The 72089-nt window shown below is 37.7% G+C and overlaps 2 protein-coding genes across 6 annotated transcripts in view; both read left to right on the forward strand.

Moving 5' to 3' along the window:
• Positions 1 to 14848: 14848 nt before the first annotated feature.
• On the forward strand, positions 14849 to 43155 carry LOC144633885 (atrial natriuretic peptide receptor 1-like). The gene is made up of 23 exons (XM_078492806.1): positions 14849 to 15905; positions 19604 to 19922; positions 20783 to 20963; positions 22181 to 22367; positions 22929 to 23079; positions 23654 to 23737; positions 24995 to 25192; positions 25318 to 25396; positions 26648 to 26753; positions 27635 to 27715; positions 29866 to 29943; positions 30861 to 30962; positions 32075 to 32146; positions 32882 to 33044; positions 33604 to 33753; positions 34409 to 34592; positions 36049 to 36189; positions 37460 to 37583; positions 38199 to 38267; positions 38683 to 38860; positions 39752 to 39850; positions 40672 to 40763; positions 41834 to 43155. Exons 1-23 carry the CDS (start codon positions 15507 to 15509, stop codon positions 42101 to 42103), a joined length of 3507 nt encoding a protein of 1168 aa, XP_078348932.1. The 5' UTR covers positions 14849 to 15506; the 3' UTR covers positions 42104 to 43155.
• A 10873-nt stretch (positions 43156 to 54028) lies between these two features.
• LOC144633884 (atrial natriuretic peptide receptor 1-like) overlaps positions 54029 to 72089 on the forward strand; it is a 53972-nt gene continuing 35911 nt past the window's right edge. The window contains exons 1-3 of one of the 5 annotated variants that reach the window (XM_078492797.1): positions 54029 to 54064; positions 55104 to 55154; positions 60748 to 60823. The gene's annotated coding sequence lies outside the window, so the exon portion shown is untranslated. Of the gene's footprint in view, positions 54065 to 55103; positions 55155 to 57730; positions 57783 to 59492; positions 59508 to 60747; positions 60824 to 62783; positions 62864 to 70797; positions 70839 to 72089 lie in introns of those variants that run through there. The other 4 variants (XM_078492798.1, XM_078492799.1, XM_078492802.1 and 1 more) reach the window with 4 other exon arrangements.

Here is a 72089-nt window from a genome sequence, read left to right on the forward strand (position 1 = left end):
TTCCGTCTGGTGAGTGAGTTCAAACATCTTCGAAACTTCCTTGGAAGTCTTCGGGAAACTTCGTTTATCTTCAGAAAGGTTCGAAAAATGACCGGAAACATCCGCATGGCCTACGAAACAATCGAAGAATTTTCGCTAATCTTCGGTCTAGAAACTGCTCAGGAGACAAAAAGTTGCTAGCAGGGAAAAAAGTTGCTCCATCTATGAAAACCTGCCGAGAATTTTTAGAACAGTCCTTAGCTCCCCCACGTTCCAAAACGCTCCGCCGCCTCTTTCGGAAAATAAAAAACGTAATCGCGCGAGAAACTTTCCTTTTCCACAAAAAATAAATGACTATCAATCCACGAGTTTTCGAAGCTTGTCTAGTCTGTCCAGAGTTGTCGTCCCAGTATATGCGGCTTTCATTCATCTCTCATAGCTAAACTTGATGTGGTCAGTTGCCAGTTTGGAATTTTAATTAAAATTGTTAATTAAAATGGCGGCGGATGCAGATTAATCTTGAATACAAAGAATCAAGAAAATATTATTATAAACAGGCTGATAAAAAAATGCGAACTAATTCTGTAGATATTTGCGCTCTAATCAAGTTAAGTATGAAATTTCTACGTTGCTTACAAAATATAAACATGGTTATTGAAAAAGCTGTTCATTTCTTGGAAATTATCTTTCAATGAATTTTTGACCCCTTCAGGAGAAGGCTAATTTTTAATTAGAAGTTTTTTCTTTCTAGAAAAATTGGAAACCTTTTTGTTTTGTGTGTACGTGTGCTAAAGATAACCAAAGAAGATAAAAATAGTTTTTCAGAGGTAATATACATTTCAAATTAAAATGAAACCCAATACATGTTTTATTCGTTTAGAAATGTATTTGAGTTTTCCGAGATAGCACGCACATTTGGTCGATTAGCTTGTCATTGGATTACACATGCAATCATTCTGGCAAAAACTAAATTATCTTTGTCACAAGCTTGCAAGATTCCACATTGGTGTCGATTTGTTCTAGACGGTGTCAGTAGATGTAATATTTAGCTCTTTCATTCCTCCCGGTATAAACGCAAGTAAGTGAAGGAGATTGAATTTAAAATTTCATTTATTGAAATTTGATATTCTATCTCAGACAAACTTGAATTTTAATTCAGATTCAGGAACTTGGTACCATGATAATTTTATAGGAAGAATTTTATGTTTGATTAAGTATAGAAATTTTGCACGCAATGTAAATTGGTGTATCATTTCGTCTGTAGGCGCACTCCCGTCAGTCTCAAAACAGGTTGATTTTTTAGTTTTATTTGAAATTTTCGAAGTATATCGTTTTCTTGGTCGAAAAAAGAAAACGAAGTGAAAAATAGTCCGTGCTTTCAGTCGATTGATATCTTGTGCGCAATATACTAATGAATATATCAAGTCATTTTGAAAATAATTAAGGTGAGTTACACGCACATGTAATAAAGAAATACGGATACTAGTTCAGGCTTGAAGAAGGCGTGGTTTGCATATTTCGCAGGTTCGTTTCACTGGCATGTCGCATGCCATTTCTCTACATAGGCCTGTAAAATGGATTTCATTCTCTTTCGTTTAAACTTAAAATAAACACATAAGCTGTTAGCATGCATTAAGCTGCATGTAAACGACTAATTAATGGTTGAAGTAGCTGACATTGCGCATGCGTGTTCGCCATTCGCCATCGCCAGTGTTAAACTCGATCCCAGACCACTTGGAGCCCAATTAAGCAGCTGGACTCTCGCTTGCTTCCTCATTGAAAGGAACTTAAAACATCAGCACTTTGTTGAAAGAGGAAGACTTGTTTTTTAACAGTTTTACCACTTTTCATTGCCAAGCACTTATTCTTTTCCAATAACAGGTAAGAGTTCCATTTAAAGACAAGAAGCCAATTCATCGTCTCCAGGGTTAGTGCTTTCACTTTAGCACGAAAAAAAAAAAAACCCCAGTGAACTGCTGACAAATATCGTGTTACGCTTGCTTTCTATTCGAAACAACGTCTGTTTCAGCAGTATATGTCAGACTCAGGTGACTCAGGATTTTCGGTTTCTATTTTTTGTTCGGCGAAGAAACGTTATATTTCGACTCAGGTGACTCAAGAAGAGAACAACAACATTGCGCGTGTGTTGTAATGAAATCAACAAATTCCGCGTTTTGTGAAGAACTCTAATTAAGGGGTAAAGTTCCGTGTTTCGATTTGGGATTAAACGCCGTCTGTTATTGAAAAACCAGTTGAATAATCTTGCTGTTAGTTGAGGAAAAAAAGCAATGGGTTTGCGCCGTTCTTCGCGCTTCTCCCAACTAACCGAACGCCTGAAAAAGACGTCGCGTCGTACAAGATGCCTTTGTCCTCTAAGTCACCGTCTTTGTAGAATTCATATCGGTTTAAAAGTTGACTTCCGCTACTGACTGTCTTCCGCTAGAGCGAGATTTGTAGATTCCCGCCGCTTAATTACCATTGTATATTTTATCATGCGTAAATAAACTAGAGAAATTTTACTGACTAACATGCGTAAAATAAGTAGAGATAATGCATAGACGGCTTGCAGAGGGCTTGTAAGCAATAAGCTGTCTATAGAGTCAAAAAATGATGAAAAATGTCAGGGTTCTTTATAACACTGACATGTGCGTTGACAAGCACATGATGAAAAACTGTTTATTACTGAATAATTCGAGAATAATTCAAAGATGCAATTGCGGATGAGACGTACACCGATTACAAGTTTAATGTTGAGCTGTTACGCGCAAACATGATTTAGGTGGTTTGAGAAAGAATGATATAGCACTGACATAGATTCCTTCCAACTCTGTTTGTATGAAGCCGGATTTTTGTCTCAACCAGTTGTTGTTGTTTTTGTTGTTGCTTAAAGGTCTGTTATAGGTAGAGGAACTCAAAGTACGGAGGCGGTTGTTTTGTTGGTGGGGGAACTCTGTGGCAGAGACAACTGATACCGTGCCGGTTTCGCTTAACAATCGAACTGGAAAAAAGAGGGACTGTTTATAAGAAAGTGACAAATTTATTTTCATTAGCAGGTGCCGGCCGTTGTCGCAAAATAATAAAATTACGGAAAATTTAGGTGGACGTTGTCTAAGTGCTCCTAAACGGTCTTAAAAACAATTGTAAAGGAAGCCAGAAAAAACGGTCAAATTTTAAGGACGTAAAAAATTATAGCACGACACTCTATGAACAGAGCCATGTATGGCTTGAAGCCGCCATCATGGCCGCTGGTCAAGGAGAACGAAGACTCTTGTATGAGATAAATTTACATATTGGGTTGTGAAGCGGTGGAGGAAAGCAAAGAAAAGTTTTACAACTCGTTTTAAAATCCGAAATACTTTTTTTGCAGTCTGCCTTTATATGGACCGCTTTATTATCCAACCACTGTCTTGTCACGTGATCTCTCACTTACCCGACAGGTTCACAGGTAGTTGGTAAACCTTGAGGATTAAGTAAGGATTTATTTCACTTTAATTTGTCCATTATGGTTTGCATGGGACTGCATGTTTACTCTAGGTTTAATGCATTTTTTCAAACGTATTAACATATAAGTGTTGATATCAGTATGCAAGACTTTGTTGGGTAATTTATTTCATCGGATTTGGACGAAAGTGTGATTTCTCGGTGATTAAGGTAAATCTTTTCTAGTTTTCAGTGTTTTTCAAAGTTTAAACATTAGTTTAAACAGCCGTGAACTGATTTTATCACGACGTAGAGACAAGTAATTCAGGACAATTTTATAATTTAGTTTGGCACTCGGAGCGCTTTAGTTTGATGTTTTACTTTGATCCTAAAGTGATTCGAATCCCCACAGAAGCAGTTTAAACAGCGCAACCTCGGACTAAGCCCAATTCCCAATGAAAATGTCATCGTTCATCTCGGAATTGGCATCTATAAACGCAACTTCGCAGCGTTAATCAACGGCAGAGCTGAGATATTTATATTTGAGATATATTTTACCTGGACGGTACAGCTAATCGTAACAACTTATATTGTGTAACTGGTGTCTTTGAAACCCGTTTTTTAAAGCCTGGTTTTCACTAGCGACGCAAGCACAAGCGCAAGCAAAAACGCAAGAACGCGGACAGGAAAAATATGACCCTTGTGCTTGTGCTTGACACAAGTTCAAATCATAAGCATCAAAATTTAATGTGTTCGTGCTTTTGCTTGCATCGAAGCCGTATTTGAAATAAAAGCTGATGCTTGCGCTTGTGCTTGCGTCGCTAACTTGAATGAAAACCAGGCTTAAAGATCCGACAAATTTGTCTTAGTTAGATCTCAGAAGTAAGAAGTGCATGAGCTAAACTTCAATGCCCGTTGCATTCCGGTGAATTTACAATATTTTTCATAATCAGTTGTTCCTTTGTGTAGCGGAACTTCTTTTAATCGCGGCTCGTTTATAAAAAACATTGACTACTTTTTAGAAATATCGACGGTTCTATAAGGCTTGCTCGTTTTTTACTATTTTTGCCACGAAGTCATTTATATATATAGCGCTACCACTGTTTAAAGAACCCTTTAAAGGCTGTTTAATTCGAAACTTTGATGCAAAACTGGAACTTTAACGGACAATTAAAAATGTTTTCAAGCCCAATTTGTTACTCGGTCGCGTCAAAAATTAACCCTTCATCCAATTTCTCCAAAAAAACCCTCACAAGATGGAAGTAATTTTCGACAAGAGCTGGTTCTTAACATGTGGTGATGTCAAAACCTTCGCATATTTATAATCGTAGAGTCATGACTAATTTTCAGTCTCGGATTTTTTAAATTACATATATAATGTGTTATTAACTCAGTTTTTCACCGCCCGTTTTTCTCTGTGAGGTTATGACTGAAATTGGGTTCGGGCTTCCGAGTTTAATTTGTTTTATAACACGCGAAATTTCACTAATAATAAATTAAATAGATGAAACCGCACGCGATGGAAAACATGACAGACCAGCGTAATGGGTAAACGCGAATAGACCGAAATCAAATCACTTATGATTGAATTTTCTCTTGCTGAAGACACGTTTTGACTGATTTTCAATTCATTTTTCATTCATTCATTCATCTCAAGATTCCTCTTTGTCTAGACAGCAAAACTAAACATTTTTTAGAAACTGCGGCTTGCACGAAATATATTAATCCCAAAACTACTCTCTGTTAGGCTAAAGAAGGCTATTTTTAGCCGGCCCCCTAGATCATTTATGAAGTCGAGAATTGGTAAGAATTATATATTTCAAACTTGTCAACCAATTTTACAAAAATCAGTTTGCGTGTCCACTTCATAAACACGGTTTCGATTAATTTCAGCAGATGTTGTAAAGTATCAATTAAATTCGCATCTAGTTCTTTGCCGACACTTTTATTATACAAACAAATTGGACCTGACATGTTTATTGAATTAACAGGGCATGCGCACAAGAGAGGATGAGGGGCATCATTTCAAAAGCAGTCTCGTTCCCAGAGCCGCGCCGGCGCGCTTTTGGTCAATTTAGCGATTTTTTTCAGAGCTAGAATAAGCGACTACTTAATTATGTTTATTAAAAGAACAATTTCACTTGAAATTGAACGGACATTTGCATTGCCAGAAAGAAAAAAGTTATTGGCATCTATATTTAAAAGAATTTTTCAAGTCGACTATGCTTATTTTGTTTCCCTTTGGGGTGGGAGGGGAGGTACTAAAATTTAACGGGTATTAAGTTTGACCGAGACAAATTTTAGCGAGCACAAAATTTAGCGATTTTTGCCCAACTCGCTAAAATCACTAAAATTAGTAGCCGCTAACAATAGTAACCTTAAGGTATAAAAGAAAAAAACTCAAGGAACATAACACAGCAAATACAAAAGAAGGTATGGATGGACGAAAATTGTAGGAGATTGACGGTTATGCTGAACAATTTCCTTTTCAAAGTTAATCAAGTTTGTTTGTATCTTTTAATTATAACGAAGGGGAGACACATTTGTCTACAATGAAGCTATGGTTTGGCATTATACCTCTAAAAAGTAATTTCTTTGCTAACATTAATGTTCATAGCGAGAATTTGGCAAAACGTAATTAAATAGACAAAACTCAGCCGTGGCACAGCCCCTTTAAAGGCTTTTGCATATGAAGAAGGGGATTGATGCGGAAACTATATTTTAGCGGACATGCAAATTTTGTTTCCAAGAAGTATTTTTTCCTGCATATTTTTACTGAAGCCTTTGGCTTCCGGAGAAAACATTTCTCCCTTTTGATCAACATCGTGCTTTAATATTATGATGCTAATACTTGTGTTTGCGTCACACAGTGTAAACCAACCTTGAAGATAACTCTTCGCGCTCCTTTATTCAACCTCTTTGTGTCTTTTTAAGCCGGTTTACCTGTACGAGTACAAGCATAAGAATAGGCACTTTATCAAAATTGAGTGATACTGCACTCGCTTGCGTATGTCGCCTTTATGCTTATCACACGTGTGAAAGCTCCGTTTTGATTTGTTAGGGAGAATATAGATCGTGATAGCAGTTGGGACAGAGTGAATTGCTCACAGAGGCAACTGCCTTGATTTGCCTTATATATAGGGTAGAAATGAACTTAATTCATTATCAAAGAAAATTTCTTTTTCCAACTTGTTTTCCTTTCAGATCTTGTAACCTATGTCCAAATTTTGAAGAGTGAAATAAGTTTAATTACTATGGTAACTTGGCCGGAGTACGGCCCCTTTAAAAATTTGATGTCGCATTTTCTTCAAAATACTGAGGAGATTTGCAAACGTGACGAAAACACAATTATGCAGCTGCGACTTTGTTGTTGTTCGAGCTTAATTATCAATAGATCAAGAGAGTCATTACCCGTTATGACGCGTGTTTGTCGTAAGCAGTCTTTGTATTGCATCGATTTGCACGACATCCGGCGTAAAGATGCATAAATTAGAATAATTAGTATCCTGTAGATGTGTCATAAATTAAAAGTGATTTTCATCAAGGATAGTTTTCAACTGTTTTCAACTATAATGGACTTGGTGTGATTGCTAAAAAGGAAGTTGAGCACAGGTTTTAGTTACAAAAAAATGCAAACAAAGAATTGGAAGGAAGCACTGTTGTTTTTATATTTTTTCTTTAATTTGTATTTCTGTAACACCCACTCACATCCAATTTTTTTATGTAGACTTGGAATGCATGGGGTGCTGAAAAGAAAACAGTTCGTAGAAAAAAACAATGTTATTCAAAATTTCTGCACATCAGGTCGGTATTGTTTAGAAAATGTTTCAATTTGTCCGGGCACAACCCAGTGGAAAATTGTTTTTTAGGCATTCAAATTATCCCGAAGTAGTTTTATGCCAAAATTGCGACGTTTTCGGACGCCAAAACGAGCCGTTTTTTAGGCGTTCGGGTTTGAGGACAATTCAAGCATTTAAATTAGCACATTAAAACCGAAGTCGGTCGCCCCGGGAGAATCCGGACACTAATATATTGGAAATCATTCCTGCATTGTTTCATTAATTCAATATATAACACGACAAGACGGAGATTAGGCGCCTCTTTAATTTATAAATAAATAGACAGAACTGAGAATCAGCGATGTATAGAAATAAGGTAATTTCTATATAGCCGTGATCACGAAAACTACAAAAAACGAAACTACAAAGCGAGCGGTGAGTCCACATTTTCTCTTTCTCTCTATAGATACTTATGTATTACTGGTTGCATTGCCTGTACATTTGCCCAGAAAACTCCGTCTTAACTTGCAACGCAATTAAAAACGTTGAAGGCAATTTGTATTGGCATACGCCGTTTCATGTTGTTATAAGAACTGCAGTGCTATAGCGCTTGAAAACTGAACTTTGAAAAGGCACGTCGGTTGCATGAAAAATTGAATTTCCAATCAGTGTTCAAATTCTAAAGAAGAAGTGATAGGCCTTTAGCTGTTATTTAGAGATTGAGGTTATTGTGGGGCCGTAATATTGTTATGCCACAAAACGGCGGTGAAAATGTGGCTATTTATGGACTCTTGATCCGGACACACTGAGCGAATTTCATTCTATTCATTTCTTGTTTTCACTACAGTTCTGATATTTATTTTTATGCTTCTATGTTTTTCATAGGTTCATTTCGTAAAAATTGTATTTATTGTTCACTTTATGGGTACTTTCCTTGAGATAAATTTGGTGGGGGGGGGGGGGGGGGGGGGGGTCTTCAAGTTCAGTTGTTCATGTAATTTAGACTTTTCAGCATTCATATTAGTATATTCTTAATTTAAAAAATATAAAATAATTTCATGACTCAGAGCGAAATTAAAAGTTTAAAAGTGGAACATTCCATTTTTAAGCTTTTTTATTGCGCTCTAAGTACAGAAGATTAAAACATGAGCAGGGAACAAAGCTTGCTGTCATATTTAAAAACAAAAATCAAATCTCATCTGGTAATCACGACAAACAAATGTAACCTGTGCCAAGCGCGGGAAAACGGGCTTACGCCAGATCGCGATTGGTTTGGGGTTTATTCCTGATTGGTTTTAGAGCTGTTTTCACTTGAGTAAAGTAATTCGCATTTGCTTTGGTTTTGCATTACTGCGCTTATAGTGATTGGTTATTAAAAAACTTGGGCTACTTTTTCAACCAATCAGATGTAAAACCAAAATCAATCGTGACTCGCTCACGCACGTTTTCCCGCGCTTCGTGCCTGCTACGTGTTTTTGCTTGGAGTTTTGGTAAGTTCGGATTGTCAGTATCTTTTTTGATTGACCAGAGTGACTTCTTTAGTTTTCATTTTACGGCACTCAATTGAAAACCACTCCAAAAGAAAACCTTATACTAAATATTTATGTCCTGATTGGTTGCTAAGAATGTTGAACGCGTTTTCTGACAACTACAGAACTCGTTGAACGGAACGCCGCGCCAAAGTATGCGACAGTCGTAAAATAGTTAGAGCAATAGAGCACGAAATCTTGTGACTGAAACAACAGACTTGAAGTTTCCCAGATCATTTTTAGTCTCGACAAGCTCTATAAATTAATTTGCTTTTCTCTTTACACAATCAAAGTTAGGGTTGTTCCGAGCTACGCGTACGTTTCTACACTCGTCCCAGGTCATAGCGTTCTTGTGAAGAGAGAGAGAACTGGGTACTGGATTTGGCATGTTCGAGTTCGAAATCATTCTCGTCCCCATAGCCCTTTCGTTTCTCTTAGCCGGCTTGGCACGAGAAAACTTGTTCTGTCGCTAAGGCTCAGCCGGCTAAGAGAAACGAAAGGGTAGGGGGTCGAAATGGCAAGAAACAAATCTAATCCATTGCAGCTTGACTCACTATAAAATTGCGGAGAAATCCCGGCTTGAATCAATTCATTTCAAAAATTTATATGTACTTTTTCCCTGACCAAGTTTATTTCATACTTTCTCTCGGCTAAGAACCTTTTTTCTATGTACGGGTACGAATATGAAGCCCATTTCACGGAAAAAGTTCTTACGAAATTCATCATTGGTCATCCACCAAAATAACAAAATTACACTCTTTTACAGAGCATAAGAGAAGAAAAAAAAAAAAAACGGAAAAAAAATGCAGTGTGTGAATTCGCGTCCAGTCCAGTGAGTTATAAATGCGTGCTCGCCGGAACGAATTTTTTCGACCGCGTTTTGATGTTGATATGTTATAACAGATTTTCGCAAATTGTTGTAAACGATCAATTATTAATATTAAACGCGAGCGAAGACCTGTGTTTCGTCGGAAGCTGAGAATGGCGAGAATTCTTAGTTATCGCTTTACTTATAAGCCAACTGTGAATATACGTGTATTTATATTAGTCTGCAGTGGCAGACATCTGTTTTCAATGTTTAACATTCTGAAGTCTTTTCTAAGCAAGAGCAAACATTACAAAATCACCATTGTCTCTCATTGTCCTGTCTTTGCGGCTCATTCTCAGCTGTAAAATAACCGGCTGTACGGCTGCACAAGTTAATATTACCGGTGTTAAAAAGCTTCTATTTTACGCTCAGCAGGAATCATATTAAATACTTTAAAACGAACTTATGTTAGAAGACATATATCAACAACCTCGGGTTTTTTCGCTTAGGACAAAACGCAATGAACAACTCCATGTCAAGAAATGACACTGCGTTTAAAAAAATTCGGAGGAAACTGTTTGCGCAAGGGTCCGGGTAGCCGTTGTACTACTTTAGACTTATTTGACTATTTTTTTTTGCCGACAAAAGAGCTTGTTAATGAACCCGGTGACTGTTGCTATCTAAACTCACAGTTGTTAAAAAAGTGTAACCCAAATCAACGAATCAATGGAGACCTTGTTAATTTATTTGTTGATTGTTGTTGTACATTACCCCACGGTGAAATTCATTGCCTTCAATTAAGTTCTTAAATAGCCACGAGCGAAAGTGCATTGTATGGGACAATAGTGCAGCTGCGAGAAATTTCACCCCTGCAAAAACGCAACTTTTACGTCTTGCACAAAACAGCGATGGACAGTTCTTCGAGCAACCCATGTTGGGATCGATAATTGACAGTTGCCAATCAATACAGCACGAATCGCTCTTTAATTAGCCCTAATCGTTAAATCGGATTACGCCAGTCAACCAGAGCGAAAGTCGCACGCGCGGTTTAAATGAAAATTTGACTGACGTGCAAAAGCAGTGCCGATCGATCCAAGCTGTAGGCAGATGTTCCAGACACCGGGTAATTATATATTGATCTCACTCGAGCCGACCTTCGGGTACTAGGAGACACGGCGGGATTATACAAGAACGCGGCATAATCGAACACTATTCCGTATAATCCGCTCGGCTTTTGGACTGAATTTCAGTCTCAGCAAGGAAATCGCACCAGGTGAGGTTTCAGCTTAAGTTACATTTTCGGTTTCGCTGTCTTTGAAAAGTAACACTTTCAATTACAGCAAGGAGTGCGCACAGTTTAAATCTTGTCTCTCACAATTGCTGTCGAAACGAAATTGACAGCGGCCCAGTTTAGAATTTTTAATGGAGAAGAGTGTAGTTTTCAAGGCCAACGCCGGATAGATCGCCTTTTAGTAATGATGTTTTAATGCCCGAGAATCGATCTCCGATTTTGCTAAACTTTCGAAAATGGCTATATCGCTGACGTACATCTGTCGAGTGCGTCTTGTCAGATGTTACGTAAAAAGTAACAAAATATGACAATGCAGATTTTCCTTCGACGCGATTGCACTTCGTCTTGTCTAAAATCCTACAGAAGCGATCCGATCGAGTCATGAGGTGCTGTGATAAAAACGAGGAGATTTTGATGTGGTTTTCGAAGTACTCTAAGATAATGCTGTATGGAACAACTGATCGTTACTTGTTTATTGCATTAAGTATATTCCTATCAACTTTCAACGCGCCGTCTTTACTTTTGAGTTTTGGGGATATTTTCATTAATTTTTCCTCGTTTAAACGCTAAACTCGTTGTGTTTTCAGCGACGTGCACTTTCCCTTGACCGTCGGTATAATAAGATCGAGAAGCCGCTCTCTTTTGGATGTCAAAAAGTACTTCAAAATGTTGATTCTTTTGTGACATGTGAAAAACCAAAATGCAAATTATGCCTCAGGCTGTTGCATTAAATTAAGATCGTATTTTATCACTGAAATGTTTATCACATCCAAATTCAAGGGTTGAATTACAGGCCGCTATGATTTATTATCGCTTCGAAATATTGCAAAAACTTAATGAAAAAGCGCCTCGGTTAGAGTTTTTTATTCAGATCAATGTTCTCGTTAATAAATTTCGCTTTTGTAAGAACCGACGTTTTCGTTTTGTATCCAATTGACATCAAATATACTTCTTTTTGTGGCATCATGGCGTATATAGGAAATAATTTTTAAATAGTAATTTTTTTGCTTTGTGCCGAACTCTTGGGGTGGTCTTTGACTAACGATTCAAACAGTGTAAAAACAACGCATATAATCAGATACAATGCGGTAGATGTTGTCAGCGAAGTTGTTTACGAAATGTTCGCGCGAACGGAGTTCTCGAATGTTTGGTAAATGTGATTTTGTTGTTAAATGTTTCCATGTATTCGTGCCTTTTTTCTTTATATTGCTGATAAATTATTTCTCTCCTCGCTAATGCCAAAATTACACGAAACCACAGTTTGAACTTGGATTTTGTCAGCAAGAGCAGGTCACCTGAAATGCGGTTAAGGGTCGGCTTAGATTCAGTTTAAAAATCAAATTCCCACAGAGTAATGAAACGTAATTCAGTCGAATTTAGTCGACTTGTCCATCGACTCTAAGTAAAGATACTCGATTCAAGCTGTGAAGGGCAACGAACTCCCTTCTTTCCGTAAAATCTGAAAATGTAACTTCGTAAACATTCTCCTTCTCTAATTACAATTTCTAGCCTGATTAATGAGCTTTCAGTGTGCAAATTTGGCCGAATCTTACGCAAAGAAACCGGATTCTGAGAGAAAATACCACTCATCACCTTCTATTTAGAAGTTTACCAGCCGGAAAAAAGCGTTTAAAGTACATCATGCAGTGTATTTAACGTCACTTTTATCCCGGGCCATTACGCCTAAATCTGGCGCGGCTCAAAGCTGATTGCAAGCTTGAACCGAATTTTATTCAGCGCTGTAGTTTCTTAGCTCAGTGGAGTTCGGCTTTCCGGTCAGTAAGCTAAGCGTTTACACCGAAATGAGTGAAACCAAGGAAGCGTTTTCAATAGGCTTTGTTTGTCAATCACCTTTACTAAAGAACCAAACATCACTGGCTATATAAACAGGGTTACACATTTAACAATGGGAGAACAAGCAACATACTAGAAACAATCTCGTGAGTTCCTCGGTGAAATACATACTAGTTATGCAACGCTTTCGAGTGGTATATTATGTAATATCCCCCTATTCTTTTTTTTTTTCTCCTTATACACACCCCCTTTTGGGGGGGGGTAAAAAAAAAAAAAAAAAAAAAAGAGATGGGTTATATTATATATTACAAAAGAAGATTTTTTTTTTTTTTTTTTTTTTCCCTTCCAATTAAATTTTTTTTATTTTTTTTCGTCAAAAATACCACCCCCCCCCCGGAAGGGGGGGTTGGGTTCCATCCATTAAAATCTTTCTTTTTTTTTTTTTTTTTTTTTTTTTTTTTTTGAAAAAAACATGTAACAAAACATTTAACTTGTGTTCGGCTGCACCGCCAGACCTGAGTGAGTTTTTCTGCCGACACACGCAAAAAGGACGCTTGTTTACAAACTTATCTCAACTGCTCGGTCACCAAGAAACGCTTTAAACTTTCACCGGCCTAAACAAGCTGTAAATTGATTGTCTGCGAATTATGAAATCAGTTCATGTGAGCAGATTTTCAATGACCGAAGCGCAGAGAAGGAGTTGATGAAAAACTGATTCGACGCCGTGACAAGCTTCCCGTCAAATCTGCATTTTATTATCTCGAACTGGAAAAAAAGGAAGTTCAACTCGCCGAAGTCTTATTAAGAAACAATGTGCAATGCTAACATATTCTATTCACCTTAATAACTCTAAATCATTACTCTGTACCTATGTTTTTAACATTTTAAGCACCTTTAAGGAACAACGGAAATTGCTATGACGTCCTCGTGAAAAATGAGACAAATGCAAACTGGCTTTTGGGATTTCTTCTTTATTGATCGATAGAACTTTCAACGAACAACGACAGCTCGTAAAGTTCAGTTAAATTTAGAATTTTTATGAGTATTCAATACATGATAATAGCATACTGAATTACAGGAAATCATATTAATTTAAAACCAGGAAATCTTTGTGTACTGCTTCCCGCTGGGGAAAACATTTTGGCGGTGATGAAAAACACCGACTCGTCACCGCACAAACATGATTTTGAGAGTTCGTGTAATTTAGAAAAAATTTTCTTAATGTATTATTAATCCTTCGCACTTTCCGCCATTTCATATTTCGCTTGGTTAATTTAATCTGAGGAAAATGCGTCTTTATTTCTTATTTTTAGTTTTTGATAATTCGATTAATTCTTGATCATTTTATCGTGTGCCTTCTCTGTTTTTCTGTTTTCTATTTTTAGATTTTCTATATTTCTGAAGATCGTTTTCTTCAACCCAATTCATTTTGAAATGGCGCCAAAATTCGTATTGCCCACGAATCACATATTTGAATGAATTAACGGTAGAACTAATCGAACTATCGGAAACGGAAAATATAAAATAAAGCGATATTTTACGGACCAAACGAAAAAAAGAAATGGCCATTTGAGCCACCGATTAATTATTTAGGTCCTTTTTCTGTTTTTCTTTCTTTCCTTCGCTCAAAAAAACAAAAACAATAGCTAACAACGAATGCCATGTTCCCTTTTTAAAAAGCGCCTTAATGGTAGAAAATTAGTTTTCTGTTTTTTATTTTGTTTTGTTTTCTTGCGTGAAAAGTCGCGATAAGAAAAACATTTCTGTTGGCGGGGAAAAAAAACTAGAATCGGCGCATTTTTCGGTCTTTTCGCTGTCCCATAGACCACGACGAAAAAGGATTAAAAGAAAAGAAAAACACACACATCTTAAACGAAAGAGACTTTTTCCTTGCGAATCAAAGAAGTAAGAAAATATTTTTCTTCTAAATATAGCTCTCATGTTTATTAGTTTTAGAAATGAATTGAATATTCTACACATGGTTCGAACATGGTTTATAAATTGTGCTGTCGAGGTCCCGATCAGATTTACATTGTGTAATTGAACCAGTGAATTCTTTATAAAGGCAAATGTATATTTTTTAAGAAAAACAAAGTGTTAGTTTTGCCGCGTTCTGGCCGGATTTTGACGCGGCATTTCGCTCACAATTTTCAAAGACCAATATAATCTCGATTTCTTTGTTTCGTTGGTGTTTACGTAACGAAGTGTCCATGTATTGAGCTCCCAAGGGATTCGGGTATTGACAGATTTTAACTCATCTCGTATGCTCATCGCTTTGTCCGCTTGTTTTACGCCGTCTTTTCTTTCCCTTCCGCAGGTAAAAGGACTTTGCTTTGTTAAGATCCCGTTGGTGTTCTGCAGCTGTGTGGCTGGACCATATTCGAATCACAGCTAGTCTAGTTGCTAGCGAAGCCAAGTTTGTATTATTCATGAGTTCTTTAGCCTGGATGCCTTTCAAATGAGGCCGACCGGCTGGCACAGTGAACCGTAACTCTCTGAGAACTCAATCAGTTTCGTTGAAGGCCGCCTTTTGAATCACAGCACCACACTGAAATATGGAAAAACGCAAGCCCGGACAAGTCATTTGCCACACTTCAACCGAGACCACACCGCTTGGCCTGCAAGTCCGTGTTGTTGTTGTGTCTTAAACTTGTGGTAAACATCGCATTTACAAAAGAATCCGATCTTGGAACTTGACTAAAACCCGACCTTGGGATAGCAGTCGATCATTCTGAAGAATAGAATAGCGCCACGGGTTATTGAGCGTTTTATCGACTGGTTAAAAACATTTGATTTTACGCGAAGTTTAATGTATCATCGTCCTGCAGCGATGGGTCCATGGCCTTCGACTGCTCGTGTTTAGCCGGTCGCTGTCGCCTCCAAACTCGTCCAATACTAGTCAGTTTATGATTTTGTTGACAAGAGTTATGGCGTCCTCGGTAGTACTTATTGTTTTTGCCTTAATGATAAACTATTTAGCCTTGGCGGAAAAACGCGAGTACAAGTTGGGGCTGCTCATCCCGTACTCGACTGTAATACCGCATTTTTCGGACGACTTCAACAAGGGCGAGCTCTTCGCCGCAGCGATGACAATTGCCGTGGAAAGATTAAACGCCGACCCAACGCTTTTGGCCGATTATAATGTGACATTTGTATGGAAAGACACAAAATGCGACGAATTGATTGCAGTCCACGAACAGTTAAATCAAATTAATTCTGGAGTACAAGCTTTCATAGGACCTGGGTGTAATTGTCAAACAGCGGCCAGGAACGCGGCAGCTTTTAACATGTCGATGATTTCATACGTGAGTATACTTTCCAACTCTCATTTTACGCATTTTTAATATAATTTGTTCCATTATACTTTACGATCTTTACGATTACTTGTCTTATATAGTCGTAAATGTCGGTTTTTCAAGAGAAAACCGAAGTAATGATTTAGGTCTTCACTCAACGACAAACACAAATTGATCAGTTTGTTGTCTTGAGTCAGTTTCGAAGTGATTTCCATTTTGCCAGCTGCTTTTGTGATGCTCATGGATGCTAGACGTTTAGATTCAAAACATCACTAATTGCTCAGTTTTTGTTCGTCTCGGCTTCCTGAATATTACATCGCTTTTGATTTGATTTCGAACTCCATCGTACATCTGATCGAACTTTATTGATCAGTCACTATTTGAAGCAACCATCACTCAAGCCCTCCGCTCATTCGATTAGCAGTACGATAAATATTTAAGATATGCGTATTAAACGAGTTAACTAAACTTCGCAGAAGAAAGGCTTTTGCTAATCATTTTGACATCATGAGATCTTTCTTTAATATTATTCTCTCGAAAACTGCCGCTTGTGTTGTGTTGGAAATGTTGCCGTGAGCGCGCGCAATTATCACTTTGACTGTGTCTTTGTGGAAGCTGGATTATATCTTATGCTTTTATTGATATTTGAGCTACGTTCAGAAACTGAAAGAATATGCATTTTGTTGTCATTTGTGCAAATATATGTATTACTTACTTTGTATTTGACAATAAGGTTTTAAAAGGTTTCCCAACTGTCAATATTACTTTCCTACAAGCTTCATGCTGTTTTCATTTGAACTCACGCTCGCTTTCAAATGGCTTCACCAGCGAGTTTATAGATTCTAATTCTAAACATTACTGGCATGGCATTCAAAAACTTGGTTGGGTCGCGTGTCATAAACTTTTTGTTTATTGTATTTTGTGGCACTACTTATATTGCCCTAAATTCTCAACTTTTTCTACGTTATTTCCCTTATGAAAATATCTAAACATTCGACACCACCATTCCTTTAACAAGTATGTACTTCACCCTGGCATTACTCTTGAATTACACTTGAAATGTAATTTTATCATAATAGTTGATAGCTTCTTACTTAGCTAAGGAGATTAAGCCGGCGAGTCTTTCTACAAGGAAACAAAAACAAACAAACAAACAAACTTGTAAACAAGGGAACCCAAACAAAATGCGAGAAAGGAAGATGTATTCACTAACATTTTCTGATATATGCTAAATAAAACAATTTTTTGTGGTGTCACATTACCACGAATATAAAGTTCATGAACTCAACGCAGCTGAGTGGATTTTTTATCAGCAAAGACAGTGATTCAGCAAATTTATTTTTACTTATGACATCCTTGTTATTAGACTTTATATGACATTCATGGCTTTGAACAGTCAATATCGACATATATTGGTTGTAAATTTATTGTTTACGGACAAGTCCACTTGAGTCAGTATTCCATAATGCCACTTAATCTGAATGACTTCCATATGTTTTGACTTCAGTCGCTGACCACTTTGTCTTGTGGTTATGCCCAAAGGGTTAAAAAAATAGAGCCACAAAGTGATAAAGACTAATATTGTAACGATGTTTGTATATGTGTATGTTGTGGTTTTTAAATTTGTTTGATTTGAAATTTTGAAAACCCATCTTCTTTCTGTTAGAAATTTTTCAAACGTTTTGTTAAACTTTAATGAAACCAAAACCAAATTTCAATGTGACGCAATTCCATTCACAGAGTCTATACAACACATCTTTTCCATATTCATGTGTACGTCCACTTAGATTTTGCACAGGGTTAAGCCAAGTATAGTTAGCTTATGGATTTAGGTATTCAGACAGGTTGATGCAAGAATCTGCTTTTCATTCCAAACTGTTATCAGTTCAAATGGGAATTTGAAACATGCCTTCTAGACTCTTTCTGTGCTATTTAAGGCAGTCAGTAGTAGTCAGATGGAACAGCTTAAACCAGGCTAGGCAATCAGTGGATTTGGTTTTACATGATAGTGTTGGTTTAATTGCCCCAATGGAAAATTTCCAAAATAAATGAAACATCTTGAAAGGTAGTTCAAAATTCCCAACCAAAATAACTGAACAGAAAATGTGCTTATCTACCAGTTCCAGGCTTTTTGCTAGTTTCGACCCGAATACCCACAAGTAACCTCAGTTCCAGCTGCTCTGAATAAATTCTGGTAAATGGAACATGCAAAATCTAATTCGGAATTTCCATTCAGGGTTTTTAAAATCAAAGACAGATAAAAGGCACAATCATGATATTTATTAATATATAAACTGCTATTAATAATTGTTTATTGGGATATTGACCAACGAGAAAAATAGTATCTAAAAAAAATTACCGTACTATAATTTTTTACTTGTGTTCACATGCTGACACGTCAACTCGATGTTTCAAATATATGCTGAAATGAGCCAAAGTTTATAATATTAAGTCAAAACATCTTGTTCAGACTTTCTTTGGGAAAGTTCTGAAAATGTTCTGAAACAGTCATCTAACCTTTGGACAACATTTTGAAAATCTTTGTGAATCTTCAGAAAATGGTCCGAAATCTTTGGAAAATCGTCAAACACCTTGTAATAAGTAGGTTTATAAAATAAACAAAATAATACATGGTTGCTTAGAGATATGACATTTTTCTTCCCGTGGTCAAATCTATATCTCACTTGTTCGCTGCGCTCACCGCATGAGATATGGAGTTGAACACTCAAAGAGAAATTCCATATTACGCGCCTCCATTTATCTTTTTTTTTTTTTTTTTTGTGCTTTTGGACATTGTCCTCTTTTTTTTTTTTTTTTTTTTTGCAGACTTTTTTTATAAGCAGACATTTTTCCCCCCCTCCCCAAGAAAAAAAATTTTTTTTTTATTCCCCCATAATGCCCCCCCTCTTTTTTTTTTTTTTTTTTTTTTTTTCCTTGTTTTCTCTTTTTTTCCCCATTTTTAAAAAGGACTCCATTTTTTTTGGGGCGGTCTGGGGGGTATGCCCCCTCAGAAAATTTTGAAAAATTGAAGCCTCTAAGACGTGATTTCCGAGATTCTGAGCAGCTGTAAACGTCTTTCAATTAAGCTATTAAACTGCCGTTTTTCCTTGATAATTTTACAAAACTATCCCTTCTTTAACTTACCTTGTTTAACATTGAACTATATTTGGGACAGAAACTCCAGTTGTTATGAACAGTGATTGAAATTTGAAGTTGTCAAGCCACGAACTTACTCGAAAGAACGGATATGCACCCACGTGCGTATTTATTTTTAGCACCCGGCAGAGTAGCCTGGGCATGTTTTGGGGAGTTAATATTATTGAACAGCGGCTTTGCTTGTGAAATCGCTTCCCTTTGATTCATGCGAACAAAACAGTAAGGAAACTCGCTAAAAAAAGTGTAAATTTATAGAGAAGAAAAACACGCCAGCAAGACTAAAACAACTCTTGAGAGCAAAAAGGAATGTAAGTTTTTTAAATTTATACACACTGTTTTGTTACATTAACCACAGAAGTTCGTAAATTGCCACCCAAAACAGGCCGTCCAAAATCACCTATTTCTGAAAAGTGGCTGTCCTTTGGACGGCTGGACGGCCGCCTGGCTAAAAGCCTGGTGTCTGTTAAGGGGTGCTCAACTTTATAGTACAGTAAGTAAAAAGTAAGCATATTTTAGTAAATTTATTTGCCTCTGTAATTTTTTTTTTGTAGATGTGTAGTGCAGCAGAGTTGTCTAATAAAAAGAAGTTTCCAACATTTGGTCGTACATTTGCTGTCGACTCCCAGGTTGGACCAAGTGTTGTCAGCCTTCTGAAATATACATACAACTGGACTCGAGTTGCTATTCTTTACCAGGATACAACTAAGTGGACATCTTTGAAAGACCATCTAGTGAAGGAATTTAAGAAAACTGGCATTGATGTAGCAAAAGAGTATATGATCATGAATGAGGCACTTTACAATTACCTCAAATTTGAAGCCGAAGCAGAATTTAGGGCAGCTTTGAGGGATTTAAAAGATAAGGCACGAAGTAAGTATATAGGTGCAATGGTGTTCAGAATTTCTATTGCTGTTACAGGGTTTTCAATAAGGGCCGGCAGTTGACGAAAAGTCACGCCTACTTCAGGTGATTTGGCACCTACTTTTCCTGTACTTTGACTGACTGACTTTGACTGACGCTGATTTTCCAACCATTAGTGGAATGGATTATTTTCTGCCTGGCTGGAAAACTGGCCATCAGTGGTAGAATGATGATTCATGATGTATCACTATTGGCAAGAATCAAATAATTATATCAAAACTTTTAGGAGTATTAATTTTAATACATACTCTTGAAAGCTGATAAAGTGAAATAACCTAATTCTCCATCCAGAATGCAGGAAATGCGTGCAGGGGAGCATGCCCCTGCAACCCTCCAAGTTAAGACCATTTTAGTCATCATGGCGACTAAAATTTTGGAGAGCTCTGGTGACTAAATTGGAACCAAGGTCGCCAGCCTGGCGATTAAAATTGAAAAAAAGGATTGAAAGGGTGAGCTTAATTTAGCGACTAAAATTTTTCACTGGCGACCAGACTTGAGCAGTCAGTGGCCAAATGGCCACTAAGGAAAAAAAATAAACTTGGAGGGTTGCCCTGAAACCCCCTAGGAGGTTGCACCATTGGCGCAAGTACTCCCTTCCACCCCTACACCTAAACTTTTGCCACTTACTCTGATCGATTCTTATTGAAAACCTTGCTGCTAAATGTTGTATGGCAATTCTGTTTCTGAATCTTGTTTTTCATTTAATGCCATATTTAAGAGTGTCACACCACAAACTGTGAATAATTTGTGCCACTGTTGAGGTAACCTTGACTTCATCATTTTTTACGTGAATTCGATTTCTTGTTTAGTTGTCTTAGTCATTGCCAATTACGACTTTGCTTTGGAGACCCTGTATCTTGCCAAGAAAGAAGGCATGATCAATGGAGAATTTGTGTTCATTCTGTTTGAGTTGAGTCAGTTGAAAGTGCAAAGAAATAAAAGGTTTGGAAACTTCTTCTGGTTCTATCATCATCTTCTCCAGCCAGCCAGGTTTGTGTGATTTTTTATCTTAACTGTAAGGGCGTCTTTATATGAGAGTCCTCGTCCCAGGATGACTTTCGTCCCGGGATGATTTCATCTCGGTGTCTGGTCATTTTTTTGTTGCTGTCTACATGATTTCATCCCAGGATGAACTCATCCCGGGACGATTTCATCCCTGTTTCGAGCACCAGGATGAAATGTCATCCCAGGATGAAACGTGACGAAAAACACCATGTAAACAGTCTTTCTGGGATGAAATGTAATGTAATGTAAGTAGAGGCGAGATGAATTCAACTCAAGCAGGACAACTTATGTCCCGGCATCCTGGGATGAATACGCTCATATAAATGAATTTTTTTTCATCCCGGGATGAAAATCGGCTCTTATGTAAAGAGGCCCTTAGTTTACGTAGAGCAATTTTTTATTTGAGTGTTGCAAGACCAAAACTAAAGTAATCACTCTGGCCAAACTCAAAGCATGGGAAAACATGTGCGAGCGAGTACAATTGGTTTTGATTTTACTTCTGATTGGATGAGAAAGACTCGCTAAGACAATTGTTTTAAAAACAAGGAATATGTAGATCAACTTGCAGGCAACATGCTTTTAACGCAATGACTATAAGAGCGAGTTTAGACCCATTTAATGCCATGTACATCCAATGTCACTTTATTATGGGCAGTAAACCTGCTGGTAAATTAACTTGTTGGCAAAGCCTCTTGTTACCCCTTTCAAGACGGTATATTAAGCCATTTTTCTGATTCCTTTCAAATTGAAAGAAAAACCTCAAAATAATAGTTTCTAACATAGAAAAACAACAAAGGAGTAATAAAAAGGCAACAGAACCAAGAATGGTTTCAACTGATAAAAATTAAGACAAATTTCAAACGACGAGCTACTCGTTCGCAAATTTTGCTTCACCGTTAAACGCTTCGAGTTATGCGTTCGTAAGTTTAACCTTATCGTTAAACGCTTTAAGCTTTCCGTTTGCAGCATTTCGTTTACCGTTTGTAATGCTTCATGTCACCGTTTTAACGTCTTAAAAAACCCGTTTACTGTGCGTTTTCTATCCGTCCGTTTTCACCCGTTTAGCGAATAAGCGCTAGTGTATGTTTTCCGTGTGAGGTCACAATTTGAAAAATGTTGTGTTGTCGTAACGGGTAGCTCCTTTAAAGTACAACACAAATTTTGCAGGCTTCACTCAGTATACATGTACCTTTTCTTTCTAGAAGTAACCAGACCAACCAAACAGTAGTTAACAAATACATCCGAGAAGCATTTCAGGCTGCACTTCTGTTGGTAGTGAAAGATCCCAGTGGCGAAAGCTACAACAACTTCATTACAGAGCTCAAGCTTAAGACAGGACAGAGTCCTTTCTACAGTAACTACTACAATGGTTCAAGCTTTACTGTCAGTGTAAGTAGTACAGAATGATTCAGATTACGAAGCCTTCCAAGGGGTAAAAAAGACAAGCAACATGACCCTGAATACTGGCGACACAGGGACATTTTAACAGCGACAAGCGACATCATTACAGCACTGAAAGACGACAGCGACACAGTGCAACAGCAACACAACAGGGTAAAAAATGACAGCGACAGTTATAGCTGTTAGCTAGGCGACATGGGTTCTTAGAAACATGGGACATTGCGACATGGCAACCCCTCCTTGGAAGGCCTTGTTTACACTTTAAGAGTAATTTTAGTTCATTCCTGGTGTTTGGAAATGCAGTTAAACAGTCAAACACTGTATCTTCAAGGCTTGAAGAGCCTGGGGAGTAGAAATACTCCTAGTCGTTGCATTCATTTAACTGGGATAAGCTTTGCCCTGTTGGGCCACTAGGCTCAAATGATGAAGGGGTTTCCCCACAACATGTATCTGTTTTATGTGTATACAGCATTTAAAGTACTCCAAGAACACTATTGACCTTTACCTTGCATTGTACCTGTTATTTATGTTGTTGTTTCGATTTTTCAGCCTCCAATATATGCTGGCTACTTGTATAATGCTGTATATCAGTTTGGCATATCCTTAAATAAGACTCTCGCAAAGTATGGTCTTGAGGCACGTAATAAGACACCTTCAGGAGAGGAAATACTTTCACAGCTTCGTGATTACACCTTTGATGGTGAGTAGAAATGGTTGTTATTTTCTTAAAAATAAAAATGAAATAAATTACTTTTATTTATGCATGGTTGTATTTTATAGCTTCAAGCTTGTGGGGCGATGTATTTCTGATTAAATTGAGAACAACAAAGCAAATGACCCATAAATTATGGTACTTCATCAACTGGTGTTGAGGTTATTGTGTTGTGTTATTAGGCAAGACACTTTACTCTCATAGTGCCTTTCTCCGCCCAGGTGTATAAATGGGTACTGGCCAATTAAATGCTGAGGGTAACCCTGTGATGGACTAGCATCCCAGGGAGGGGGGGGGAGTAGAAATACTCCTAGTCGCTTCATGGTACTGAAACCAGGATAAGCTCCGGCCTGATTGACCACTCGAACACAGGCTTAACCTGTCTTTCTTGTTGGAAAGGAATTAAGGACACAGGGACACTTATCTGCAAGATTTTTGTAGCAACCCACCTTTCTCATCTTTCATAATTCTGTCCATTTTAAAAATTGCCAGTTCCACCTTAGTGGCCAGAAATCTCTTTAAATGGTTTGACCTCACTTCAATTTACTTCATGTTTTTACAGGTATTCAGGGTTACAGGATACATTTGGATGAGAATGGTGATGCACAATTTAACCTGACGTTAATGGACATAAGAAATGGAAAAAGTAAGTACCGGTACAGGGTGAGACGAAAATAAAAAAGGCAGCTTGCCCTTCGGGCAAGCTGTTATTTCATCTTACTAGCCCAAAGCTCTGAGAAGCTAGCCCAAAGGTAATTTGCATAATTAATTATATGCAAATTTAAAATTGTTCTTCCTTTGGAGACAATAAATACATAAATTTTCAAAAAGAAAATAATCTTTTCACAAGAATTAAAACAAACGCATAACGAATTTGTGGCAACTAACTTTGTAGCTTAATGCAGAGGATTGCAAATATGAAGGATCCTGAAGGATACATTTCAAGAGACATAATTCATATGCATACATGACGTACCCAATGCCTGCAATGCATTTCGGGGCGTTTTCAAAAACGGTCAGCCATTTGCAAGTTTTACGAAGTGATGGAGTACTTTGCGGCAAAGCAATACCACATGGATTGGAGCACTATGACTTCTTTTCTTATTGTGAATGCTTTAGAAGCAAAGATCTTCCAATATAATTTTCTGGAAAGACACAATTCCTCAGAAAATGGCCGTTACTCATCTTAACAGAGAGAAATATAGTCGTCACGTTCAAGTTGGTGACTATAAAACCAGGAGTTTTTGTCTCCAAGGATGCAGTGAGTCACATTTTTGAGCCCCAAATTTTTCCCTCTAGTCTAATTTGTCTGATGCACATTTATTTCTGAAGGTTGTCATAAAAAAAACAATGTTTCTTGCCCGTGTGTTGCTTGCCTGTCGGGCAACCCGTGATCAGAATACGCTAGCCCGACGGATAATTCTACTAGCCCCGGGCTATCGGACAGCACTTTTGTCGCGCCCTGCGGTACATTGTTACAGTATTTGTAAGGTCGGACTGAGGCCCACTTTGTTTAATGACTTAATATTCCTTTCTGATTGCCATGCACTTCTTTAACCCATTGGTGCCTGGCAGAACCGACTGTTATCAATGTTTCCCTTTGTACCACTTCTGATGTCATCATCTTTGACCAAAAAAAGGCATCAATTATACTCAATCTCTGCAGGAGGAAAAGATCTTTCCAATGATACTTAGAAATTTGAGTGAAAAACTCATAGGAATTTACCTTAATCATAATGTGATGTAGAAGTCCCTAGAAGATGAGTCGAGGTGATAAATGCAGATGCCAAACAGAAGGTAAACGCATTAAATGACGGACTAGAATGCCATCCAGGGGGATCAGTAGTGCTCACTTATCATCCTGTCTGACACAATTTCTATTATTTCCCTTTCCTGTGCACAGCATTAGTTGAAGTGGCAGACTTTCAAATAACATATGGTAATACCTCTGGTAACGAAACCAAGAAAAGCTTTCCTCGTCTTGTGTTCCGAAGAAACATGACCAAGATTTGGGTCGGTGGTAGTACAATACCACCAAAAGACCGTCCTAGATGTGGATTTAACAATGAACTATGTCCACCTCCTACAGAGGAACCTACAGGTTTGTGTTGAATGTGTTTATACAACGTACCATTTTGCCTTTTTGCATTCTCCGGTGCAGCCTCATTACTCTTAATAATGTTAACTTGCACCTCATTATTTATCCATGGATTTTTGTTTTTTTAGACAACAAAAAGGAAATCATTGCTGGAGTTTCATGTGGTTTGGGTTTCCTTGCTCTTCTCCTTGTGATTAATCTAATCAGGTAAATATGTTGTATATTTTGTGTCTAATAACAACAATGTAGTGGGACTTGCAGTAGTCTTATGGAGAGTATTAGGCCACATTGGTGGTGAGGGAGTGCTCTCAGCACTTCCACCGCGGTTAAACAACAGAAATATGCAAAAAATAAGAAAAGTACTGCAAAGATAAGGTTTTAATTTTCACAGTTCAAAGTTCGATACATAACCGGTATCCTAAGGGTTTACTAAGTTTTTTGGAGCTTTACTAAAAAAGTTCTATGTGTTTGAAAATAGCGATATGCGGACTTGTCGGCGCCATTTGTCAAAGTACCTTTGGTTCGGATGCGAAACATTTAAAAAGTAAAAACACTGGTTTACCTGAGGGAATGGGATTATGCTTTCACTCGGCAATTATTTTTATCTATCCTTGCTTGTAATAACACTTCAATTTGAACAAAAAACGGTGAAATGGAAAGAAAACCTGCCTGGTTTGACCGCGGTGACCTCAGCACTATCCCTGCTTCCCCAAACCTTGCCCAAGAACACAACACAGTGACCCTGGGCAGGGCTTGAACATGAATCTGGGCCACTCTCATTGGCTGACACCATTAAAGCAGGTAAAATTTTGTTTGTAACAGACCTGTTTCATTGGTCGAAGGGAGGCAGCGTGGCCAAGTGGTTAGAGCGCCGGACTTGAAATCTGGAGGTCCCGGGTTCAAGTCCCGTTCTGACCACTATCTGGATTTGTTCTCGGTCGTCCCGAGTTCAAATCCTCGGTCATGCTTGTAAATAGCCAGCTGGTCTGCCTCCTGCCAGTTGGGATTTTTAATAATGTTATGTTTAGTTAATATATTATATTTGTTCAGTATTTGTTTCATATACACGGCCCCACAAGCTTCTAGCTTTAAACACAAACCATGTATAAATAAAGTTGCTTTACCTTTTTTACCTTTTTTACACACACTCATAAGCACATTCATGTCGCTAGAATGTTCGTGAGCAGACATAACTTGTACGTTCAAACATCCAAAAGAGCCGGAAAAAAACATTTAACTGGTACATGAAGTACGAACAGGGAATAGCTTACATTTGGTAAGGGGAAGGCTGACACCATTAAAGCAGGTAAAAGTCTTGTTTGTAAGAGATCTGTTTCATTGGTCGAATTTAAGGTTGCAAAGTTTGCAGTAAGTTACTCATGTTTCTAGGCTTCTCATTGTAAGTTACATTTTCAAATAATCATTTTAAAACACACTCTGTTTGTTTTGATTTCTCAGGCAGTACAGGCTAGAAAGAGAACTGAAAAACAGACTATGGAAAATTGACTACAATCAGTTGGGCTTTGATCGTAGAAACTCCAACACATCTTTAGCAAGTGCTGTTGTAAGTGAAACGTGTGGCATATTTAAATGTTTTAAGCAAGGTTAATTTTGGAGTAGTAGAAAGTGCATGTAAGCCTGAGAACCAATCACAATCTGGGGTGCAAGTCTAATTTTTCCAACTCACAACAGATTACATGCTGTATATTGTGATTTGATTGCAGTATATCTTCTGATCCTTTAAATTTTAAGGTCAAAGTCTCAATTCTCTTTACTAATTCCCATACATTTCTTTTAATGTGAGTTGTGAGAATGTCGTGGTACATCAAGACAATATCACCTAGTAGGTTATAACTGTCTTTCTATGCTATGACACTGCGTCCTGCCGCACAGAAAACGTTTATGTTCTAATATGCAGAAAAACAACAGACACAGTGAGGTAGGAAAAGCATCACCAATTGTGTTGTTTGGAGACGAGAAATGATAAGGCTTACATACAAGGAATAATTTAGTTTGTAAATGGATGAACAAGAGAAGTAAATGGATGAACAAGAGAAAAAACACATGGACACTGTAACTTAAGAAACTAAATGCTAAGAAAATGCTAGGAAAATTATGCTCGGCAAGGTGCAAACACGAAAATTGCATGCTTGTGTCTAACGTGAGAGGCGATGGGTTAAATACCGTAATGTGACGTAGAAGTCCCTAGAGAAAGCCTAGGCGATAATTGCAAATGCCAAACATTAACACATATATTCTCATCATTTATCTTTTGGTAACTTTTATTGACAGTATATGTGGAAGTTAGTTGTTGACCACTACTGGGTTAGATTTGCTGTTGGCACTGGTATTACTACTCTGGTGGAAGTCAACAACTTTGCTGTAATGACATTATTAGGGACTAAAGTCAATTTATTTATACAGTAACTTATCTTCATATTGTAGAGAGAAACAAATGAAGAGACTCTACCTCTTATGAGGGAAGAAAGCAGTGACGGCAAAATCACAACAGTGGGTAACTACAAGGTAATGTAGTCTGTAAACTGACTGTCTTTTTACATGTTTTAACTTTTGAAAGTATGAAACCATTCACTCCACTTTGGACTTCATACACACACTAAACGAACAAGTCAAAAACCGATAGTTACTTACTTTGTTAACTTGGAGGTCTGCAACCTTGTTTGGTTTCAAGTTAAGTTGCAGAACCTGTATAATATTGTTTTGTTTTCCATAAAAATTCACCATCCCTTGTTTTTGATTGATTTTTTCACTGTTCAATTTTCTTCCAAGTGGCCCATTTCAAGTTCTGAGTTGTGCTGTAACTGGTTACACTAACATATCATACACAGACTTGATTTGTTAGTATTTGTTTGTTAGTCAATTTAGTTTTATTTCATTCTCGTCCCCATAGCCCTTTCGTTTCTCTTAGCCGGCTTGGCACGAGAAAACGGAGGGCTCTGGGGACATAGGATTTTTGAATTAATTCAAATTTTTTTGATTGGCTGTTTGGAACAAAAAATTCCTAAACGGAAGTCGAAAACGTAACGACTCTTTCATACATTCTTTTGAAACGTCGTGACTGCATACATGAAGACCTGGAAGTCCTAGAATCTAGGACTGGAAATCCTGTGTCCCCAGAGCCCTTTGTTTCCTCATGCCAAGGCCCAGCCGGCTAAGAGAAACGAAAAGGCTATGGGGACGAGAATGGTTTTATTTATTTTTTACTTATACAGTAGAATCCTGATTTCTTGAACCCTCAGTTTCTCAAAACTCCCAATTTCTCAAACCAGTTTTTGTCTCCCTTGGATAGTACCGGTACTTCTATGTAGTTTTACCCCTGGTTTTTCGAAACATTTGAGAAGAAAAAATTAATAAGCGATAGGAAAATTAAGAACGACGTTTCGATGACGCCATGTCATCATTATCAAGTTAAAATTATAATACGGAGTTCAGGCTTATATAGTGATCTAGGGCGTGATAATATATTAGCATATTAACAGTTTTAAGTAAACAGTTTAGCACGCACAGAATCTGATTGCGTGTTAAGTTTCGGCTTTATGTTTCTAATGAAGAACATTTCGTAAATTAAACAGCCCAACTTTTTTTAGTTCGTGCGGCATTTCTTTAAAACAGATTCTTCAAACCTCCCAATTTCTGAGAAATCAGTATTCTGCTGTATCTCTAACTTTATTCTATTATGTTGCATTTCATTGTTTTGCATTGTTTTGTATTTGTATTGTACAATGCTGGGCATTGTAGCGTTGCCAATTGACAACATTTGAAGGTACTATGTCACAGATTTTACCAGAATTTTGGACAGCCGAAATTTATATTTTTGTCGCAGGAAACCTAAAAATAATAGTCCATTTTTATTAAAAACTGCCCTATTAGAGCACTGAAACTGTTAACAAGCATCTTTGGCGGCGGATGGCTCGGATGAAAATGGATTGCAATTTGAAAAAGTTAGGCAAATGTTTTCAAGTTGTTTCGGCGCGGCTTCGAAATATTGAATTTTATAGCCGTAGCTTGATTTATATCCGCTTTAGACGTTGAAGGATAATGTTTATTTAGGGTTAAGTTGCCTACCACTAATTTCAGAACAGTTTAGTCCAAAATCTGCGAAATCCCGGTGACATAGACCCTTTAAGGTTATTCTTTTGACATCTTTTTGATGGCTTCTGTTTCATTTGGCAATTGAATGCAAGAAGCGAGGTAGGTGAAACTGACAGTTGTTGGAGCATGAACACAAGTTCTTGCACTTTTATTGGCCAGTTGAAAAAAAAAAACATGAGAAAGTTCTAAAAAAGGACATCAAAAAATTGTTAAAAATTACTAATAAAAAAACCGGTTCAGTGCACAGCACTGTAACAAAGTTTATGACTGTTTAAAATATTTTGCACACAGACTTAAAAGTTTGGGTTCATCCTCGGTATAAAAACATGTGAAACTCACCAGTGACGTAAAACAAAGAACGACCGAGACAACAATGAATCTCAAATAATATAGAGCAGGAAAACAATAGCTCCAAAACAAAGAAAAAAATCACCAATTTTTACACCAAGGTAAACCCAAAGTTTGCACCACACTCACCACATGTCTCTTAGTTTCATTCTAGGAAATGGGAATAGTGGGTAATTTTACCAAATTCAGAAATTTACTTACTTATTATCTTCCAGGGAAACATGGTAACGGTAGCTAAACTTCCAAAAGGACACATAGATTTGACAAGAAAAGTTCTTCTAGAGCTAAAACAGGTATTTATTGTGTCTGATAAAAGTGATAACTGCAACAGCCTTTCCCAACCATATGTTAACATGCAAGTGATGTGTTTTCAAGTTAAAAATAGAATTTTTCCTAGAAAGACTTTTTTTGTTTTGTTAGTATTCATAATTGGTTTCACATAATTCCTTTTGATGGAATCATTATGTAATGACCAAAGTTTTAGCCAGAAGATAGTCTAGGAGTTTTGTAAACTCCCACTCTTGCATGATGGAAAATTCAGTTAACAGGGCCTTTCAAACTTTTGAAGAGAAGCATACGTTTTGGATTCCCACTTTAAAATTTCTGGTTTAAAGCTGATGACCCAAAATGGCTGCAATAAACGCTACTTTTGTAGACGTCTTACCTTTCGTTTAAACTGGTTCGCTAAGCTATCAATAGTCCGTAACTGTGCTTATGTTTTACCTTATTATACGGAAATTAACGCGTCATGAAATTAACGCGAATTTCAAACATTTGCGTTAATTAAAGTCGCGTTTATTTTTGTTAACGTTAATTTCCATGACGTTAATTTCCATTATTTTGGCCCCAATTTCTCGTTACAGTCCAGACGTTCTTGACTCCAAGGAAAAAGCATTATTTTATCTGCCACTATCATTGATACTGTGAAGAACGCTCAAAGTGGAAAAAGTACCATGAACATTGTTTTTGTTTAAGATTATACGCCTACAAGTGTTGAAATAAACTTGTCTTTGTTGTGTACGTTGCGTTAATTTCCTTCATTTTAAAATGTTACCCCCTCTTTCGCGTTAATTTCCTTTATTGGGAAGTAATGTTTCCTTCAGTTCGCGTTAATTTAAGTCGCGTTAATTTCAAATACCTTAATTTAACACAAGCGTTAATTTCCTATAATAAGGTAGTTGTACTGATTCTCTCTTCTTTTGGTTACTAGATGCGGGATATTAGACATGATAATTTGAATCAATTCATTGGTGCCTGTGTAGAGCCAGAAATTTGTATTGTTATGCAGTATTGCTCCAGAGGAAGTCTACAGGTAATGAACGACTTAATATACTTTTGCTTATGCTTTATTTGGGAGGCGCGGTGGCCTAGTGGTTAGCGCGCTCGACTCCGAGTCAAACGGCTCGGGTTCGAGGCCTGGCCGGGGCGCTGCGTTGTATTCTTGGGCAAGACACTTTACTCTCACAGTGCCTCTCTCCACCGAGGTGTATAAATGGGTACCGGCGAATTTACTGCTGGGGGGTAACCCAGCGATGGACTAGCATTTCATCCAGGGGGAGTAGCAACACTCCTAGTCGCTTAATGCTACGGAAACCGGGATAAGCTACGGCTGTATGAGCCTCATGGCTCGGACACAGACTTTACTTTTACTTACTTTATGCTTTATTTATAAAATAAAGAAATAAAATAGTGTGTACAGTCAACTCTCTCTAAGACGGACACCTTCGGGACCGGCCGCAGCTGTCCGTCTTAGAGAGGTGTCCGTCTTGTAGAGAGTCGAGGAAACATGACACCAGTAATTTTGAGATAATGAAGCTAAACCTGTGCACAATAAATACTCGTCTGTTTTGAGTGTGTTGAAAGTCGCTTTCTTTAACAAAACCTACAAACAGGGACAACAATTTCAGAAAATTGTATCGTTTGTTCATTACAATCGATAATTCACTGCTTCACGTAAGCAGAGAAGCTTCATTGTTTTGGTTAGTAAGCTTGGTATGCGCGTATCCTTAGGGCGCTGACAAACTTTGCTTTATCGATATGAAGATTGGAAGTAATTTCACGAATAAAACATGATAAAAAACACTTCTTAAGTGTCCGTTGATGATTTCAAAGTGTCCGTTGTCCGTCTTAGAGAGGTGTCCGTCTTATAGGGAGTTTAGTTACAGTAAAATGACTGAAAAACGGCAGGGACCATCCCCAGGTGTCCGTCTTATGGAGGTGTCCGTCTTATAGAGGTGTCCGTTAAGAGAGAGTTGACTGTATGTATTAAATTAACGCTCTGTGGATAAACAATACTATAAGCTAGGCACACAGTGTGTGCGTGGAGCTATTTGCATTGTGCAGGCTGGAATGTTAAAAAAAGTTATTGTTGAAGTAACATAGTATTCAGTACGTAGTAAGCTACATGTACCTTGTCTTTTTCAGGATATTTTAGAAAATGAGGATGTCAAGCTGGATCACATGTTTATAGCTTCACTTGTGGCAGATATAGTAAAGGTACGTCTGACAAATGTAATCTTCAAGGATTCTCAGGATACACCATAACATGTGCTTAACATTCTTAAGGCTGTAAATTTGTTGTAAACAGTTGTAATGAATTAATGTATTGAAGATAGGTGCTGTCTAGAGAAGTTTAGAGTCTTTAGACGAGCTTCGATTTGTACATGTTACATGCCAACTGGGAAATTGATCTTTACAAGAAAATGTGCGCAGATCATCATCATGGGGGGGGTGGTTGGGGAGGGGGGGGGGGGGGCATCATCATCATTTATTTGCCACTTCAGAATTACAAATACAAATTAAAATAACTTAAAAAGATAGGGCGAGGAGACCTCCAAGAAACCACAAGGCTTATGGGGGAGGCCACCTCGGGTTAGCAATAAGTTTGTAATTTCGCTGTGAATGTGCAGCTAGGCCAATTTCAGACTCATTTTATTAGAAATTTAATCATTTTTTTCTTCAAAGAAGAGAAGCTACTCGAACCAGTGATCGATTCTGGTAGAGAATTCAGGAATGATGGCATCTTATTCTTACCATGATATTAACAAGGAATATTGTTACTCCTCCTCGCTGGGACGCCATTCTGTGGGCTATGATAGGGTAGCATCGGCATGGTCATAAAGTCCAGCCTTGGATCGTTGGATCATTGGCCACATAATTATGAAGGATTTGGAATCTTATGGCGGTTTAAGCATTTGAATCATTAACCTGCATTCATTTCCTTCCTTGCAGGGTATGGCATACATGCACAGTACAGATGTGAAATCCCATGGGAATCTCAAATCATCCAATTGTTTGGTGGACAGCCGCTGGGTTCTAAAGATCACAGACTTTGGTCTCCCTTCATTTAGAAGTAAACTGAAAAAGAATAGAGAAGACTACGCTTATTACCGAGGTCAGTTGCCAACAGTTTGTGCTTTGCTCTATCTCATTAACAGTTTGATTGTGAGCCCGAGTTTTCCATAAGCAAATAGTCAATGAGGCACAGCTAAGGCACGTAAAAAACAGGTTTCATTGTACATTGTTAAGCCAAAAGTCAAAATACAAGGAAAATTAGCATAACCGAGTGACCGACTATTGGACAAACTTACAATCTGATTGGCTGTGCAAGGCAAGCACGGCCTAATTTCTGATAGCTTCTCTGCTTGGAGCACGCGGAAATTTGATGTTCTAAAAACTAGAATATTAGCCCTCGAAGCTTCGCATCTCGGGCTAATTGTTTGTCTACAGAAAAACTCTATTGTTTAAATAGAAACCTCGAGCTTACCATCTAATTTCTAAATAGACAACGATGAGAGGGCCAATCAGATTCACGGATGTCCAATATAACACAATGTGTCTACTAATCTTCGTTGTAATCCATCCTTCCTCTAAAAATTCTTTTTTTTTCTCAACTTCGTGGTGCCAACTTTAATATTAAAATGCACATTGTCTCTTTTTCTCCTGTATTTAAGACTTACTCTGGGTAGCACCAGAACTTTTACGAATTCCCAATCGTCCCGCAAGGGGGACCCAGAAAGGTGATGTTTATAGCTTTGCTATAATCTTACAAGAGTTCCATACAAGAGAAGGACCTTACAGCTCAAACTTCATGGAACCTAAAGGTTGGTTTGCTGTCCTTTAAGGAAGGTTTTAACACTGTTCGTTGCCTGTTCGCCTGGCGAAAGTCAAGATAAGGTCAATGCAAAAAGTTTTTATCTCAATTTTGACCGTCTGTATTTTTCTATAGCTCCCTAGCATTCCTTTTGTGAAACGCTTGTCATTTTACTTGTAAACCTGCTATAATGGGTCCACTGTATTTAACGACAAGTTTGTTTCAACTGAAATAGGACGACCTCGGCCCTTAAAAGGACTGTGTCACGGCTGAGTTAAGTTTATCATCAGTTTTACCAAATACTCTTTGTTTGCAAAGAAATTACTTCTATGGATCTAAATGACAAAACCATAGCTTCATTGCAACCCGGGCGTTTTAATTTAATGTTGCAACCACACGAAATTAACTTTGAAAAATTGTTTAGCCCAACAATATTTCAAAAACCCACATCACAATTCGTTTCAATCTTAGTCACTTTTGGCCTTCCGTACCTTCTTTTGTATTTGCTGTGTTATTGAAATGGGGATTAAAAGGTTATTTTCAAGTTTATATTTCACCGAATTTGATGGTATAATTTCCCATGCCTAACAGATTTGTTAAGATAAAAGTTTTTTGTGTGGTGTGTGATATGCATTATTTTAATTGAACATCTTTTTTTGCGCTAGACATAATTCGGAGAGTGAAAGAAGGCGAGTTCCCGCCCTTTCGCCCAACGGTAACGCAGCTGATAACTGGCGTTGAGGAGATCCGGGAACTTATGAAACAGTGCTGGGTAGAAGACCCGGATGAGAGACCAGACTTCCATGAGATAAAGAAGATTATGCACAAAGTTCTCATCAACAATGGCATGTAAGTTGCATCACATGTATTAGCCACTTTTCAGTTATCAGTTGGCCCTTATTTGATGTTAAACTTAATTGTTTTGAAATCATTTTGAGCCGAAAATTATTGTTTTTTGTTCTATTAATAATATTAATGTAAAGCGTGACTCCACATACAAATTTTCACCGTGGTTAATGAAACGTTTTCCCAGACTTCCTAAGGTCGCTGTTACTTTTCTCAAGTCCTAAAACAATAAGGCAAATAAATGAAAATTAAATGTCTTTTGTTCGTCAAAGAAATAGCCTTGAGATATAAGCAGGTCAGGCTTGTTTTCCATCTTCAAACTGAAAGAAGGAACCTTCTTAAACTCATTACTAATTCATCAAATTAAAACAAAGGAAATAAGGAGGTTTGGATGTCCGGTCTTAATTAGCATAGTTCTTTACGATTTTATTTCTCCGTTTACCAGGTAGTTTTTGTTTCGATTGAGAAGATATATTAAACACTCGAGACAGTGTTTCATTGGCTATCACACACCTCAAAAGTCGCATTTTCAACTCTCTTCTCGGTGTTTGGATAGCCCGATGAAACACTGTCGCTCGTGTTTAATATAAAACGTGAAAATCCTCAGTTCAGAAAAGAGCAATACCGGGCCGTATTTCGTTCTTTTAGCTTACACCTGCTTTTAGTGATACGTGCATAGCTATCTTTCTGCATCCCAGTCGGGGGAATAAGTGCCGGTTTTGGCAAATCTTCGTTGAAGCACTCGACGAGTTTCCGAATTATTTCATCCAATCAAAAAGCTAGCACGAGTGCTCACGAGTACTCCAAAAGCAATCACACGAGCAAATGTGGGACGAAAACCACGGGGTTAGTCACTTCTCGGAGAAATGATGTCGCCATCAACTGGCACTTGTTCCTCCGGCTGATCCATCTTTCGACGTCGTATTTCGACGTGCTGTTTGAAATGAGCCAATCAAAACCGATGCTTGCCGGTGTTGGTTTCATGCAAATGAGCCCTCAAGTTGAAGTTCAGAAGGTCATGCTAGTGGGCTGTGATTGGAGGATTTCGATCCGTCTTGTTTGTTTAGCACGTCAATAGATGGATGTTGATAGAAAGCCGCTATGCACGTAACACTGAAGACGGTTGTAATGAGCACAGGGTTCGTACGGGTCATGGAATTTTAGAATTTCATTTTCCAGGCCTGGAAAGTCATGGAATTTAAGTGTGGGTCATGGAAAAATATGAAAAATGGAATTGATTATACAAAATAAATTAGGCAGGTTATTTTTTCTGAGGAAAAGGTTAAAAACGTACTCGAAATCAAGATAATTTTTTAAAAAATTCAAGGAAAAATGGTCAAATTAAGGTCATGAAAAACTTTTAAAAGTCCTGGAGAAGGTCATGGAAAGTCATGGAATTTCAAACGTTTAAAAGAGTAGGATCCCTGTGAGCAACCCATTATTGTTGTCCACTCCACAGGAAGACCAATATCTTTGATAACATCGTCTACATGATGGAAAAGTACGCTGATAACTTGGAGGAGCTTGTCATGGAGAGAACTGGTCAGCTGATTGAAGAGAAGAAGAAAACAGATGCACTCCTAGAAAGGATGCTTCCAGGGTGTGTTTGCGTTCATTGAATTGTGTTACCATATTAGGCTGTAACAGTCACGTGGTAGAGTCACGTGATTCATGTAATGTCCTGAAATATTTGGCTATAATATTCACATGATAGAGTCACGTGGTAGAAACTAGGCTAAAGAATTTCACAGCGAGAATGTACATCGGCGATTAGAACTGGAACGTTATCACAGAGACTGTCGGAACGCCAGAAGAGAGCAGCAGATATTCAAAATACTCCGAGGGTGAAAGATAGAAATCCTCTCAGTTTTACAACAACTTCCAGCTGTTGCAACAAAAGCCTAAAGAAATTCAGGCTTCAACAATCAGAATTCGAATTCACGGACTTTGCGGTGCCGGCGCAAATACTCTACTAGAGAGCGATATTTTTATTTTGCGAGTTAACGACAGCAGTATTTTCGATTTTGATAATTTGTTATTTATTTATTTATTTAATTTTTAAACGTCGACAGGAAACGTACGCAAAAAAAAAAATTAAATAAACGAGAAACGGCATACGGCAAGCACATAAGCCGTTCAGTGGAAAAAAAGGCTAGTCGACGATAGTCAGGAAGGCGTTAGTTACACAGAGGGCTACAAGCTTGAAAGCTGCAAGGAGATGTTAAAGGGACTATGTCACAGCTGAGTGAAGTTTATTCTATTTAGTTTTGCCAAATACTCGCTATGAATCCTAATGTTCGCAAAGGAATTACCTCTATGGATCTAAATGACAAAACCATAGCTCCATGGAAACCAAATTTGTCTCCCGTGCATTAAAATTGATAGTTACAAGCAAACGAGATGAACAGTTTGAAAACTGTTCAGCCCAACAATATTTCAAAAACTCATATCGCAATCCGTTTTAATCTTCGTCACTTTTGGCCATCCGTACCTTCTTTTGTATTAGCTGTGTTATTGAAATGTCCCTTCACTGTTTTAAGAGGTTATTTTTTATATTTCACTGACTTTGATGGTCATTTTCCCATGCCTAAATTTGGCTAAAATTCATGACACAGTCTCTTTAAGGATGTTCAATCAATAGGCAGGAGGTAGAGACAGGCGGTGGGCAGAAGTTAAATACATAAAGAGTCTCAGTCAGTTGCTTGAAAGCTTCAAGCAGTTGTGTAGGAGGTTGCAAGTTACGTAAATCACCCTTTCTCAGGGTAAGTTTTCTCGTTCCGTTGAACGTTTTCCCTTGTTTTCCAGTCGTCTGATTGCATAAGGTTTGCCTTTTCTCTGTTAATTTCTCTTTGTGTTCGCACGCATTGCAGACCTGTGGCCGAGCAGCTCAAAAAGGGCCAAGAAGTAGAGGCAGAAAGTTTCCATGAGGTGTCAATTTACTTCAGTGACATAGTAGGCTTCACCAGCCTTTCATCAGGAAGCACACCCATGCAGGTATGGATCAATATCGAAATTCTCCTCTCTGTTTATTAAAAGATTCCTTTAATATTTTGGGAGAACTTGGTTTTTCAATCGTGAAACTGTTTAACCAGTAAATAATACGCTTTCTAAGAACTTAACATATTGTATCTCCGACACCTAGGTTCTTAACACAACTTTATTGTGATAGCTGAAAGCTAACTAGGTATGCACCTTACTCCGGTATGAGGCAACAGTAAGAGAATTTATTATTTACTACAAACTTGATGATTTCGACATTGCTGATCCTAGCAGTATGCAGGACGCGTGTCACATATCAACCTAGTAACCTCAATGGCCCAGCTCACAACTGAGTCTCTCGTAGCTCAGTTGGTTAGAGCGCCCAACCGGTATCTGGGAGGCCATGGGTTCGATTCCCGTCGGGGACTCGGAATTTTTCTTTGTCCCATGCTCGTGTCATTATTTATTACCGAGATTAAAAAGAAAAAAAAATACCATCTTTATCATTTACTAGTAAGAGAATATGTTTATCTAATGGTAAGAAATTATTTGACGATCTCTGTCCAGCCTGGTTCGTGTGAATTGCAAACCGTTCCTCTTCAGTTCTCATTTGTTGATTTTCTTTTGCAGGTTGTCACCCTCCTAAATGATCTTTACACGTTGTTTGATTACATCATCCAAGAGTATGACGTGTACAAAGTAAGAAAACAGTTTTAATCAAGCTTATTTGATGTTGATATTGCAAATAAGTTTTGAGCTCTGAACAGTCTTTGTTTTCCTCCTAAGTGGCGAGCGGTGAAACTGCGGGTTGCATCTTTACTGCCCTCCGTTCCTTGAGGTAGTATGCGAATGCGAACGCAGACGTATTTCCGGCTCTCCGCGACGTTACTTTTGGGTGGAGAGAAACGACAGCCGGAAATACGTCGGCATTCGCAGGCTATCCTTGAGGCAGATTGCTAAAGACGGACTTGAAAAATACACTTAACGTGTATTGCCAGATGGTGTGAAGTCACTGAAGAAAAAGATCATGACGACTTGATTGCTACTTTTATTTCTTACAATAAATGTTTGAATTTTTTTAATACTTTCTAAAGGCTGCTTTGTGTTTATTCAGGTGGAGACAATTGGTGACGCCTACATGGTGGTATCAGGCCTACCAATCAGAAATGGCCACGAGCATGCCGGTGAAATATCCCGGATGGCACTGCACCTCGTGGAAGCTGTGAAGAACGACTTCAAAGTTCGACACAAACCGGATCATCAGCTGAAGCTTAGAGTCGGACTTCATAGCGGTAACTTGTTAAATGAATTAAATTAAGTCAGAGAGATAAAACAATTTGCTCAGATAGTTTAACAAATACCCCAACAGGAAGAGTTGCAAATTTGCAAAAAAAAAAAAAAGTGCAACAGATACGTTTTTCTCCGAAAGGAGACATTCCATTTTTCTTTAGCACTCGCCGTAATAAAACAAATTCTTAAGCTTCTATTAATTGATTGATTAACCCTGATGATGACAAATCTGTCGAAAACGTTCGATTCATTTTAATTGTTTGTTTCCATTTTTAGCCTTGTATAACCATTTTTACCCTTTTAGCGAATATTATGTCAACGAGTGAATTTTTGTTGGCGACGAAAGAACCGTCTTCAAGTCATTTTGCAAAACTTAAGCTCTTTTTTCCTCGAACACTTACAGGTTTTTTTTTTTGCCTTACCGAGTAACAACTTTTTGATTTAAACAAGTAACTAGCTGAGAAAGAAATTTGCGTTATCTGTTTCATGATTCGCCATTCGTGACCTCTCTCATTTCGGTACAAGACGCACAATTCATTTTCTGTCGTGTGACGAGAGAGAGAGGTACCTACCACACCCACCCCTGGAGATGTTCACTTGTGTCTATCATTCTGTTAATTTGTTTCGATCATAACACAGGGAGCAAAGGAGCCAAATTAGACCTTTGTAAATATTAAATGTTCGATCTGTTTCGTAGCGCTTGTCATACGTTATCCAACAGGATTCTTGCGGAATCTTGCTGGCTAACCGTCGCGTAAACAAAAAGATCAGGTAACGTTTGGCAAGCACTACGAAATAGATCGAACGTTTTAATATTTACAAAGGTCGAATTTGGCTCCTCTGCTCCCTGTGATCATAATTGTTTCAATTCCTTTTCCCTTACTGGTTCCCAGGTCCCTGTGTTGCTGGCGTGGTAGGTAACACCATGCCTCGATACTGTTTGTTTGGTGACACGGTAAACACAGCTTCAAGAATGGAATCTAACGGGGAAGGTTTGTATCTCAAACTTTTTTGTGCCCTGATATCAACAACACAATCTTTTTGCTGGCCTGCATACTTTTCTTATAGCCCTAGTTGGTGAAACGTGTTAACATAGTGACACACTTTTCACGTCCGTATTTCACGTATGTTTTATCGTTGTATTGACAGTTTATAGAGAAAATAGATGCTGATAATTTTAGTTTTTATCGAGCTTAGTGACTCTACAGGCTATCGCTAATCTCTCTATCTTAACTGCCTTCGTTTATTTTTCTGTTGCATGAAATGACAGTGTAAAATACTACTCTGAACTTTAGTCCCACAAGCGGACACCCTTCAGGCCCAAAAAATGGCCACTTCTAAAGGTTCCCTCTTATGGAAGGTTAAAAATGTAGTGTTTGTACGTGGCAGGACCACATGTGTCCCCTCTCCATAGTGTTTGTTTACGGGAGGCGTCCGTTAGTAAAGTTTTAACTATAGCTGAGAAATCTTCATCATACCTTATTGTTACTTATTTTCGCGGGAACTTAATTTTGCGAAAATGGAACCTGCATATTTCGCGGGACTTAATTTAGCGATTTAGCCAAAAATACGTAATTAACATAAAAATACAATACAAAACGTTTAAAATAAATTTTTGCGGTTCTTTAATTTCGCGATTTTTTGAAAATTGCCAAAATTAAATCCCGCGAAAATAAGTAACAATAAGGTAAAACGTACTAATGCCAAGAAGCTCGCATTGTCCTCGCATTCTGACTGGCTTATGTCGTTACTAGTTTAACGTTCATTTACGTTTCTAATGTTGTGATCATTATTGCTTTAATTTTTTTTAAAGCTCTTCGTATTCACATCAGTGAAGCTACAAAAAACATTCTTGATGATCTTGGCGGCTTCGAAGTCGAAGAAAGAGGAGAAGTGTTTTTAAAAGTAAGAAAATTAGTTAATATCTGATAGATGCCAGAGTTCTAGTTTCTAGACAAGGATTAGTATTGGATGGAATTTGTATGCATAGGAGGCAGAGTGGCCGAGTTGTATAGAGCAGTTTTCAATTGAGTGTCGTAAAACCAAAACCAAAGTAATTACTCTGGCCAATCACAAAGAACACAGACAATCCAGTGAACCAATCAAAACTCGAAGCAAATACATGTAGCCGGCACGAAGCGCGGGAAAACGTGCGCGAGCGAGTCATGATTGGTTTTGGTTTAAGTTCTGATTGGCTGAGAAAGTGGCGCGAGATTTTTGAGCCAATCACTAAGCGTAGCAATTCAAAACCAAAGCAAACGCAATTAACTTTCGACACTCAAGTGAAAACCGCTCTATGGCGCTGGTCTTGTAATCCGGAGGTCCAGGGTTCAAAACCTCCACCCTGCCACTAGGTGGATTTGTTCTCGGTCGTCCGAGTTCAAATCCTCGACCACGCTTTGTATATAGCCCACTGGTCTGCCTCCCGCTAGTTGGGATTTTTAATCATGTTATGTTCATTTAGCATATTTGTTTCCTCTGTTTCAGTGGCATGCCTGCAAACTAGCTATCTCGAAGCTAAGTGCATGACCACTAGAAACAACTTTTCATTTTAATATTTTTTTTTCTCAAAATGTAAAAGTGCATCTTGTAAGAATAACGTGCAATATCGAATAAGTATTTTGTTGTTGTTGTTGTTGCTGTTGTTTTGTTGTTGTTGTTGTTGTTGTTCTTCTTCTTCTTCTGTTGTTGATGTTATTGTTCTCGTTGTTCTTGTCGTTTTTCTAATGTATTTGTTGTTGTTTTGTAAACGCACGTTAAGGCACCGAAGAGCGTTCATTATTTTTATCAGCCAGTTATAAGTTAACAGAAGCTGACATGATGTAGCTGCATGCTGTTTAGCAACAGCTTTTAAAAAACCGTCGACCAAACATTCTCAGGATGCGATTCCAATCCAAAACCGTTACTTTGTCCTTTTCTCTAACAGTATTAGCATATGCTTATAGTGTTTTTTTCTTCTCTTTGCTATCTTACAGGGCAAAGGCACATGGAAAACATACTGGTTAATAAGCGCCGTGAAGCGCCCAAGCGTCAAAGTCCACAAGCATCTACACCCTAACGGTCAGCCATTTATGAACTATCTTAACACACCCGGGCATCATTTCGGTTCTAACAGCTCCCTCAACCTTAAAAGGACAGATTCCTTGCGGCGGTCGATGAAAGGAAATTCTCCTGGCCTGATGAAGAAATCGTTTCACAAGACAGATGATGAGACGGCGGCGCTGCTTAACCAGACGACTGTATGATGACTGGCGCAAGTTTTCGCTCCGATGATGAGGGATATCGTTGCATGTTGTATCGATAAGATGTCGTCAGAGGCTTTTCGGAAGTACTCGAGATGTTTCGGAAATGTTCGGGATGTCTCGGAATTACTTAGGGTGTTCCGGTGATACTCGAGATGGTGTAGAATTGTTCGATATGTTTCGGAACCACCCGAGATGTTTCGGAAGTGCTCGAGAAGTCCGGGAATTGCCGGACATGTTTCGGAAGTATTCGAGATGTTACGGAAATGTATGAGGAGTCTCGGAAATGTTCGGGATATTACGGAAATGCTCGGGTTGTTGTCCGAGAGATTTTTCATGTGTACTCAAATACTTCTCATTTGTAGCTGGATTACAAAAATAGAAAGCGTTACCACGCTGTTAAAAAAGAAGAACTTTTAGAAAACATTCGACTACTAAGATCAACTTGGTCTTTAAATTTCCATGTTGTTGTGGACATTTGCAATGTAAAGATATGTATACATATCTTTGAATTTCAGTGCTGTTTAACAGTTCTGTTATCCAAGTCGACGTGTCTATATAATGGAAACTGTAAATATTTGTAAATAAGATACCCAATCATTTTACACTGTGTGTTCAAGTTTTCCGCCCCCTTTCCAGGCCTCTCGCTGTCAGCGATTCAGCGAGAGAATGGGCACCATATATGTACACGGCTTGTATTTAGCGGGTGGATATTCAATGACTTAATTAGTATAACATGTAAAGCAAGCAATTCATAGAAGTTGTTCGTAGCATCGTTATTTCTGCACCAAAACAATATAGGTAGAATGATATTTAGGGTTCAATTGAGTTTTTGTGGTAACGTAAGTAGGAAAGCATGTAACACTACTCGTTATTAGGTTTGAAGACAAATGTACCGTATACCTTTTTAAAAACAATTATGGTGAATTTTGTTCATTCGTAAGCATTTAACGGCTTATTAATAGCTTGCATGCATATTTACGCCAGAGTAGCTAATTAAACTCCCAAGCCTCGTTTTCGCAGGGACGGCGGAGCAATTTTCCAGTGGGGGGGGGGGGGGGGGCTGATTAGCAAGAGAAACTGAAAAGAATAGTCTCGTGAAACATTGTTAGGTTGACAAAAGTTTGAGAAGAATAGGCCATTTAAAAAAAAAAAAACTCGTGCCCACAATGTTTATGCAAAATTTTGGAGGGACAGCAAAGAGTATTATGATATTTTTGAAGATGGCCTATTTCGTGTAAACGAGGCTTGGAAGTGATTTTTTTAGCAATTGACGAAATCATGCATTAGACCTATTAATTTGCCGTCCGTGTTTGGACTTTTAAGAATAGTAGATATAAGCATATGATTTTTACTTGAAAAAGACAAAGTAACGTAAACATTGAACAGTTCGTCGCAAATGACAATAAAACTGTTCTGTGAACTGGAAAACGCCATGTGACATGGAAGTCATTTGTTTTGTTTCTTGGTGCGCGCCTCGCACACGCAGGGTCTATCAGGGTTTTTAGGCATACGGCATACGGGGGGATTTTAAATTGGGTATACAGTATTTTTATGCTAAAACTGGGCCTTTTATGGGTATAAAGTATACTGTGTTTTTCCAAATTTTGGTATTTTGCATGATTTTGAGGGGAAATTTAGGGTTTACTTGGTACGTGTTTTTCAGGTATATTGGTATACCACTTACTCCCCTGGCCGACCCTGTTCACGACATCAAAGATTACCGTTTTTCCCACACTCCCCTCTCTCTTCTCGTTTCCTGAGAACGAGGTTGGCGACAATTTTCTCACTTGGGTAACTCTCTTGGCGAAAGTTGTTCGACGACGTATCTCCACTATCACTGCCTGACTGCCCAAATAAAAAACGCTTTTTTGTAATCTTTGCGCAAAAGGCATTAGGGTCAACCTCGTCCCCAGGGCGCTTTTCCCGCTCTGAACGGAAAAGCGCCCTGGGGACGAGGTTGCATTAGGGTGTAAAGCGCGAGTTAGTTGGTTCAAAAGTGAACTAAACATTTGAAATCACTTTCATGCAAGCAAGGTATCCTTATAATGTGTAGTGCTCCACGTGTAATTTCTTTTTAGAATAGCCAAGTGTGTTGGACATCGGAATAACGCAACTAATTTAAAACAACTTCCGGCTTCCGAGAACCGCAGGGGGCACACCAAGGAAGTCTCGGCCATTGCTGTACACTAATGTTATTCAGTAGTGTAGCACCTCTCGCAAGGTTGAAAATCTACTTGTCCTCTGTTACCTGCCTGTTACCTAGCTTCTTTGTGCCTCGTGGCACATAAGGCCACCTTGCCGTGGTGGTGAAGCTTGTGTGTCTCAATGACCCAGAGAGCTGTGCCGGCGGGGACTTCGGTCCCTGGCAGGTCTAACCATGCCGGATTGGTCGAAGGGTAGAGGCCAGACAAAGAACAGCCCCTGGTCCTCCAGGTTGGGGGCTGGGCTGCGGGCTGATAACCCGCTCCTGTAAAAAACACATTATTACCGAACTACTTGTCCTCTAGTTCTTATTTATTGTTTTTGGAGACAGATGCATTGTTCCTGTTGTTTGTCCTATGACCCTGTGCTATCCGACTCCTTTCGGTGCGGACTCCATGATTTTTTTTTTTCATTTCAAGAAAAATGAACCGATACAAATCGGATTTCGGTAAAATGCGGACTCGGGGTCAGGATCGGGGTGTACTTAAAGGGACTGTGTCACGGCTAAGTTAATTTTATGTTATTAAATTTTGTCAAATATTCGCTATGAACTAAATGTTTGCAAAGAAATTAATTCTATGATTTCAAATGACAAAACCATAGCTTCACTGAAGCCAAATGTGTCTCCTGGGCGTTATAATTTAAAGTTACAAGCAGACAAGATTAACTTTGAAAACTGTTCCGCCGGACCATTTTTCAAAAACCCATATCGCAATCCGTTTCAATCTTCGACACTTTTGGCCATCCGTACCTTCTTTTATATTTGCTGTGTTATTTAGATATTCCTTCAATGTTTTAACAGGTTATTTTATATATTTAAACGAATTTGATGGTCATTTCCCATGTCTAAGTTTGGCTAAAATCCGTGACACAGTCCCTTTAATGACATTTTGACATTTTTTTAAATCGATGTTTGCCTTTTCCAACATTGTTAGAACCAAGATTGTGGACAACTGAAAAACGAAGGAAAATGCAACATTCACAATTTGATGGAACCAAGTGAATTACACGTGTGCCTGTGGTCTCGGTCGGAGGGTAGTATGGAAGTCTGCTGAAGAGAATTTCTCTTGGCTCAATATGAATTTTGAATTTTTTTTTTTTTCGATTCTGCAACGAAACCCTCGAGAGTCGATCGTTATGTCACGCTTGCGCAGTAAAGTGAAGACGCGAGGTACGAGATTGAGCAGGTTTCCGGTGACAAATTTCCATGCGCAGTAATTGCTGTCTGAAATTATTTTACGAATAAAAACAATCTCGTACCTCGAGTCTTTGTTACTTGCTGCGCAAGCTTGACGAAACGAGCGACTCTCGAAAGTTCCGTTGCAGGATCGTTTTTGTTTGGTTTTGAAAACAATAAAAATGGCCGGTAGTAAAAAACCAAAAAGTTCGTTGGTCATCGTCCCCAGAGGCTGCGATCTTTTTGGTCAGCAACCCCTGGTGCTGGCCAAAAGGATGGCGGCCTCTGGGGACGAGAATGGTCATGCTTTTGAAAGTTAAGCATTCGCATTTCAACCGGAAGTTTCCCGATTTCGCTCGTTTCCCGACCAATGGTCATGGGGAACGACAACTTTGAAAACTGTTCCGCCGGACCATTTTTCAAAAACCCATATCGCAATCCGTTTCAATCTTCGACACTTTTGGCCATCCGTACCTTCTTTTATATTTGCTGTGTTATTTAGATATTCCTTCAATGTTTTAACAGGTTATTTTATATATTTAAACGAATTTGATGGTCATTTCCCATGTCTAAGTTTGGCTAAAATCCGTGACACAGTCCCTTTAATGACATTTTGACATTTTTTTAAATCGATGTTTGCCTTTCCCAACATTGTTAGAACCAAGATTGTGGACAACTGAAAAACGAAGGAAAATGCAACATTCACAATTTGATGGAACCAAGTGAATTACACGTGTGCCTGTGGTCTCGGTCGGAGGGTAGTATGGAAGTCTGCTGAAGAGAATTTCTCTTGGCTCAATATGAATTTTGAATTTTTTTTTTTTCGATTCTGCAACGAAACCCTCGAGAGTCGATCGTTATGTCACGCTTGCGCAGTAAAGTGAAGACGCGAGGTACGAGATTGAGCAGGTTTCCGGTGACAAATTTCCATGCGCAGTAATTGCTGTCTGAAATTATTTTACGAATAAAAACAATCTCGTACCTCGAGTCTTTGTTACTTGCTGCGCAAGCTTGACGAAACGAGCGACTCTCGAAAGTTCCGTTGCAGGATCGTTTTTGTTTGGTTTTGAAAACAATAAAAATGGCCGGTAGTAAAAAACCAAAAAGTTCGTTGGTCATCGTCCCCAGAGGCTGCGATCTTTTTGGTCAGCAACCCCTGGTGCTGGCCAAAAGGATGGCGGCCTCTGGGGACGAGAATGGTCATGCTTTTGAAAGTTAAGCATTCGCATTTCAACCGGAAGTTTCCCGATTTCGCTCGTTTCCCGACCAATGGTCATGGGGAACGACAACCCTGGGTACAAAGTTGGAATGAAAACTATTTATGAACGCAAATGAGTTTGTAATTGCCTGTCAGTGAATGAGAACGAATATAGCGGCTGAATGAAGATTAATATAACAGCTGTTGAATGAATATAGAATTGTCAATGAAAAAAAAAAAAAATGCTGCATGAATATCGTTGAATGAATATTAATTGATGAATGACTGATTATTAAATTGATGAATTGATATTCCCTAGACTTGACTGTGAATAATTTCCCTTAAAAAATCAATTTCTGGTTTCTCAAAGTAGATACGTGTTAAATGAGAACTGTCTTATTTTTGAAAATATTGATCTCAAGAGTGGTGGCATATTTTCATGATTGTGAGTGATAGGAATATTACATCTGTGAATTCGAGGTTTGCATCATTGGGTCTCCCTGACTGGCAAAGAGGAATTAACTTGCGATTTTTCAATGCTGTTAGAGACGGGACTTAAAACGTTTTGTCACCCTGGTGCTCTGTTCGAGATATTCAGCAGGTGAGCGATTTTTAAGTCCCTTGATTTCTTCGTTCTTAAGCTTAACAAGTACGCTGCCATAAACCTGGATATCTTTATCTGTTCAGACGCATGTTTACATCATGAATTTGCTTTGGAAAAACAAATGACTGTCATTTTCCTCTCAAAGCATATCAAGAAACAAACGTAGATAGTCTTTTCTCCTTTTCTCACTGAATGCGCCCTGAATGTGGGTCATGGTCCTGCACCACAAATAACATTCTAACATGGTTTTGTTTGAAAGTGAAACCGCATTATCTGATAAAAGTAAATAATCGAAAATAATAACAATTATGTAAAGTGAAATGGCAACTTGGATAAGTGAAAGTAAATGAAGAAGCGTTCTCAAGTTGAATACTCGGAAAAAAAAGATTTTCCGAGTTCCCCCAGCCGTTCCCCCAGCGTTAACGCTTCTTCATTTACTTTCACTTATCCAAGTTGCCATTTCACTTTACATTTATCCACATTTATCATTTCGACATATTGAGCCTTGCAGATATGGCAGGACATGTGTCACACATAAGAACCTAGTATATGACCTCGCTCACCACGAGTCTCCCATAGCTCAGTGGTTAGAGCGTCCAACCGGTATTCTGGAAGGTCATGAGTTCGACTCCCGTTGGGGGAACTCGGAAAATCTTTTTTCCGAGTATTCAACTTGAGAACGCTTCTTCATTTATTAACAATTATGTTGAAATACTGCACGTGCCATTTTCACTGCCTGCTTGGCCTAGCTAGGGGCAGACTTCATTTCTTTAGTGATTTCCATCTTCATTCAATGTCTTACATAAAGCTCGTAACGGGTTTCTTCTTAATGAATTGAACGCCCTAAAAGGTCTTGCCTTAGCCCTTTATATTCATTATTCATGAGAGCTCTTCAAAAAATCATTCCTTACTCGCAAGGTTTCACATGAATGGCTCGCTACCCTCCGAGAGAACAGCAGAACAAACAACAAGAACAATAATGCTCCTTGCCCCCAAAACAGTATCAACCGCTAAACTAGGCTGGAGGACCATTAAAATTACAAGCTTATGAGAGCCGCTACCCTATTGTGCACGTAAGGTACCTCTCTTTCAGTAAGAGAGATTCAAGCAGGTCAACAACTTTTCCAGCCAACTAAAGAAACTGAAAATTTTATTACTGACATAAAAAACAGTAGCAAAACTGAATTGATATGTTGATTGACAAGGTGACGTTTTCCCTGTAAATGTTTAAAAATAGTTAGGTTCGCATGCATATCGATGAGGTGATACCGTAAAATTCCGGTTATAAGCCACCCCCCCCCGCTTATAAGCCCCCCCCGGTTATAGGCCCATCAACCTGGAAACAAAAAAATACATCCGGTTATAAGCCCCCCCCCCCCCCGGATATAAGCCCCCCTCTACCGGATAACAGTACTGAACATTGCTTTTTTGTGCGTTTTTAACTTAAAAACGTATTTCGATCAACACTCCCGAGGCTCGTTTCGAAACGTTTTTTTCCTTCCGCTTATAAGCCCTCCCGAATATAAGCCCCCCCCCCCCGCTTATAAGCCCACCCAAAAACCCTTACGAAGTTGTATAAGCCCAGGGCTTATAACCGGAATTCTACGGTATATGGAATCCAAAATCAAATAATCTTACGTTAAGTGAGACAGTCGTCAAAGCAGTGGAGGGTTTCGTATTTTTATTATCCAATCAAAAACAAAAGTGAGCACTCGCGAGAACTCCGAAAACAGTCACGCCAGCATAGCGCAATGTTGCTTAGCAACAGTGACCTCGCTCACAGACTTTTTCCCGCGCTTCATGCCGGCTACATGTATTTGCTTCTAGTTTTGATTGGTTCACTGGATTGTCTGTGTCGTTTGTGATTGACCAGATTAATTACTTTTGTTTTGGTTTTACGACACTCGATGGAAAAAAAGCTAAATATGTCAGACAAATGTATATGAATAATGAAACGTGACTGACTCCACGTTTTTCTTCAAATCTACATCTATCACATTTGATCTGATAAATTTTGTCGAACACAGAATATCACTTCACATAGGATTCTCATACAAACACTATTTCATGCACGCTGAATTTGCATTTTTTTCAAACTGTTGAAAAAGAAACCCCTGTAAACTGGTCTATATACCTATCAAGCGGAATCGACTTCCAAAATTCAGGATTTTAAAGCTTACGAAATAGAATTAAGGGTGATGCGTTACCTTCGACGAAGGCTGGTTTTCTTTAACCTTATTATAATATATTTATAAATTCATAACTTTGTGCTATACATATTGCCTTTATTACTTGTATGTTGGACTCTGTTTAGCTAAGTTAACCCTTATTTACTGTTCTTGTTTTCATTGTCCATTCAAAGCAAACTCTGTTTGCTGGTGTTGAATATGCAATCATTTGTTTGACTTTTTACTGAATCAGTCTAGTTTCACATTCAATTCATTGCCAATTTAAAAAGATTCAACAAACACGATGAAAAAGAGCCTTGTGAATTAGAAGGATATGTCTGCTAGAGAGAGACGTTTCGATCGGTCTGCAATACGTTTGCACCGCTTTTCAGATTCAGCGAGGAATGAAACAGCGCTTTCCAACATTTAGGAATCTCAATGTCAACGGGCCGGGTCATATGTTTTCTGAAGACTGAAAATGACATGATTTGGCATCTGACATTCAAAGAAAATGCTAATAGTGTAACGTGTCTGTCGTTACACGATGTCTGATGCACTCAAGAATCTGTTGTCTGATAGACAAGCACTTGGCAGAGGTGTCGAATCCTCAAATTCATCGTTCTCTCGATTTTAATTTATCTTCAAATGGTTTCCTGGATGGAAGCGGAGTAATGAAGATTTGAATACTGAAGCTTACTCCTTACATCTATTCTGTGAACCAGCTTGAAACACGCATACAGGTATTGATAAAACTTGGCGCTTAAAAAGAGTTTAAGGCTCGAGAAAGAGAGAGGGGCATCACACTTTTTGTTGCAAGCATTTACCCGCTAGCAGGTGAGCGATGTAATGTTTTGCCAGTTTCACTTTTCTTAAATTTCAAGTCATAACTCTCGGAAAGAAGCAACGAGTGTTCATTCTATCAAAAACAGCGATGCACTCTCGCACTTATGAATCTTTAGACGGATTGGTCACTGTTAAATTTTTCATATTAAAAGTGTTAACAAGAAGACTCGCTATAAACAGGGCTATTCAAGAAAGATAACTGCTCATTTAAACGAAACAAAAGCTGCACATTAGCAAACGTTTAATGCAATTTCGAAGTCTGCCTTCTGTAATTGTTTCAACAAAGCGGAAGGAACGCAGATAAAGAACATTTAGAACGCAGATAAAGAACATTAATTGCAATACGATTTCTATAACCGGGGCCACTTAGCGGAACAATAACTAAACCACCTTGCCCTGAGAAAGAAAACAAAGAAACCTATCTTTAGTTGTTTGAACCAATCAGAAGCTGTTCAATTCAATGCTTCAACTCAGTTGGAATTGAGTTAAAATTAGGATTAGGATTTGCGAGTTGTGGTTGATTTTTATTTTCTAAGTGGTTCTGGTTGGTTATAGCAGTCGCACTGTAAATCCTGTTTTTTTTTTAACTATTTAGGTTGGAAAGGAATTACCAGAACAAGGAGATTCACAACCTAGCTCAGTGTGGCAAAACCCGCGAAAAGTATTCAAGACCATGTTATAAACACGACAGGTATTTGTGCGAAATATGGATTTTTATGAATTTGATAGTTTTAATTCGTGTATTAATAGCATCACTACAAAGATGTTCGTTAAAAGAAATTCGTTAAAAAACAGAGATTCAGGTTAATGGACAGTGGCGATTTAAAGAAATACAACGGACTTTTGTAGAAAGATAAAAATTTTCGTGCAAAATAACCTTCATTTGCGTGGTTCCAATGGGTCCTTAAAAAAGAAGCCACGCAGATTTTCCTGAATAAGACTTATAATGATTCTCAGTCAGGATTTATCAAGGAGTTATATATTTTACTAGTTAAGAAAAACGACTTCATGTAACATGGTTATTTTGTACCGAAAATTCGCATCTAGTATATTATGTCTAAGCAAAACCGTATGGAGTTGTTATTTCGTGCCAACAAAGTTTTTTTTTTTTCGATATTTACAATTGGCGCAAGGTTAGAAAAGTTATTGTTAGCTTTAAGAACAAACACATTTATTTGCACAAAGGATTAGAAGGTGGGAGAACAAATAATAATTGTACTAGTTGTCGGAAATGAAAAGAGCGAGTTAAAATTACCAAGCAGTGAAAATTTTGTCATAATTTGCGACCGAAAAGTCACGGATAGAAGTTAAAAGCATTCAAAATGAATTATTTTAGTGTTCAGTTGAACGTATGGCCCTCAGCTACGGGTTCTCCTTGGTTAGTAGATATTTTCTGTCTTAGATAGGTTTTGTATGTCTCAGACTCGGTCTGCTACTTCGCAATTAACAAAGTTATTAGTTTCTTAAGAAACTGTTTGTGTGTACCTTCATAAAAAAAAAAATTATGCAGGCCAGTTATTCACGAGCACAATAATAGAGAATTGGAATAATTGCGCTCGAGGAAAAAAAACGCTTTCTATTCGGGTAAGGTACGGACCTTATTTTTTTTAGAGGGGGGGAGAAAAATATTGAAAAAAATTGTTTGCAGGGTCGGAAAGACAAAATAAATTGTTTGCAAACACGATTTGTATAACAAAAAATAGTAAGAATTTCGAAAAAAATGTTTGCAGAGGTGCATAAACTAAAAAAAAGAAGTTTGCAGAGGAAAATTTTTCATCCCCCCCCCCTCCAAGAAAATAATGGTCCGTCCCTAAGAGTCGAGATTTTTGGGCTATATAACTATCTTTCTATGAATGGTTATCAATTTTTATCAATGTGGATCTTCTGTGTCACGTTTGGGTAGAAATTCTTTTATAATTTTTTCACAAATTGCTTTCTCTCATTCAGGTATAGTTCAGAATTACATTCAGTAGAAAAATACAACACTTATGTGCGTTCCCTGTGGTAATGTGTGGGCTACCTGTGATTCAGCAGAGAGATGTGGCAGTCTTTTTCCGCGCCACTTTGAATTAATTACTTTGCGCCAAGCATACAAGTACCTAAAATGTGGGACGCAGAAAGTTATCACAAAAATGATAAATTATCATTGCTCATCTATAGTGATAGAGCAGTTTTCAATTGAGTGTCGTAAAGCCAAAACCAATGTAATTACTTCGGCCAATCACAAAAGACACGGACAATCCAGTGAACCAATCAAAACTCGAAGCAAATACATCTAGCCAGCGCAAAGCGCGGGAAAACGTGCGCGAGCGAGTCACGATTGGTTTTGGTTTTAGTTCTGATTGGCTGAGAAAGTGGCGCGAGATTCTAAAGCCAATCACTGAGCGTAGTAATTCAAAACCAAAGCAAACGCAATTTACTTTTGACACCCAAGTGAAAACCGCTCTAATTCTAGGGACAGTAATGGTGATAATGACTGTGGCAGAAGTTATTTAACAGCCGCCTAAATCTACAAGATGTGGGAGGCGGGTTGGCCTAACGGTTGGTGCGTTGGAACTGGATCGAGCGGTCTGGGTTCGAGCCCTGGCCGGGGCACTGCATTGTGTTCTTGGGAAAGACTCTTTACTCTCACAGTGCCTCTCTTCACCGAGGTGTATAAATGGGTACCGGCGAATTTAATGCTGGGGGGGGGGGGGGGGGTACCCTGCGATGGACCCGCAACTCATCCAGGGAGTCGCTTCAGACCACAGAAATCGGGATAAGCTCCAGCCTGATGGGCCACTAGGCTCGTATGCAGTGTTAATCTTTTAACCATAAGTAGAGTTTGTGCTTCAGTCTAGAATTGATGAAAGCTCTGCCGTGTTTCACATGTATGGAGAAAAAGCTGATGACACAAGGGCGGGAACATGTTATGCTGAGAAACTAAAGCAGTTTACAATACTTTTCCAGGGTCCTAAAATTTGGAATTCTCTACCAGAATCGATCACTGGTTCGAGTAGCTTCTCTTCTTTTAAGAAAAAAATGATTAAGTTTCTAATAAAATGAGTCTGAAATTGGCCTAGCTGCACATTCACAGCGAAATTACAAACTTATTGCTAACCTGAGGTGGCCTCCCCCATAAGCCTTGTGGTTTCTTGGAGGTCTCCTCGCCCTATCTTTTTAAGTTATTCATTTGTATGTTTAATTCTGAAGTGGCAAATAAATGATGATGATGATGAACTCGATCGAGGTAGATTGATCCTAGCCTGGAGGGAACTCCTATAGTGGACTATACGGGGAGGGTCGGCCCAAAATGATCGAGGTAGATTATTTGTCAGGCTGTAGGCATATATTTGGCGAGGTGAAGTTATAAAAAACGGTAGGGAAAATTGTAATTGAGTTGTTTAAAATGACCTTTCAAAATATCTCGAACAGACCCACGGAAAGGTCAATTCATTTATGTTTGCACCAATAATGAAAACTTTTTATTTGTTAACGTTTTCTGTGGTTAATTATAAATCTCGGATAATTTTTTAATCAGTAAGTAATTGACTGCAATTTGAGACATTGGAAGGTTGTGCAACAGAGAAAGAGACATTTGATGCACTGATAAATCGACTTGAAATTATTGATATTTGTTGAGTTTTATTCGCCCTTCACACGCAACCAGATGTAAGTACAAAATATTGTATAATTTTCATTGTTTTTTTTTTCTTATGTAAATTTGTGTTAATTCCCATCTAGCAAACCTCATATCAATTGTCACCGAGTGGATTATCCCCGGGAAAAGGTATTAAACATTACTGTAAATTCCTATATACACTTGAGCGTAATTGACCGTGGCGAACTTTGAGGCCTAAATCGGTCCCTTCAATTTAAGTGATTTTAGAGGATTTTCCAGTAAGAGATTAAGGAAAGAGCTGCAGTATCACTTCTGTAATTATGTGAAAGGGGTGCCATTTTCTATCGAAGGTATATTTAACAGATTTAACTGATTTAACAATTATTCCATGAGCGCGCATTGGATATGAGTTGATATGGTAGATAGCCAACGAGGCGCGTACCGCCGAGTTGGCTCTATCTATCTCGTATCCAACAAGCGCGAGTGGAATAATTGTTCTATTAAAAACACCCAAAGAATTGACGCGTGCGTGTCGATGCGTGCACCTACCATATTTGTGGTCCATGGTATATATGAGCTCATATACCATTTACTGTTAATAAATCAAAACTCAAGAATTGAAATATACCATTGCCAGTTTTTGATAGAAAAAAGGGGGGATCATTATTTCATATCAAAGGGTAAGGGTTCGGGCTTGGGACGGAGCCATCCTGACCTCCCTGTATAAAACTGTAAAACATTTTTAGTCCGGGGGGGGGGGGCGAAAAAGTGTAGGGGAGGCCCGCCCGAAGATCCACCCTACCCATTACCATTTGATAGAAAGGTACCCCGAACCGAAAGGCACCCCTCAACCACACGACATCACTACCTACGGGTGTCAGAGCGCAAAGACGAACACCAAAAGTGCGTCTGCCGAAATAATGAAAGGCGAACAAGAGATTCCCACCCCAACCAAGGAAACCCACCCACCGGAGCCGAAAAAGGCCGGGCGGAGCCCCCGAGGCCTAGGGAGTACCCCCCCCCCCGGGATTTTTAGTAGCCCCCGCTGAGTATCCTGGGGATATTCTTGTCATGTGGTACCCGAGGGAAACTGCGGGAGACCAAGGGTAACTAGAGGGGCCTGGTTACATGGGCAGTAAGTTACATTGTTTCAAAAAGATCATGACAAATAGCTCCTCAATTAAGATTTTATTTATCATCTCAACAGGAGTTTAGTTTCAAGCAAGTGATGGTTTTGAAAGCACAAGCCAGAAATGCGGTATGTTTTACCCTTCTTCAGTTCTTGCTTCTTTTTGTATAGTTAGGGATCTATCGAAGTTCGAACCGTTCTCTTTTTCGCCTTCTTTATTAACCACTTCATTAAAAGCCAAATTTCCATTCTGTATACGTAAAGTTGGTTGTTTTTTGAACCATAGCTCGCGGCCCTATATATTACTTTAATAATCGGCTAGAAAAAATCTTTCGCCGCGCCGAAAATAGCAGATCAAAAGGCACCGCGAATCAAAATCATTGAAACTTGGATTCCCTCCTATATTTAAGAAATAATTTGTTCCAAAAAACAAACATTTAAAGTAAGGATGAACAGTATTTCGATTTGCATATATGCATCCGTTTAGAGTGCGAGGTCATTTATTCGATCGCTGCAAGTCTGACGAGTTGCTTACTTCATGGCGAGAATAATTCACTTTCAAATTAGTCGAAAACTGTTCGTTCGCCAAGAGAATGGGCTTATAACATTCAAAAGCTAATTTTTCTTTTAAGAAAAGGGAAGAATAAATTTATCTAATTGAATCATATACAGGTCATTTGAATATGACGGCGCATTTTGTAACATTTGAGATCAGTTGCGCATCGCTTTCCGCCTGAACTACATTTAGCAATAATCGCCGGGTTTATGAATTCAAAGATAGTATCGCACCATTTTTATTTTGAAAAACTAATTATGACACTTTAAATATTGTAGAATGGTTATTAACAACAAAGATTGCGAGTTGAGTTAATGAAGGGCAAAATCTTAAAACGGTTATTATTTTGCATATCAATCTTATATCCAACATCTGCCTTATCAGAGTCTGAGTTTAGAACTCTAAAACGCACGCTCTTACTTGGCTGTTACCGTCGATTCTCATTTTCGTCCCCAGAGGCTGCGATCCTTTTGGCCAGCACCTCTCCTCCTCCGAGGAGGCCTCTTCGTGCTGCCTTGACGAGCTGACAGTTCGGAGGCTGGGGAGAGGAGAAACAAAGCGATTCACGATTTTGTTACTTCATTTACTCCTTAGTTTTAGTTTCGATTGAGAAGATATATCAAACACTCGAGAGAGTGTTTCATCACATATCCAAACACTTCGAAGTTCTTCAAAAATACTCCGCTGCGCGTCGCATTTTCAACTATAATGAAACACTCTCTCTCGTGTTTGATCGCTATTACTTCTTCCATCTAAACACTAAGCATTTGAGCGAATGTTCAACACACAGAGGAATAAATCTGATATGCCAGTTCGGATTGAGACCTACCCTGTAAAAATGCGTTTTAGTTATAAAGTGTTTTCATTTAGTGCCGTCTTGGTAAACTGGAAACTGGCCTGTGGTCGCCCATTGTCACGTGACTGGTGCGTGATGGCATACATGTCGTCAAGTCACGTTTGTACCCGAGTCTTAATTACAATATTCAACTCATCATGTCAAGATTGGAAGATTAAAACGATAAAAATGGGGTCAAGTTTATAATAATCGCCTAGTCTTTGTTCTTTGTTCTAGTGAGGAAAGGCTGTTGTGGCCATCATGAAGAGCAGAACAAAACAGATTTTTTCGATATTTTTGGCCAGTGATTACCGTGTATCAAGCCTCTTTTATACCCCGCTTATTAATGACCAATGTATCTCTGCACGAACGTAGGGACTATAAAATAAAACCCATATTTATCTTTCTTAAAATACTTCTCAATTAAGTGCTTCCTGTGTAAAAACATCTCCCTATTAATGGAATTACAACTGTGATTTTCTTGAAAGATATTATTTCAACCGCTGAAACTGTTACGAAATTTCCGCAGTTCTTGATTTAGTCACGTTTTGCATTTTCCATTTCATTAATTTTGCAAGAGATAGAGGAGAATATTGAAAAGAATACAAAGGACTAAATAAAAACATGCTGGCGACACTTTTGTTCGACCTTTAAAACAATTAAAAAACGAATCTTTTGTAGCATGTTTACCTTCAAGTTAATTCTTATAATGAATTACGAACTAGCACAACAAGGCAGCGTAATTTACATTTATTTTTTTTTACTTTTATCACTCCTGGCAAGTTTTTTATTTCTCCCAAAGGATAATGCAATCTGCAAAATTCTAGCGAAAAGCCGAAAACTCCTTATTATTTTCAGTAAGATGTTGAAATTAAAACATAATCTCAAAATTAACAAAGCTGCTTATGTGCTTTATAGCTATGAGCTCGAATTAACCGAACGAATAACCAGAATTGAATAAAAGCGCGGGCGAGAAAAGAGGACAAATTTTAATTAATTCTTCGTCGTGGACTTCCTGGGTTAACTTTCCTTGCCAAAACAACATCGTGCCTCGAAAAATATAAAAACAATATCAACCTAATACTCAAGGCATAGGCTCTCATGAAAAGGTTGAGGTAAACGAGTTAGGCAAGTGTTTACTTCACTCCTCGTGACAGAGAAAAAAAATAAAAACACTTTTTCTTTGTTGGTTATTTTTCGTCACAGGCTCGTACGTCAGTAGGGGGTAATGAATATTAATTCAGCAAAGAGAATACGTTGTTTTCAGAAATTTTTATTATTTGTATTACTTTGACGAAGATCAGTAAAGAGTGCTTCGATATGAACCTCGGCTAAAAACGATGTGCTTGGCGTTTCCGATAATGAGGTATGGTTGATTCACGTTTCAAAGAATTTAAAATTTGTTAAAATGTCACTTTTCAGATGTTTTTGTCGCGTTGCTTCTCCAAAACTTTCAAAGAAGCACCGAACGTTTATAAATACAGTTTTGTAACGGTCATAATTGAAAGGTTTCATCTTGGTCGCTTTATCCGTTGGTATATTTTCAAGGTTATGTCACAGTAATTATTTCTATTCGTAAAACGCAGACAACTGAAAGAGGTTGAACGCGAGTCGAACGAATCCGAATTTTGAAAAAAAAATTAGTTATAATCTTAGTCGACATCTGTATTTTGGCTGTGACATCTTTGTCAAATTCGTTAAAAAACCGTACAAACTAAACTGAAGTAAATGTCAGATTAACGTATTCAAAACAGGTCTTTATAAATTGTGGGTTTTAGCAGCCCAATAAATATCGTCCAAATGTAGCTTGATAAGCCATTTATCGCACTAGAAGTCCGTCACTTATTCCGATAGCTTGCAGTATGTGCGAGTCAAATTATTTTAAAATGGACTTCATTTACAAGAGTTAGCTGTCATCTAGTGCCTAATGTACAAGTAAGCTGTATTTGTTTTATTGCCTGATCAAAAAGGAAAGCTCACTGTTTTAGCATATGACAAGTTTTTGGCTTCAGTGATAGATATCTGTCGAGCAAGTGTCGAGAGTGATGCTCGCCATATCTATTGTTAATCAAATACGATGCCAACCACTTTTAGCTCCAGATGATTTCAATAAATTGAAAAGTAATTCTTACTATCCCGAAGCTCAAGATTGCTAGCGAAAGATTTTAGCCCGGGATATTAGTGGGTCTAAATAATGTAAGCACCAGTCAACAAAGATTAAAACAAAGTGATGATGATGATGATGATGGTCAACACATAAAAGTATCAGGGAACAGAGCCACGTGATCCAACAAGCATTTTAATCTTAATGCACATTCGCCAAGGGATCGAAAGCACGAAAGTAATAATAATAAATAATAATAATATTTCTTAGCGCTATTTAGCTAGTTTTATAGCGCTTTACAATCACTATGCTAAAATATAAAAATAAAATATAAAAATACCAAATTTTTTGAAATATGAGAGAGTGAGGTTTTAAAATTAAAATTTTAAAAATAAATTTTTTTTTAGATAAATAGTTATAATTTTTTTTTTTTTTTTTTTTTTTTTTTTTTTTTTTTTTGGGGGTGGCGCCTTTTTTTTGGGGGGGGTAGGGAGGGAGAGAGAGAAAAAAAGTATCAACCGGTCTTCATCTAAAGATGTTTATTATTATGACTGAAACAAATAACTGAAGAGAGACTTGTGGTATTGGATTACAATACCAAGGATTTTTTTAAACCATAAACCAAAGTGAAGTTGTGAAACTGATTCCCGCGCTTTCCGCTGAAACGAGGCAGCTGGCTGCATGGTCCCCAGTCGGCAGACCTGGCCAATGGGAAACGTCCCCACATGGCAAGTGCCAATGATCATAATAAAATCGACGTAAATTCATTAATGTTATCGATATCACTATTAACTTGTAATTAAAATATACCGCCTATGGACTGTTTGTTGCCTAGCAATGCCACTGACCCAGAAAAAGAATCGCGGTCTCAGTTTCCTGTTTTAAAGATTTAGTTTGAGTACTTAAAAGGCGCCGTTCAAACGATGCATGTATGTCTGTCAGTGGGTTAAAAGGAAGAATGAAAAAAACTATTATAACATCACGCCGGTAAGTATTACTCAATTGCACGTCATTGCGCTCAGTATTTCGGCTATTTTCCACGAAATCCCACACATATGTGTGATTTAGCGGTTGAAAACTATTGTTATTGTTGATAGTCAATTGAACACTTTTCTACAATTTCATCGAAATTATAGGCTTTTCACTCAAGATAAAGTTTTAATCCAGTGGACTGTAAAAATAAACAGCAATTCGTTACAATATTTTAAACGGTCGACATAACAGACTCACTAGAATTTTTAAACACAAAAGGACATTTTTCAGTCTGTACTTCATGTTTCGGCATAACCTATTCTTTTGTCAGTTACTGAGCGTTCGATAGATTTAAACTGATATACATTTTTGTGATAAAAGTAACGGTGCCTTCATGTTTAATCGTCAAATATTGCGGCTTGTGATACTGAGCTTCTATTTGATAATTTTGCTCAACCGTTGCTTTACGGTGCGATAAAAAAGTTCTCAGTTTTTTTATACATATTCCCCCAGCCTTTCAAAAAGATATTTGCAACGAGATTTCGTGACTGCCGTAGAATAACACTGACTCTTTCATTTTTAAGATATCAATCTAACTTTATGAATTAAAAAGCGGTTTTATTTTCCATAAAACATTATTTCAAGTCACGAATAAATGCGTCGCTTTATGAGTTATCAATTTGTGGTGCTGCTGGAAATTGCCTTAGGCAACGCACGACATAAAATATTCAGTTACATCGTATCATTTTTATAACAGCAAATTTCACAGCATTTCACCACGATTTGTTTGATTCTTCAAACAAAGAGAAATAAAAAAGGATAATTATTGATACTCTGTAAAGATCGTCTCAAAAAACGTGCACGAAACTCGCGTCGTTTCCAATACGGTAAAATATTTTATGCATGGAACGTGCGACAATAACCGTATTACATCCATTTTTCGATGTTGGGGATTGTCTGCGGCGGTTTTATGTAAATCAAGACGTGACATTTTCTAAATAACAGTATCTGGAGTTTCCCACGATTATTTGGTTAGCTATTATTGCAATCAAATGAGTTGTTCTGTTGTATTTTATTTCACCTGTGCTTTTATGACTTATATTTTGACTTCGACATGGCGTAGCGTGGATAGAAACAGCCGCGGGCGTGGTATATTTAGAAACAAAGACTCATGAGAAGTGCAAGCTTTCAAAATCTCGTAGCTGTGCAACCATATTAAGCTCTATAAAAACCTTGTTTCCATTTTTATCTTTAGAAATGCCCTGCAGAAGTAAGTCAGTCAGTGACTTGTACTAGAGGACAACAGTTCAGCGAATCAAGACAACCCTAAGGTATGAAATAATTTCATGTATTTTTGTTTCTGTCACATAATAACCGCGAGTACGTATATTATTATTACGATTTTGTTAGATACTGGTCATAAGAAAATGATCGTGTTGCTATTCCTTGAAAAATGTGTATACTTAATTTTCTATTTTAGTTTTACGGATCTTGTAGAAACCTCCAAACAACAAGGAAATAGGCGAGTGATAATCAATTAATTTGCGAAACTTTCTTCCTGCGTTCGCTGACTTGAATTAAGAAACGAATTTCGCTTAGGGAAAAAGAGAAAGCTGGCGCCGCGATAATTTGTAACAAAAATTAAATCAAAACAAAACAAAGCAAAACACATCAGACGCCGAGTTATACAATAAACTCTTTACCATTTAAGATGGCTTCAAGTTGTTGTTGCCACATATCCTAGACTTTCGTCTCTTCTTGAGTATGCACCGCTCAACGGAAACCTTGGCCTTACTCATTCGGTATCTTTTCTAAGTGTTTGCCTGGCATATTAATTATTTGATGTTACTACAGCAGGAGATAATCGAAATACTCGACAACTCCTGAAAACAAGTTGTGTTTTTTTTTTCAGTATACGTACATGAAGTGCTTGGCGACACATGATTCGGACTAACGCGCTTTTGTCAATTTTATTGAGACCATTATTGAATTTGTTTGGAAATTGTTAATCCGCAAACTTCCCGCAAAATATTTTAAACGGTTATTTTTCTTTTGTTTCTTTTTGTTTTTCTCTCTTTTTTTGCTTGTTTTTTTTGCTTTGTTTTTTTCTCTATTTTTGCATATAAATGCTCATCTCTTTCCCACTCCACTCCAATGAAAAAATCATCATAGGACTGGGGATGAAACTAGGGTTTATAACAAGTCAGTTTCCGGGCACTGAACAATTCGCACATCGAGTGGGGCCGTTTAGTTCAAAAATTGCAAAACATATTACAAGCAAGATAAAAACAAAAGACTGGAGGATAATTAATTTTCCTTCACCTTCACGCTGTTTTCTCACGTAATCATTTTCCCCTTGAGAGCGTTACACTTCACTAAACTGACAAATCAGCCACTATATTTTTATCGGTTTATTTTCAAAACTCGGAGGAAAGTGTAAACTATATATTAGTTGCTCTGCGTCAGTGTTAACCCACATGCAGGCATTTATAAGTTATTATTTGAAGTTTTCAATTTTGTTTAAAGACGTTATTATGAGTTCCCCTGCGGGAAAAGTAAATCTGATTCTGAGGCAGCGGTATTCGCAGTCTTTGAGGTGCGCGTAATTGTAAACATTGCAACACTCCTCGAAAGGCTTGTCAAAGAAAAGAGCATTTTTTGTTTTGCCATTTCAATTAACTCTGCCTAAAACTGTTTTGATTTCTTGTCGGTAACGAATCGAATATCGTGTCGCAAAACGGCGTGTGTAAAACCACTGGCCAAATAACACGAGTAATAAAAAAGGCGAAGAACTTTTTTTCGACTCAAGGATACAAAAACAAGAAGACAAAAAGGATGTTTATCATCTATCTCAATAGCGTACAGTGTTTTTCTCTCCCTTTATCCACAATCAATGACATCTTGTGATAAATCTTACGTTCGCTTGTCCCCGCCCTTAATGTTAACGCAGATAGATTGAAAATGTTCTTACCTCGGGTCATATTCCATTAAAGAGAGAAGCTTTTGATTACTTCTTATTCAGTTTCAAGAGGTGTAGCATGATCCTGATGATCTGTCATGACAGTTAAGGCTTTTTGTGGCTAGCCTTTTGAACGCTGTTGTGGCTAAGCGCGTTCTCATTTGTACAGAACATGGAAGCACTTGAGTATGTTGTTTGCGTGGCCGTTTAATCAAAGTATCTTGACATGGCAAGTAAGTGATTAAGGAGTGTCGATTGAACTTCTGTTATCATCGACATCCGCTTGGCGCACCTGCTCCACAGAGTCGAATTCGCAAAGGATTTGAGCTAAGTCTTAATAAGCCCTTGTCATGAAGGAGTGTTGCAGAAGTTGTTCACGTCAAAAAAATCATCTGAAACCCACAGACAGTCGGTATGTAAGTCATTAGTTTTATATCTTTTATTCTTCTACGCAGTCCAGGCTATGCGAATGAGGTGTTTAGACAATTGTCGACAAATTCGCAACGAATGAAAACAGGTTTTATTAAAATGAGTCCCTCGCAAAGCGCAAGACCAAAGTCTTTTGTTCTAACGGGAAAACATGATTTTCTAAAAGCTCGATCCAAATTTACCCACAAAACGTTCAGGTGTCGAACAGAATCTGATTTTTCCCGCAGCAAAATCCAAAATTTGGTGTACGTTAAGACGTTTTTCAATTAAGCCATGCATGATGCGTTCATAATCCGCTGAATGAATTCGAGTTAGTTTGTTGTCTGTGTTTACCGTAAGTCTCAACTTCGTAGATTCTAAGCTTGATAAAGCTAAGGTCTTTGCCACTTACTTCTGCTTAAGCAATAAAAACAAACAGAATTAAAATAGTTCCGTTTGCAAAACAACAAATTCGCGTACCGAAGAAAGATTTCAGTCGCGCAAGGAGTTCTGCGTCTCGGAGAGGGAGGGGTCAGGTTGGCATAAATGACGTCGCTAATGTAGAGACTTCATGTTTGTCAAACATTGTTTACTTAGGACAAGATCGCAAATGAGAAAGACAAAAATACTTTCAGCAGACTGTCAACGTTTCTGTTGTCTTCGTTTTAAGTCTATACTTTCTCCGGAACTGCTTTGTTTTTTCTGCTACAGTTTCTGTCAGAGAGCGTCGGGAAATCTAAAACTTACGTTTAAAATCCACTTCTGCTTAGACAACCTATCAAATAAGATCTTTTTTGGCCTCTCTTTTGGGTATTTTACATTATAGAACAAATAATTTTTGCCTGAGGCAGCTGATTTCCAAACGGAAAGCTTAAACCCATTTAAGTCCCCAAATTAATTATTTGTCGTTTTTATTTTTTATTTTTAAAGTTTCGGCTTTTATCGCAGAATAGAATCTACTCGTAGTTACTTAGAATCTACTCGTCCTCCATAATCACAATTATGCTCAGTCTCGTCAAACTATTGTTTTTCTGCACATTTAAAACGCTCAGTATTCTCTGAAGCTTTTGCTCGCATTTCCATAATTTCGTCCGAGATTTCGATTCATGAATTGTGCTGCTTACTCGCAGGTCTCTTAGATTTTTGTGACATGCAAAATGTTCATGACTCAATATACAGTTGAACCTCGCTAATTCGAACTCGGTTATTTCGAATTCCCCGTTAATTCGAACTAGAACCCGTTTCCCTTGGATTTGCCCTTCAGTCATTTATTATCGGCTATTTCGAACTCCCGCTATTTCGAACTATTTTTTGTTTCCCCTGACGGTTCGAAATAACGGAGTTCAACTGTATCTATTTAAAAACAGCAACTTATAAAAAATTATAGCTGGGAAAGGCTGGAAAGATTTTCATTGCGACCTAGGCCTATTACAGAACTAAAAAGTCAAAATAAAAAAGATTGAAATCTTGCAAGCACTACAGGCTCCAGACTTAATGGCAAAAAGGAATGATTAATTCTTCCTTATGCGACATTCCTTTATTTCTTTTCATCTTTCGCTAGCTATGTAGCGTTCGTCTTAAAAACGTTTAACATTTTGTTATTTTGTAAAGATAGTTCGAGAGATCTATAAAGCACCAGCTTTTCTGTATCGGCGACCACTGTGCTGTCGAGTTGCTGCCGATCTGCACAAATATTACCCTCAAATGTGTCTTCATTTCCAGATTTTTTGCAATTTCACTTTTTGCACTGCATGTTTGGGTAAAGTTGACAGGCTTTTAGCCGATCAAAATGGAGACGTTATTGTATGTAAATTATTACAACTGCAAAAAATTACTTAGCGAGCCTTTTCAGGCTAGAGTGAGGGAAAAAGCAGTTGCTGGCGTTATCGCATAGCTATAGTATTGTTATTTTACTAATAGTCTAGTTTCCAGTTACCCAAAACCGCTACATAACTGAAAAGACTAAAAGAGCATTCTGTACTCTGTTATTCTTTATCTTAAGTATAAGATATCCACATAAACCAATTGGAAAGCACTGAAACATAAAATAATACCATGCAGAAAGTTTAACAGAGTTAATATTGTACTTCATATTGGGCCACAAACTGTACAGATTCAGCGAACTATTTCTCGTCTGAATTTTTTGATAGCGCCAAATTGGAAGCGTTTCAGTATCGCTGAAAAGTAGTTTAACATCCACAGCTTGTCAAAGCTTGCCTCCTGACTTACTGAAACGTACTAAAATTGCCTAACTATGAACAGAAACTGTATGTGGTTTCAATTTTTTGTCCTTATAACTTTCTTGCAGTGCGAAACAAAGTATCGGCGTCGCCAAAAAAAAAAATCATTTACAGATATTTCAATTAACGTTGTCATATTAAAGCTTAAAGACGGTATGGTGGTCTGGGTATCCGCTGGAATTTTGCATATTGACCTAGAGAAAATTAATGTACAATTTTGTATTTTTGCACGTAAAGAATATTTTTTTCTCAGCAGGCCTTTTTCTGTAGCTTTACTTTCACTTTCACACGGCTTTAAGTTTTAAAAAATCTTTAAAATTCTGTGTGGTTAAATAAACTTGTTTCCACATGCTTAAGAAGAAAGAAAACGTGCAAATTCGCGTTTGTCATGTCGTTGTATCTCATTAGTATTCACGTACAGTGGCGTTCTTCTACCCATACTACCTTTCGGTCTTGTCTTTAAGCTTTGATCTGACAACGTGAATTGAAATAGCTGTATATATACATAGATTTGACAGGTAATATTTTCAAAACAAAAATTAATATTGATTTAATTAATTAAATATATTCAGAAATATTTTAGAAAATATTACATGAAAACAAATGAGGTCAAATGAGTCAGGCGGGACAAACACCGTTGCACAACCTATGCGATTATTTTAAGAAAAAAGGTATGTGACGTCACTGCCTGTGTCATGAATTGTCTTTTGTTTTACCATTATTGGACGAATAAACAATGAAGATTTTCAACTTTAATAACTTGCGGCAGCCTTTACTATTGTGTTCCTGTTTTTAAATTAACTATACAATCATCGACGGTTCATTCCGGTAAAGTGGTTCGTAACTGTTTATCTTTGCATTCGAAACGTTTCGAAAACTGTTTCTGCATCGGTCAGTCGAAGAAAAGGCAAAATCAACAGGCAAGCCGTGTGATCTGACAACTGAATAAGACTCACTGAAACACGGAGATCCGACTGTCGAGCGATCGATTCTCAAAGTACTCACTCACAAGTAAGAAAACGTTTAGTTCAGTTGTATTTTCTAGTCAATTGATACTGGCCTATAAACGGCTGGAAATGTATGCAGTTCGGTTTTATTATTATGCGAGTAACGAGCTAATGTTTTCTTTTAATTTTTTTGAATCAGCACGTTTTTTTGCTTTACTACGAGGATCGAAAAAATCCCCAGTTTTCTTAGCTGGTTAATCGGTACGATCGCCATCCCTTAGTTTAATTCAGTTTAATTCTATCTGGAAAATCGCAAGTGATTATAATAATTGAAAACTACTCTGTAATTTCACCAGAATTCACCAAATTATCCCAGAATTCATTGCTCTTTCTGCTGCAGCGGTGCCGCTATTTTGTTTTTAAATACTTTTAAATTTGTGGTAAAATAATAAAGATGGTAAATTTTTTTTTGAGCTCGGTGATAAATAATAAAGATGTAATTTTCAACAATGACACGAGCATGGGACAAAGAAAAATTCTGAGTCCCCGACGGGAATCGAACCGATGGCCTCCCAGATACTGGTTGGGCGCTCTAAACAACTGAGCTACGAGAGACTCGTGGTGAGCTGGGCCATTTACTAGGTTGATATGCAGTGTATATACAGGACGCTTGTCACATATCAACCTAGTAAATGGTAACTGGGAGGCCATGGGTTCGATTCCCGTCGGGGACTCAGAATTTTTCTTTCTTCCATGCTCGTGTCATTGTTGAAAAATACATCTTTATTATTTATCACCGAGCTCAAGATTTACCATCTTTATTATTTTACCACATACTTGATGATTTCGACATTAATGATCCTATCAGTATGCAGGACGCTTGTCACATATCAACCTAGTAAATGGCCTAGCTCACAGCGAGTCTCACGTAGCTCAGTTGGTTAGAGCTCCCAACCGATATTTGGAAGGCCATGGGTTCGATTTCCGTCGGGACTCAGAATTTTTCTTTGTCCCGTGCTCGTGTCATTGTTGAAAAATACATCTTTCAATTGAATGAAACAAAACATGATTATAGTTTCTAAGGTAGAAAAACATCAAAGAAGTATCAAGAAACCAAAAATAAACAAGGATGGTTGAAAATGAGGGAGATTTATGATGGATTACGAATGAAAAACTAGAAGGTGACGTTATTGGTCTCAGGCCCGATTAGAGCAGTCTTTTACATTGGTTCATAATGTTTTGAGGCGGTCAGAACGATCGGGAAACGAACATGGAAACCAGCCATAACGAAGAAAGATAGATAGGAAAGATCACTTTTTTTAATTTTCTTTCTCTTGTAGAACGAAAGTTTTACAAGTACGTATATGTATACGGTAAAAAGAAAAAAGAGAAAGAAAAAACAAGAGGAAGTATACGTATCCAATAAAGAAGGTTGACTTTGCCTTCCTACTGAAAAGAAAACCTTTATAGTGTCAAAAAATAGGGCCCCCCTTGAGTAAAATAGGGCCCCCTTCTTCGTTTTTAGCTCCCAACCATCCAGCCAGTAAAATTATGCCGGTAATAATTTAAAAAAAAAAAATCTCCAGCCCTGATATTAATCATCGAACGGTAAATATCTAAGTGATCATTATATATCACATAATTTCCCACCTCATGGTCCGTCAGAAAAGACTTATTAAAATGAGATTAGAAATTAGAAATGAAAGATAGATAGTTGGAAAAGGCCAGATATGTTTTCATTTTCAAAATCCTGTTACGTTAATATTAAAAGCTTTAAAGACATTCCTTTTAGCAGAAAAACCTTTATAGGATTTACCTTTTGGAAAATAGATTGCTGGAAGACCATGCCAATTTAAAATGTTCAAGGTGTAAAGCTCACACAAAGACCTTTTTGTTTCAGAATCTCTTTTATTTAAATAAACAGGCAAATTTCTCACAGCCTCAGTATCTTCGCAAGGATTGAAACTGACGCAAATATAGCGAATTTCAGCGCGGGTTTCGCGTATAAAATATTTTGCCATATGATTGGGGCACGTGTAAAAATCGTGCTTTTATTTATGGATTTTGATTTTTAAGTTAATGAAAGCATTGGGACAATAACTTTTTACAAATTCATTGCAAATTAAGCATACAAGGCGACAATTAAGTCCCTCTAAAAAAAAAAAAAAGACACGAAACTTGGATGTGATGATAAATAGAGCGATACTTGGACATTAAGTTAAAAACAACCCCACCAAGAAAAAAGTAAGAGGTTTTAAACGCATTTGTTTATTTTAACCGAGCTTTTCTCTTTTTAATTGACTGACAGGGGCACTTAAGGTATCATTAAGCTTAGCTGTGCTAAAAGCCTGTCTTTTGTACATGTAAATTGTGTTTTGCTTTCACTTAACAAACACCTCACCACGAAACATAAACTGTGTTTAATAGAACATCATGTTTTTACGTGTTTTACAGCAGTTACAGGGTAATGTCACTGAAAGAAACTATCAGGTCAAATGTGGTTTATCCAGACCGCGTTAACACTAGATCAAGATTGAAATTGAAACCTACTTTGAAGCTGTTGGGAAAAATAAGCTAGGAGCATATGGTAGTGTTTTTCTATGTAGTAGTTGTTCATTAAGATGAATAAACAATCAAGTTTAATGTGCCAAATGATTCCGAATCTTAATTTTTCACGCGAAAACCTAACCTTAACACATTTAAGTGATATATTAAGTTCTTTGCATCCGGACCAGTGGACGGAACTCAGACTTCAATGACATGAAAAAGAACAAACGAGAGGATCCTGACTTACGTCACTCAGAACAATTAATGTTATATAGTATGTGGAAAATCATTTTCAAGTTTGGTTTGGACCAGCATTCTCATGCATGGCAGCCTCAAGGCCCGAGACCAGCTACGCTAGTGAGGCGTTTCTGCAAGGCAAGTGAATCTCAATATTTTAGTTAATATTGAAGATTACGTCAATTACGTCATAGAATTTTGTGTGCAGGCATGGTACGGCGTAAATCATGCAATCCATGCAAAAACCATACACACGAGCAAACTTAACTGTGTGAAATATAAACAACAAAACATCTGATCCGGCAACTCTGCTCACCTATTTGTTTCCCAGATCATTTCCCAAGATATAATAGAAACACAAAAAGGCCTGTTAATGATTTGTTTCTCTTCGGGGTGTTTTCGTCAGGAGGTTTACAAAGATGCCACAAAAATTTAAATAGTTAGTTTTAATGTTTTCCATTTTGATGAATCAGTTTTTATATGTGATGCCGAATCTTGATTCTTCAAAACATAAAATTCCCTTTGAACTTATTGAAAAAAATTAAAAGTTATAATATTTTCAGTATATCACTATTTTGCAATTACTTATATGGCTGCAATAAGAAGGTCAATTTAATAAAATGGGAATTTTTGAAGAGCCATAATTTTATAGTTGGTTTCATCGACGTCGGTATATCATTGCAACAGTACCCCGGAGTTCATGCGATCAAATACTGCTAAATCCTTGAATTTTTTCCATGCAGGAATCTTTAGAGCTCATTCAGTATATTGTGATGATCATTTACTCATGTTTACTTACCTTACACAAACATTTTTGTTTAATCTTGTAAACTTGTAGAACCGCAATTTTTCTACAATTAACCAGGCTCCTGCTACAACTTCATGGTAGAAGTTAACAGATCAGCAGACCAAAGTTTCTTGAAAAAAAAAAAATCATTTAACTGCAGCTCTCTATTAACCAGTGAGGTTAACGTTTCTGTGGGTTTATGCTTGATAAGTCAGTTCTTAATTTTAAAATTCTGCTTAAAAGGCAGCTAGTGGCCCGGGGGCGGTGTATAAATCTAAGTGTTCACACTTGCCCACCAACGCAGTATAACAATTTTTTTGAAAACTTATCGTAATTTTGTACTAGGAATGAATTGTCATTTTTATGTCGTAAGCAGGAAAATTATTCACATGAGATAACAGAGTTATTTCAACCATTAGTCACTTACAATGCCATCGTGGGTGTCGTAATTTTACTAAACGAGACTAGCATCTTATAGATTCAATTTTACCAAAAATTGTTTATAAATATAAATTATATTAAGATTAAAAGGTAAACTGAGGCAAAAAAGATACGCGGACAATTTTAATTTAAGGTTGTCATGGTAAATTTCATGTCAAATTTTGGCGATTCTAAGTAATCAGATAACACATTTAGCAATGCTCAGATCACGACTCAAAATGATCTATCAATTTTAAAAAAAAACTAATTTCTCGGTGAGAAGCTAAAATTTTGCTTTGATTCGATTAATTATTTAAATCCCCATTAAGACTATAATAACATGTTATAGTTTAAGTATGTTTGTGTGATATTGCATGTGAAAGACATTCCGGGTCTCGGTTCCATTAGTCCAGTCCCAGTCTATAATTCCTCTTTCCATGATGTTCCACCAATTAGCCATTAAATGCAAAATATTCAAAGAAAAATATAACTAAAGGAGAGGAAACAAAAAAAATTAATGAGAGGAAACGGCCACAAGTGAATAATTATTCCGATTTTCTGCCTCTTGTTGTTTTCAACGGCAATGTCCAAATGTTCGGCGCCTTTTGCATTAAAATTTGCATTTTCTTCACTTGAACACCTGTGCCCCACAACTGTTCAATACATCTGAATTAATTGTATCTATTTAACCCCTTTGGACGTAGAAAGGTGCAATTTTAAAAAAATTATGGTGCAAATCTATCTACCATTCAGTATTCGAAGACTTTGGTGCTTGCTTCCTTCGACCTCGTGCTTTTGCCGGTAAGCGATGTTCACGTAAAAATCTGTTAATCTTTTTTGTCACTTTTAGCTTTTGTGGTAGATGTTAGATGGTAAATGTTTTACCTTATTATCAGGGTGGAGAAAATGTGTTAATTGTGTGTGCGACCGATCGAAGGAATGGTCAAAAACTACAAGATCGCCACTAGGTTCGAACGACTGATCCATGTTTTAAATGTATCTTTTCGGTTTTAATCCTCGTATAACCTGACGTTTTAGTTCTTCGTGTACACAGGTATCACAACAAACAAAAAAACAAATCTTGGTAAATTAACATTCAGTATCAGAATAGATGGCTTTATTATTTTTCCAATGCGAAAAATTTTTCGAGTCGCAATCAAAATGCAGTTTGAAAATATTTCAGTAAATTCAACTATCGTTAATAGGACCGTAATAGGTGAGATTTGGGAAGACAAAAGATTTAAATACAATCATTGTGTTTGAGTGTGGTGAAAAGATTTTGAATATAAACACACTTAAACAAACAAGGAACCATTATTTCTTTACTCAGAAGCCGAGGACGACCGTATTTACTTGCAGCAATGTTTAAACAGCAGAGTCTACGCTTTTGTCTAGTTTCTCTGCATTTTTTCAAAGTTTAAACAGCAATGTCTATGCTTTTGTCTACTTTCTCTACATTTATATAAGAAAATAAACAACATGCATAAATGTTGGAAAAAATTCTCGCATTGCAGGGTTGAGTGAATAATGAATTCAAGAATTGTTAAGAAAAAGAAAAGCCGAAACTTTTTCTTAGAATTTCTTATTTTATTTTTACAAAATTAGGTCTTTTGGGAAACGTAGGATTAGCGGGGGTGGGATTATTAAAAGGAACGGCGTGGGGTGGGGGTCAACAACGCGCGAGACCTTCTGAGCTTTTGATTGACCCTTTCGCCGAACTGGCAAGGTATCTTTTTGCCTAGTATAATTTTTTCACAAACTTGAGGGTGTCTTTTCGAGGTGCACATTCTTTTGTGACCAAACACATAGTGAGCCTTCTTCCCTTGAACAGAAAAAAAAGATCAGTGACATTTTTCATTTTCCCAGTAAAGGACAAGTTGGAAATAACATGTGGTTTAATTTGGTGATTGATTCGTAATTTTCACCTCTAACAAAGCAAACCAACCGCTTATGAAGACGTTAAGTTTCCCCACTGTTGTTCGAGTAATAACAAGACGGTTCTTTTCGCACTCTATCTGCGTTTAATTTCCGTGCAGTTTATTAAAAAGACTT

This window comes from Oculina patagonica, chromosome 12 (assembly GCF_052425735.1).
Source record: "Oculina patagonica isolate OP01 chromosome 12, crgOcupat, whole genome shotgun sequence".
Lineage (NCBI taxonomy): Eukaryota > Metazoa > Cnidaria > Anthozoa > Scleractinia > Oculinidae > Oculina > Oculina patagonica.

Bases quoted from the DNA above. Each gene is read 5' to 3' on its own strand.
- LOC144633885 (XM_078492806.1), top strand. From the start codon at position 15,507: ATGATTTTGTTGACAAGAGTTATGGCGTCCTCGGTAGTACTTATTGTT. The intron at 29,944-30,860 runs GTATTTATTGTG...TTTGGTTACTAG, and splicing joins TTCTTCTAGAGCTAAAACAG to ATGCGGGATATTAGACATGA. The intron at 39,851-40,671 runs GTTTGTATCTCA...TTTTTTTTAAAG, and splicing joins AATGGAATCTAACGGGGAAG to CTCTTCGTATTCACATCAGT.